This window comes from Carassius carassius, chromosome 3 (genome assembly GCF_963082965.1).
Source record: "Carassius carassius chromosome 3, fCarCar2.1, whole genome shotgun sequence".
NCBI lineage: Eukaryota > Metazoa > Chordata > Actinopteri > Cypriniformes > Cyprinidae > Carassius > Carassius carassius.
Genome location: NC_081757.1, coordinates 12,865,846 through 12,937,934, shown reverse-complemented (window position 1 = coordinate 12,937,934; position 72,089 = coordinate 12,865,846). Strand labels below are relative to the sequence as shown.

Sequence of the window (72,089 nt, the reverse complement as noted above, 5' to 3'; positions counted from 1 at the left end):
TCCATTTGCAAGTGAGCCACGTTCACACACAAATACACCCTCCACCGAATAAAACTTTTTTTTATCTCAATACATTGCACTTTCCACATCTGTAGGTCATGGGATGCTTTCCAGGTGTGCGTGAGTGGTGTTTTGTCAGGATGCCGAGGTGATGCAGCAGAAATTTGGGAATCTTTGAGAGCAGAGTCCAGGAAAACTGCATTTGCTGGTAACCTCTACGACATGTGTGCCAGTCGTACTGAAGCTGCGACTGCAACCACACCTCTGGTTCCCAGCGCTGATCAAAGCAACCAGGAAACACTCAAAGGACTCGCTCGTTCTATCAGCCACTCAGTCAGTAAAGAGCTGCTGATGTGCTTCTCTCTTCTCCTGCTGCTTTGGATGTAACCTATTCATGTAACATAGCTGAACTGATGCACGTGACAGTGCTACAAGCACATACATGTCTCTGCGTAGACTCTTTATCTTGGTATATTTGATTTAATTTCATGTCTAATTTAATATGTAAGCTCTTTGGTAAGATATTCAAGAAACTTATGTATTTGCTTGTTTAACAATTATGAAAAATAAATCAGTGATGTTCTGTACTCAAATCTAATGGATTGGTACAGGATTTAACATCTGTAGATTCAAAAGATCATAATTATATATAATTATATAAATAAATGATATATTGTTATATATAAGTTATATATAAATGTTATGTATAAATGATATACAAGTGTCTTGAAGTATTTGCAAAATACATTTATAATATCTGCAATAAAATTCAAAGCAAAATGATTTAGTTATTGTATTTTTTATTATTTTATTTAAATGATTAATATGATTTGGTAATTTAAAGTTAAACACCTTTTTGTTAAATCAGGTAGACATCAAATTTAAAGGGATAGTTCCCCCCAAAATAAAAATTCTATCTCTTATTTATCCTTGTTCCAAACACGTAAGACCTTCCTTCATCTTTGGAACACAAATTAAGATATTTCTGATGAAATCCAAGAGCTTTCCGACCCTCCATAGACAGAAATACAACTGAAATGTTCCCAGGTCCAGAAAAGCAGCAAGGACATCAGTAAAATAGTCCATGAGATGTCAGTGGTTCAACCGTAATTTTACAAAGCCACGATAATTATTTTCGTTGACAAAGAAAACAAAAATAATGACTTTATTCAACAGTTCTTCTGTCGGGATACTCATCATGATACTCTCTATAATGGTGGAAGATGGTAACTCGGGGGAGAAGAATTGTTGAATAAAGTTATTATTGTTTTCCTTGTGCACAAAAAGTATTCTCGTAGCTTTGTAAAATTATGGTTGAACCATTTACATCACATGGACAATTTTACTTGTGTCCTTACAATGTTTCTGGGCCTGGAAACATTTCAGTTGCATTTCTGTCTTTGCAGGGTCAGAGAGCTCTCGGATTTCAACAAAAATATCTTAATTTGTGTTCCGAAGATGAACGAAGGTCTGACAGGTTTGGAAGGTCATGAGGCCGAGTAATTAATGAAAGAATTTTAATTTTTGGTTAAACTATCCCTTTAAATACATTTCCAAGGTTTGTGGTGGAGTGCCGCTAGGGTTGAGAAACACTACAACATAGTTGCATCCATTTGTTCAACCATTAAAACTCAGTCCAGTTCTTCAATCAGAACAGTCTTTCTGTTTTCCTTTGGCTTTGGGAAGTTATCTCCTGCGTCTTCTTGACTAGAGAAGGCAGGACTCTGCTGCTTGACTGAGGTTCTCTTAGTGGAGACATTAATAAGCAGCTGAGATTGATCAGTGGCCACAGAATCTGACTGAGGCCAGTGATACAAACTTGTAACAGCTTCTGATTCCATGTCATCACCAGAGATGACCTGAATCTTTGGACGGATTACACTCTGAAAAATGTAACATGTAAATCTCCACAACTTTGCCATCAAATTGAAACACAGTGTTCCATCACAACTTAGAAAATGTCATCATGTTATAATTAAATATTTGGATTTTTCACCAAGAGTTTTTTTAGGATGCATTGAGATACTGTTATAGTATTTATTCATATTTTAATGGTTTTGAAATAGCTCTGCACTTACCTGTGACATTTTCGGGAATATAAGGCTATTGTCTTCATCATCAAGGTCTGGAAGATCCTAGGGAGAAATCAGGAGCATCAAAAATGTTATTTGCAGTGAAATATTATACAAAGTTTCTGTATACAGTAAATCAAATATACAGTGCAGTGAAATTCTATTCATTGTAAAAGCAAATTGAAGTTATATTTAGGTGAGCAGTGGTGTAAGTACGCACATCAATTGTTAACGTTGGTTCATCTGAAAGGGTGATAGACTCTATATCATCCTCAGAGATCAGTTCAGTGACGAGAGCTCCAGGACCTGTGACTGAGACTAAACCGCTCTGAGGTGACTGTGATGGTTTTGTGGGAACGCTCATTTTCTGGTACTTCTCCTCTTCAGTCTTCAATCCCCGGGTTGATTCGCCAGTCTGTTTCTGGTCAAATGATGGATGGAGAATCTGTTCTGAAACTGTCTGCTGTCTCTCTGGATTTGACTGGTCGGAATGATTTAGATCAAGTTTTGTTTGGATAATCTGTTCCTCATCAGATGCAGATTTGAAAGTGTAGTCCATCTCTGAAGCTGATGGATCAGTTTGTTCTCGCTCTGTTTTTGAAGAGTCACTCCCTGCAGTTTCTGGTGTTTCGTCTTGATGCCTCTGATCCTCAGCAACAGGACTTGGAGGCTCTATGATTCACAAGGGTAAACCATAAGGTTTTCATGATGATATATGTCAGAAGGAGGTGAGAAAATATGAGTGTGTGTATACACTACTGTTTAAAAGTTTGGGGTTGGTCTTTTTTTTTTGAAAGATGTCTCTTATGCCCACAATTTATTTGATCAAAAATACAGTAAGAACATTAATATTGTGAAATATTGTTGCAATTCAAAATAGATCATTTAAATTTATTATTTTATTATGTAATTTATTCCTGTGATTTATTCCTATCAGTGTTGAAAACAGTTGTGCTCCGTAATATTTTTGTAGAAACTGGTCATACTGTTTTCAGGATTTTTTGATGACTATAGAGTTTAAAAGCCTTTATTTAAAATATAAATCTTTTGTAACAGTCAAACGGTGTAAAATTCTTTGTCAATTTACTGCATCTTTGCTGAATAAAAGTTTAAATAAATTTTCTTAAATCTTAGTGTCCCCAAACGTTTGAACGATAGTTAATATGTGAACAGATTGTGTGTTTGCCTTTCTCCAAAAGCTCTCGAGCCTGCTGTCGTCTCAGTGCGTTCTCTTTGATAGCAGTCAATGCATCCAAACTCTCCTGGACCTTCCTTCTCTCTCTCGTTTCCCACATTTCTCTTTCTTTTCGCTCACCTTCCAAACCACCAGCTGCCCATGCCTCTGCACATGCTCTGTGAATTAATGCAAACTTCAGTAAAAAAAAATGCTTCTAGATGAACTAGTAACAAAGACTATCGCTAACTGACCATGGGGGTTGTCAGACAATTAATGCTATGGGACTTTAGCACAGAAAACTATGTTGCTAACCTGTCTTTTGGAAACACAGGCCGGTCATCTAGATAGGTCAGCTGCTTGAGATGCACAATCAAAGTCTTCCTGTAGTTTGGGATTTTTTTGATGACCTCATTACCCATTAGATTTAACACCCGCTGGCAAATTCAAATAAACATGAATGAACTTCTAGCAGTTCAGTCCACATCCAGAAGTAAGTATCACTGATCATGTATACGGGGAAAAAGATACACTGTTTTTACCAAGTCGGGCATTCTTTCTAGAACACAGATGAGGGCTGGATCTCTGATGCGGTTGTGAGACAGATCAAGAACACTGATGGATAGACAGTGTGATAGCTCCTCCATATCACACACATTCTCCAGTGAGTTATGGGAGATCTGCAGCGTTGACAGCTCACTCAAACAGGCTGAAAAACAAATGATAAATTACTTTATGGTATATTGAGGAACAGGGAACAATTCAATACAGGGAACAGTTGTTAACAATACATTATTGGTGCCATTTTTATTTGTGTGTGCAAGTACTCACATATGTTCTCAATGACCTTGATATAATTGTTTGAGACATTGAGGGTGCAAAGCTTGCTGAGTGGTTCCAGGTTTTCCAGAGTATGAATTAGATTCTGATGGAGGAAAAGACAGCGAAGCTCTGTCTGATTCTCCAGATTCTCAATCTTGCGAATCCCATTGCATTCCAGCCATAGGCAGCGCAGACCAGTATATTCCTCTAAACCCTCAATACAAGAAAAACCTACAATGCAGAAGTAACAACTTCACATAAAGAGCTGAAAAGAAAATAACACAAAGATGCAATATTAAAATAGTCTTTTCAAAAAATGCAGAAATAACAAACCTTTATAGTGAAGATAAAGTGTGTCATTCAGCCTTGGCGTCACGTACAGTTTGTTTTGCTTGCAGTGTTCCCTTAAAAACTGTTTGGTAATTCTTAGAAGATACAAGAAAAATCATTCAGTATTTCTTCAACATATGTTATGTAACAACATATGTTTTCCCAAGCAAATTTCATACAGGTATTTTAAAAATGCTTATTTTATTACCTGGGACCTGAATGCATTGTGCTGCTCTCTGATGCTTTGGTTTCTATTGTGTCAGCATTAACCTTTGTCCCATTAGCAGCTGCACTCTGAGAATCCTGGCCTTTGAAAGACATTTTATTACTATTGGGCATTTTCCAAAAAAGGTTACAAAATCAGACATGATTAAAAAAAATTTTAAGTTAAGCTTTTTTTCCTTTTATCAAAAAATTATCAGTATAAGGAGGCACTTACCCTTCATGAAATATTTATTGTTTTCAACATTTTAAAGAACATCAAATGACACAGTAACATGGCTGCATAAACAGTTGGAAAGAGATAACGTTAATGGATTTTAATATTTAAAAATGTAAATGGTTATTATTACTATGTTTCAAACATGCTACTTTTAGGCTATGTTACAAAATAACTTAATGTCGCGGCACCCAAAATGTAGTTAGTCATTGCTATTTTGAATAAAAAAGCAGGATATAACCACGAAAGAACAGAATTTAGATAATATCCCAGAAATGATTAACGCCTGACAAGCCTTTGTTGCTGTGTCAGTTGTTTTAAGTCTGTATTTTGCTGATGGCCTTTGGATGTAGACTTTACGTTACCTTGACTAAAAGACACAGCACCTTCACTCGTGTCTTTTTCTTCAGATTCAGCCCTTGTTCCTTCCTCCGCGTTCAGTGTTGCGGATACGTTTATTTTTGTCTGCATTTTGCAATGATTTTGGACCACCGACCAACCGTTAACTTAGCCGAATAGCTGCTAACAATGCTTGTTTGAAGTTTGCTTAGTTTCCATAGAGACCGGACGCGTGAGCGCGCTTCACAAGAGGCGGATCGATCTTCTGCTGGCAGCTGGCAGGCATCGATCGCCTGTTCTGATACTCCTACTTATGGGTTTAAAACAGTCTACAACAAAAGAAACCCGAGGAAATTATTTTGTGAAAACTACTGTATTATATGTAGCATGTGCAGCAATGTACTATAATAAAGTACAGCTGTGCTTTTTTATTGCAGTATGGTTGTTGCAGAAAAAATAGGTCCGCTTCCAAAGAAAACACTACCCGAATATAAGGTTGTAAAGCCGAAATTTAATCAGCTTTGAAGATAAATTGAGTTTAATAGAAATTCACAATTGATTTTATAACAGATAAAGTTGTGGGTTAAGGATAAAATGTGTACATTATATAAAAGTGTTAACCGAACATTTGCAGAAGACAAAGATATCCTTTATAAATATTCTGTTCTTCTTATTAATCAGGCCTATATCTAAAAAATACATGCTACCAACGTTCTGCATACTAGTCTGTTTAATGTCATATTTAAACAACTCTAAATGAATGATGGATGCTAGTAGGCTAAATATGCCAGTGCATTATCTATTTCTAGTCAATATCATTCAATAATTTTCAGTGTATAACAGGGGCAATTCTAAACCCTTTTTAAGTGGACTTTGTATCTAATGGTCTCTCTGAGGGCTAAGTCCCCTAACTAAACCCTAGAACCGCCCCTGGTGTAAGAGGACCATTTAAATACATTTTTACATGCAATTTTAAAATATACATTTTCGAACTGAAAAAAATTTTAAATCCTTATTAGAAGTGAACAAAACTACTAATTAATCAAACTAATATCGTAACTCTGTGGTTTCTCTATGTTTGGATGCTGATTTGCACTTCAATCCTCCTAGATAAACAATTGGATGAGTTTTCCGTCTGTGTCTTATTTTCATGTAGCTTCTCGCAACACATGCATCGAAACATGCTATTAGCATCCGTCCTTAAGAAAACATACAGCAAAGAGTCAGCGAGTGGATTTAAAAACACTAAGAATTGACACTGTGACTAAATAACCATGAAGTCTTAGACCAAGCTCAGAGGAAAACATAATAAGGATGTTTTGAATAATGCTTGGCAGAAACAAAACAGTGTAATTGAAAAGAATAGGGTCAGAATCCTCAAAATCCTCCTCTGGTCATTAGGGGTTATTGCGACTGAATTAGACAGTGCCTTCCATGAACCCACAAAGGAAAACACAACCAATGGATAAGGCATCAATAAAACAAATACACTTAAGATAAAGGCATGTCCCACCTTCCCTTTAAGTGCAACAATCACATCAATTACAATAATTCCACTTGGTATTGCCCAAACCAACAAGCATATCAGAGCTAAATTTTTAGAAGTATTATGAAGTCGGTACCAAACAGGGTATTTGATCATTATGTATCTTTCCACAGAGATGCAGACCATGAAGCCAATATTAACTATTATGCACCAGGAATAAATATAGTAGCTAAACGCACTAACAACACTCAATATACAAAAATTCAGGACAGGTCTGAAACAAATCTGTATGAAATAAGCAATAAAGAGGTTTATGACAAATACGGGAACAGTATGGTTAGGTCTGATCAGACGGCACAATCCATAGAATGCCAAAGACATGACAAGAAACTCAACGGAGAAAATAATCCATATAACCACAATTTGAACTGTGGAACCGCAAAGTATTTTTTCCAGAAATGTCCACTTCATTTCCGATGGAAATTGGCTTATTTCCAGCTGGAGTGTCCTTGACATTCCAGTATAAACCATTCGCTGTGTCTTCGATGGACTCTGGATGGTCAGACGATGACAAAAACAAGTTATTTTTTTAAATAAGCAATTTATTTTTTGTTCTGTTATCATTTCCTTATTTGCCTTTATAGTTTCCAAAATATCAGAAGACGGGAAAAAAAAATGTTGAACACACAGAAGATATTTTGAAGAATGTTGGTAACCAAACAATTTCTGGTTCCTATTTGAATTTTTGTTGCGAAAAGAATGATGAATATTTATCACCAATCCACAGATGAATGCCATCTGAAGTCCACCTTTACAAGCTTTCAGCTATAGCATTTTATTTAATTGTTAATGGCAGAAAGAGACATAATGATGGAAATGTTTAGTCCATGAATCTGCAGATTTCAAAAGGAAGCATTGAGTAGGTATTTAAGATGAAAAATCAATTTCGATAATAGTTTTACTGATATAATATATGTATACTTGTGAAATAGATTAGATAAAATAAGATTAGATAAACACAAAAATTATAAAATTATGAGCAGGAAAAAAAAACACACTTATTAAACATACAATGTACATATATATATATATCCCAATAGAAATATATCCAAACATACCTTGGATTGTGTGGTGATTATTTGTTGTATGAGTTTCTGTGAAAGTGACACTTCAAATTGAGCTAAAATACATGATAGTTTATCTCATAGTAGAATCATTCATTTCCACAATAATGGGAAATTCTTGATGGCTATTTATATACATTAACAACACAAAGAAAATTCTTTGCATAATCTAAAAACATTTTCAATAAATTCAAAATAAAAGTAGTATGAATCGGAAAAATAATTCCCTAGACAATGCACAGTGACTGTACAAACATTAAAAGCAAAAGAAACTGGTTTACCTGACAATGAGCAGCTGCTGCTGGTTGATTATGGTTGAGAGTAACTGAAGAAGAAACAACAGAGAGGGAGGATCCTCTGACACTCAACCAGATCCATCCAGTATGAGCTCTGCATTTTTATCATATCATCATGAGATCAGACTAATATTTGGCTAGCATTTCTTGAAACTTAAAGGAGCTATGTGGAGGTTTTTACTTAAAAAAAATCTTTAAGATAGAGTTTTCATTTGTACATGTATGAGCCAGCCATGATGTAAAAAAAAGAATGACACCTCGACTGTCCACCACGGTTGCCTCTATCAGCCTGTAGGCTCAATTGTGTGTGAAGGAGTCGGGCCCAAATTGGCGCGAAAAATCACAAAATGTGACGTCATGCGCGTTCTCGTCTACTTGGGCTTACAACCGTACGGCACGCCAGCCATTATAGTAAGCAGCGGCAATAGTGTTTTCAAATGGACTCTGCGGATGGAAAGAAGCGACCAGCCTCCAGCACAATTCAGACACCCACGGACACTCCTCGTAAGTTAAAAAAAAAAGAGCGTGCGCACTGAGAACGAGCATGAGACTGGCTGCAGTTCCTCTAACGGCCACTGGTGTCAGTAACAGTTAGAAATTTCAGAACCTACGCAATGCTCCTTTAATTATGCTCACAGCGATTGACCGAAATGTTGTTATATTTCAAATTTGATCAATGATTAGTGGTTAAATGCAATAAATTGTTACCTGTAGTGCTTTTGATACTTGACACAAATTAAACTTTATACACACTGTGTTAAGGGTGATTGAAATTAACATAGTAACTGCTGAATTGAAGGGCTACACCCGATTTTCATGTAGCTTCTTACAACACAAAAATCGAAGCATTCTATGAGCATCCTTTCTTATGAAAACATACAGCAAAGAGTCAGCGAGTGGATTCAAATACATCATGATTCCTGACACTGAATGTAGAGAACCATAATAACTACTTATTCCATGCTTAAATGATACTGCAAAAAGAATGTTTTGTACAATGCTCGGTAGAAACATCACAGTGTAATTGAAAAGTACAAGAGCCAGAATCATCAAAATCCTCTTTCTTTCATCAGGGGTGACTGCGACCGAATGAGACAGTACCTTCCACGAACCCACAAAGCAAAACACAACCAGTGGATAAGGTAACAAAAAAATTATTACACTTAGAAGAAATGCAAGTTCCACATCCACTTTAAATGCAATAATCACATCAATCACCATAAATCCACAGATTGTTGCCCAAACTAACAAGCTTATTAGAACTAAGTTCTTACATGAATGATGAAGTCGGTACCAAACAGGGTATTTGATCATTATGTATCTTTCCATGGAGATACAGACCATGAAGCCAATGTTAACCAGTATGCTCAAGAAATAAACATAAAATACAAAAAAGAGTATCTTTTTTGGTACATTCAGTGTACATAAATGCAGAACAGGCTTGACACAAATCTGGATGATATCACAAACAAATAGATTTATGACGAATAAAGGGACAGTTTGGTTAGATCTAAGCAGACAACACAAGCCATAGAGTACCAGACACATGACAACAAACTCAATGAAGAAAATAATCCAGATAACCACCATTTCAGATGAAGATGAACAGGCAACTTTTCTCAAAGATGTGAAGTTTATTTTCTCTGGTATCCAAGCTAAATGGCTTACTTCCAACTGGAATGTCACATTGGTTGAAGTTTCAGGGTTGGCCATGTTCTGTGGACTGGGATTTGGACGTTTAAACTGAAATGGAAACATATCTGTTTTTGATTCAAAACTCATGTACATGGCTATATTCATGTAAATATTATTTTGTACTGTACTCTCATGATATAATAATTAGATATGCTTCATTATTATTATTATATTTTTACTTTTTGCGAAAAATTTAAGGCATGTGGCACTACATGCCCTGCATTTTTTCAGTAATTTTTTGCAGGTTTTTAGAGCGTATAAATATATTTTATGCCTTTTTACATTATTGCAGGGAGTTTTTTATTTTATTTATTTATTTTAAATTTAATATTTTGTCAAAAAAGGCAAAAAAGGGAATAACCTTAATCAATCAATCAATCAACAGTGAATCACTTGGAAATTAAATATAAAAAATGTATTGTTATCCTGTGCACTTTACAACACACATAAGCAAACCTTAATTGTATGTTGTGATTTAGATTTCTGTCCGTCCTGTCAGTTTTTGTGATACTTCTCAACCTGAAACACAAGAATTTGTTTCATTGCCATCAGAAAATAATTCACTACCAAGCAGTATAAAATACTTGAAAAGCAACACAAAATGTGAATATGTATGGTTCTCTTCAATAATCAGTTTAATAACTAAACTCAAACCCAGTGTTGAATAAAATTCAAAGCAAAATTCAATTGCTTACCAAAATCTGCAATGGAATAGAATAAAAATGAAATAATTCATGCATTCAATTATATAACAAATAATTTATATAATAAAAATCTGGTTTGTTGTTTGTTAGATAAATTTTAAACAACAAAGTTGTTTGAACAACAACAGCAAAACCTTAACACAAGATGCATGAATATGAAGACAAAAACAAAACATCTAAGACATGAATAATGAGCTCACAGTGAAAAAATAACTAAGGAAAGGTTTTACCTGACACAGAGGCTGTAGGCTGCTATGGTTGGCAGTAACGTCTTGGTTACGTATGTAAACCCTCGTTCCCTGAAGAAGGGAATGGAGACAATGAATGATGAATTGGCATATTGCTTCGATAGACCAATCTATTTTGAGTGTAAACTAAACAATGCACATTGGCATACAATTATTGTATCCAGCTGCAGCTGATCACAGCATGAGTATAAGCAGGCAGTAGGTGCAATGCATACCATGTTTTTGTTGAGGAGCCGAGCCAGTGACGCGACGAACTGGAATTCCCTACCAAAGCGCCATGTATGCTGCACCTCCCAGTCTCCTGTAAAAGGACCTAAACCCCTTTTTAGTGTAGGTTGGGGCTAGCCACATGTAGTTCTATTCACCATTGTTGAAGCACTACCCACTCAGTGAGATTGGATAATACTGGGAAAACATACCCATTCCACTTGGAACAGGGTCACTGCGGAATCACCATCCTTCCTGAAGGAGGTTTTGGGAGCAAATACACATATGGACAGCCATTTAGGTGCATATGGAAAATTGGAGGTGATTGTAAACCTCTTGCAAATGGCAGAAGTCTGTTGGGGAAACACGGGCTCTAAGGCTGTACAACAGACTTTACACATATGGGATCCACTTAGGTCTCACATATGGAACCCAGCCTTCTACCGATTCTCAAGGATTTAACAAGTGAAGACCTGGTGCTGGACGCTCACCACGTCTGGCTACCGAGGGGATGAATGAGCTCGAAAGGGTCTACAGTACAGACACTCTGGAGTAAGTTTAGCAAGCCGACAATAACCAGGGCCTCTCAGTGCCTCTCAGGCTATAGAATCTAGTGAACATGTTGGGGGTCACCCAGCCCACAGCTCAGCAAATATCTGTCAGTGAGGGGCCAAAAGCCAGTGCCTAGGACAATGCAACATATCTAGTTGAGAGAGCTCGCAACATGAATGGGCAGGGCACACCCTGTGTCTGATAGTGGGCAATCCTCTGCTTAGAGACGGCCTTCCCCTTCTGCCGGCCTCCGTAACAGACAAAGAGCTGGTGTGAGGTCCTAAAGCTTTGTGTCTCTTCTACGTAGCATCTCAGGGCTGGGATGGGACAGAGCAAAGCTAGAGCTGGGTCGGCCTCCTCTGGGGGCAGCACTTGCAGGTTCACCACATGATCCCTGAAGGGAATAGTGGTAACCTTGGGCACGTAGCCAGGCCTTACCCAGGATTACCTGGGGGCCAGCCGGCCCAATCTCTAGGCACGAATCGTTGACCGAAAATGCATTCAGATCCCCTAACCTCTGGATGGAGGCCAGTGCAAGCAGTAGCCGAGCTTTCAATGAAAGAAACCATTTTGAACAATAACCGGTGAAGGGCCCGTTCCAAAACTCGCAGGTCCAAGATTGGCTGTAACCCACCGCCTTTCTTGGGTACAATGAAGTAAGGGCAGTATAACCCTGTCCTCATATCGACTGGAGGGACCGGCTTTATCGTGTCCTTTGCCAGTAGGACTGCGATTTCTGCCCGCAAGACAGGAGCATCGGCCTCCTTCACTGTTGTGAAGCGGATGCCACTGAACTTGGGGGGACGGTGGGCGAACTGAATCCCACAGCCGAGGCTTATGGACCGCAGAAGCTAGTGAGATGGGCGGGGTAGCACTAGCCAGGCACCCAGATACTGTGGAAGCAGGACCAGTGGAACCACCGCTGAAAGGTACCGGAGAGGGGTATGAGTGTGTGGTGAAATGCTTACCTGGTTCCACTGTTTGGCAGAGGATGCATGAGTAGGGCATTTGTTGACGCTCTCAAACCCGCTGCTTCCAGGCGGTGAAGGATGAGGATGAGTGAGGTCCGGTGTTGGGCTGTCCGCAACTCTCCATGCCCTCCTGGGACCCAGAAATAGTAAAAACTGCTCTTTTGTCGAGAATCTTGGTAAAACAAAACAAAAGATTCTCCACCCGGCCCTCCTCTGGGAGAAGGAGTGGTACTTTCACCATCTCCTGAAGAGCAGATTCCTCCATCTCTGGGTCACCTGTCTCAGGGTTGCTTGCTCTTCTGCTTGCCGCCAGTTTTGATAGGCGCCTGGACAGGCGGGGTGGCCTGCCTATGCCCGGCTCAACATGGTAAGCTCCTCATGCACTTCCGGAAAGAAAGGCACCGGGGGTGGGGGGTACTGAGAACCAGCACGGGGCAATGTATGAACTCGTAGCTCACTTGAAGACACTGGATGGAGCAGAACGAACGTTGTCACTCAGCTCCGAAGTGAAAAGCTGGTATGCATTGCACCTGCTGCCTTCTTATACTCATGCTGTGATCAGCTGCAGCTGGATGCAATAATTGCATGCCACTGTGCATTGGCTCGTCCAGTTTACACTCAAAGTAGATTGGTCTATCGAAGTGATATATCCCAGTTTGTCGGTCACTGACATGACGTCGAGATTGACCGACTAAAAGGGAACTGATGAAAACACAGCATTAGGAGGAGGGAAGGGTTCTTAATGCTTATTTGCCTCCAGTTGCCTAATATCCTAACGCATTCTCATCCCAAGGCGTCATATACTGACCCTCTTGACATTTTGTCAACATCCTACGCATATGGCACCCTCTAGCGTCAATATGAGACACAGATTATGGGTTAAGGTTAGGGTTAGGGTGAGGGTTAGGGTTAGACCGCTAGGAGGCGCCTTCTGGCCCATTTTTATCTGCTTCTAATATTGACGCTAGAGGGTGCCATGTGCGTAGGATGTTGACGAAATGTCAAAAGGGTCAGTACATGACGCCTTGGGATGAGAACGGTCTGAATATCCTCCATGGGTTTTTCATTTTAGTTAATGTGGGAGAGTACTAAGAGTAATTGTCGGCTAAATGTCCTGAAATTAAATTATGATAACTCTGGATTATAAAAATAAATAATGGTGAGTGGCTGGTAAAATGGTGAACTTGGCTTTGTATGGAATTACGTCTGTGACAATTTAATATAAAAAGAAACAAGATCTGTGTACATCTTTGGGGGTACTGATGATGTACTTTTGATGCATATATTACTGGTGTATGATTTTGTTAGGGGTCTACCTAGCAATAGCCTATAAAAATCCCATTATTTAAGTAATATCTTTAATGGATAGTGCTGTAAAGCAAATGATTAAAAAAAAAAACCCTGTGCAATCTGTAAAACAGGGACATTGAGGTACATATCACTCCATACACTACTCAAAAGTTGGGGTTGATAAGATTTGTTTAATGTTTTTCAAAGATGTATCTTATCCTCACAAAGGATGGATTTATTTGATCAAAAATACAGTAAAAAGAGTAATATTGTGAAATATTAACACAATTTAAGATAACTGTTTTGTATTTTAATATATTTTAAAATTCAATTTGTTTGTGGGATGGAAAAGCTGAATTTTTAGCTTTACTGTCACATTAGATCAATTTAAAGGGTCATGAACTGAGAAATCAAAATTCCCTTGATCTTTTGACACATAAGAGGTAATTATAAAATATATAAAAACATCCTGTAAGTTTCAGAACTCAAAACCTTCTGGTTATTCTAAAAAAAGCTTTTATTGAAGTCTTCCAAAACAACAGCTTTTGGAATTTTTTTCTTTATGAAGTAATAGTGTGGATAAGCACTGCCTCTATGGAAGGAGATTTTTGCCATTGCCCACCGATTCACACATGTAATGTTTACAACAGAGGCAAACACGGAAACTAAATGATAAAGATGGCTCTGAAGTCAACAGGGCGCTGTGCACTAAGATGCTGAAAAAAACAGTTTTTGTGTTACTTTCCTTCTCATCCCAACATTAGGAAAGAGTGAATGAACTTTATTTTTAATTAGGTTCCAGACCCTGTCCTTTGTTTATTTCATTTTACTACAGACTAGTTTATAAAAAAGGCATGGTTCGTCACAGGATTTTCTAAATATTGAAACTAAAAGAAGATGTTGTGCCAGCTAGATGCTTTGTCTCATCCTACAGATAGTTTGATATGTACTGAGTATTTATGCGTTTGACCTAAATCACAGCAAGCATCCGAGGAATGTATGCCAGAGATTGTCTTACTATAGGAGATGAGTGGGTCTGTATTACTTACTATTGCAGAAAGCATAACGGCTAACTTGGATCACATGTCCCTTAATAACCAGTCACATTACAGCCTTGATGTTAGAGTTGTGCGACACTCAGTTGCTGTATATGGATCCCATAGGAATTAATGAGAAGTGCCATAAGCTGAATCCCACCAGTCACAAAAAGTACAGTGACTTCTCTTATAAAACAACATTTTTTTTTTTGTGGTAAACTCGAAAAATAGTTAAATCCAAAAGTATTGTTTAATGTAAAACATACTGAAGATTAGCAGATAGGCTGTCGATTCATTAGTTTTTTGTTGAACTGCTTGCGTCCAATGTAGACACGGTATGGTTTAGATAAACAGCTGTATTCTGTACGTCTGACTCTTGTACGATAATTTCCTTCCAAATATGATAATTTTGAGCTTCTGGTAACATACATTTCCAATCTGGCAACACTGGTCTACAATCTGGAGACCCAGGATATGCTGCATCTGTGGTTTGGTCATTAGATGACGACTTTGAACATCTTTCTTCACAAACTGGAGGTTCAGAACATGGCTGTATCTGTTGTTTGGTCAAAAGCTATAGACTAAGGGCAGGACTTGAATGTATTGGATGCTGCCTTTCCTGTAATGGGCCCTGGGCTCAGAACTTTGGTGTTTCTGTTACTGTCTCTCTGGAAAAGAGACTTGTCAATCTGTTAGTATCTGCAACCAGTCTCAAAACAAGGAGTGTCTGTTAAAAGGGGACATTTATCTTTTTTCTTTTTGATTGGAAGATTGCAGTTTGGCACTTCTCCATTTCATTGCTGTGATTGTGTGTTTTCATCAGAGCAGAATTTATTTTCATTGTAGAAACACACATTTAGAAAAGTGTCACTAATGTTTTACCAGTGCATTTCTCACTTTCCAAACATCTACCAGAATACCTTTGGCATTATTCTAAACAAATGGAGACCAAACATGATGGAAAAAGATTGAACTCAGGAATTCCTAAGGAATTTTTATGGAGGTCACAGGCTACAATCTTAGGAACACAAAATTAGATATTTTAAAGAATGTTAGAAATATCACATTAATGATGGATGTAAACAGTCCATGAATAGTAAGCTTTGAGCAGATATGTTAGGTGGAAAGTATAACATTTCAATAATAATTTAAATAATACTTTTACTGAAAAAAAGACCAATTGTGAAACAGATTAGAGGAGCTTCTTTAAACACACACACACACACACACACACACACACACACACACACACACACACACACACACACACACACACACACACACACACACACACACACACACACACACACACACACACACACACACACACACACACACACACACACACAAACCTCATAAGCAAGATCCAGAAAATTCAATGTAAACTGCTAATTAAACTTATCAGTTACATTAATAAAGCTCAAACATACCTTAGTTTCTGTGAAAGTTTTTGTGAAAGTGACACTTCTACTGAGCTGAAATGCAGATTTTGCTACACTCTCATAGTAGAATCATTCATTTCCACAAAACCGTCAGTATAACATACTTAATTTCCTGAAGGTTAGTCTGTTCAAGTGACATGAGGTGGTCAAGTACAGTAAGGGTACACTTGGAATTTGTGCTCTCCATTTAACCCATCCCCGTTTATACATTTAAAACACACATTTATTTATTTACATTTATATAGAAAGTAAAATCATTGCATAATCTGATTGTAACATCTTTATACACTAAGTACATAATAAAAATAATTTTCTGGATCTGATAATAATAATCTGATAATAATTCCCTAGACAATGCACAGTGACTGTACAAACATTAAAAGCAAAAGAAACTGGTTTACCTGACAATGAGCAGCTGCTGCTGGTTGATTATGGTTGAGAGTAACTGAAGAAGAAACAACAGAGAGGGAGGATCCTCTGACACTCAACCAGATCCATCCAGAATGAGCTCTGCATTTGTATCATATCATCATGAGATCAGACTAATATTTGGCTAGCATTTCTTGAAACTTAATTATGCTCACAGCGATTGACAGAAATGTTGTTATATTTCAAATGTGAGTAATGATTAGTGGTTAAATGCAATAAATTGTTTCCTGTAATGCTTTTGATACTTGACACAAATTAAACTTTATACACACTGTGTTAAGGGTGATTGAAATTAACATAGTAACTGCTGAATTGAAGGGCTACACCCGATTTTCATGTAGCTTCTTACAACACAAAAATCCAAGCATTCTATGAGCATCCTTTCTTATGAAAACATACAGCAAAGAGTCAGCGAGTGGATTCAAATACATCATGATTCCTGACACTGAATGTAGAGAACCATAATAACTACTTATTCCATGCTTAAATGATACTGCAAAAAGGATGTTTTGTACAATGCTCGGGAGAAACATCACAGTGTAATTGAAAAGTACAAGAGCCAGAATCATCAAAATCCTCTTTCTTTCATCAGGGGTGACTGCGACCGAATGAGACAGTACCTTCCACGAACCCACAAAGCAAAACACAACCAGTGGATAAGGTACAAAAAACATGATTACATTTAGAAGAAATGCAAGTTCCACATCCACTTTAAATGCAATAATCACATCAATCACCATAAATCCACAGATTGTTGCCCAAACTAACAAGCTTATTAGAACTAAGTTCTTACATGAATGATGAAGTCGGTACCAAACAGGGTATTTGATCATTATGTATCTTTCCATGGAGATACAGACCATGAAGCCAATGTTAACCAGTATGCTCAGGATGTAAACATGAAATACCAACAAAATTGAATTTTTTTGCTCAATCAATGTACAAAAATTAAAAACAGGCTTGACACAAATCTGGATGATATCACAAACAAATAGATTTATGACGAATAAAGGGACAGTTTGGTTAGATCTAACCAGACAACACAAGCCATAGAGTACCAGACACATGGCAACAAACTCAATGGAGAAAATAATCCAGATAACCACCATTTCAGATGAAGATGCACAGAGAGTGGTCTTTAGAGATGTCCAATTGAATTTCTCCAGTAACAAAGCAAAATAGTTTACTTCCAACTGGAATGTCACGTTGGTTGAGGTTTTAGGGTTGGCCATGTTCTGTGGACTGAGCTTGGGACGTTCAAACTGAAATCAAAACAAAGAAGATTTTCATTCAAAATCCATGTAATTGTCTTTATTCATGTACATTTTCTTTTGTTAGATCATGATATAACAGATTACATAAATTAATTAGACACACTTGATTATACTTTGGATCTGTTGAATGCTTGAATCTGAATGGCTGATGGAAATTCTAAGGTGTAAAATTATTTTTAGGGAAACACATGGCTAAAGTAAGTTATTTAAAAAGTCCTTCCAGCCTACAACTCCAAAAGACCAAACCCCAAAAATACACTGATCAAGCAAACAAATATAGTAAAAAAACAAGATAAAAACAAAAAATATTTTAGTAACTTAAAAGCTGCTTGTCATTTCTCACTAGTGATGTAATAACACCTGCCACCTCTGTTGAGAGATGCACAGATGCTTTTCTCTCTTTCTCATAACTGCATTAGGCTGTTATCAACAGCTCAAGTCTAAAATGACCTTTTGGAATTTGTGTGCGAGTTGTGGGATGAGATACATAGGAAATTAATCCTACACACAAGAGCATTTTATGGACAAAAGCTAACAAATGTCTTCAAATACAACATTTGAACAATGTCTCCAGGTGTGGTAACTGACCGTATAGTACTGTAAGCAAAATAATTGACTACTAATTCACGTCATTGCCACATCACCACCTCGGGTGCACATCAGTTATATATCAGTGCATATAGCACTGCAGAATGCCCCGGAACAAGTGTACATGTACAGGGAGTGTTTTTATCTGTAAGTTGTTTTATTTATTTGTCTTTATTTTATGACCCCAATTGTCAAAGAAAAAAAAAGAATGAATTAACTATTAAATGTATTATTATCCTATGCTTATTAAGACACATATACCTTAATTGTATGTTGATTTAGATTTCCGTCTGTACTGTCAGTAATCTACTAACAAGCAGTAGAAAATACTTGAAACTTTAAATGTGTATGGCTCTCTTCAATAGCTTAATCAAATGAATTAAAAATACTGCTTCAAAAATCAAACTCAGTGCTGATTGTAAAATGCAATATCTACTTGCCAAAATCTGCAATGGAATAGAATAAAAATGTTTTTTTATTAGATATATTTTTTTTAGATAAATATGTTTTATAAAAAATCTGGTTATTATAAATCTGGATTGTTGTTTGTATATAACTATAAAAAGGTTAGATAATAAAAACAAACAAACAAACAAAAACTCTAGACGCATGAATACACAGACAAAAACAAAACATCTAAGAACTAAATAATGAGCTTGCAGGTAAGAAAGAACAAAGGAAGTGTTTTACCTGACTCGGAGGCTGTGGGCTGCTATGGTTGGCAGTAACTGATGAAGAAACAACATTACAAAGAAAGAGAGGAGTTCTTAATGCTTAATTTCCTCCATCCTCCATTGGTTCTGCGTGTTAGTTAATATGGGAGAGTACTAAGAGTAAAAGTCAGCTAAATTTCCTGAAATAAAATTATGAAATAAAATTAACTCTGGATTACAAGAATGAATAATGGTGAGTGGCTGGTAAAATGGTTAACTTGGCTGTGTATGAAACGTAATATTTCTATATATAAATTACATCTGTGACTTTACAATTCAAGATGAAGAAACAAAAGATCTGTGTACATCATAATAAAAATGATATTACATGCAATTTTATAAAAAACTTTGTTTTATTGAAAAAAAAAAAAAACAACTGCAAAATATTTTACCACAAATACTACAGAACACACGTCATTTAGCAATTAAAACTCATGCAAAGGGTTCCTACTCATGGAAACTGGAGGAAATACATCATGATCATGATCATTCCTCACACATCATGAGGAACTGGCAAAGCCTCCAACACAGCATGTTTTACAGGTACAGAGCACTGAACTTTGTTTAGTAAAACAACTTCTCAGCACTTCTTCACTCATGACCTCATCCACTGATAACTTAAACTGATTGTATGGTTAAGCACAATGTCAATAAGTGATAGTTTCAGATCCAGAATCTCTCCATGGACTTGCAGCCTGTTTTATGTACAAATATATAACTCGTTTCGGGGAGATTACATGAATGTTGAATTACTATTGATCTTCGATCTCCTGCAAACCCCTAAGTAAGGGGTGGAAGAAAAATAAATTATATGGAAGGATGTATTTTTTGATGTATTACTGGTGTGTGTTATTAGTTTTTTACCTAGCAACAGCCTATACAAATTCTTAATTTTTCTGTATATTTTTAATCAAAAGAACTGCAAAGCAATTGATAAAAACAAATATGCAATCTGCAAAACCAGGACATAGAGGAAAAGATCACTTCATACACCAGTAAAGTCAAAAGTTTGGGGTCAGTTAGACGTGTTACTGTTACTATTTTTTTTAAACAAGTCTCTTATCCTCACCAAGGATGCATTTATTTGATCAATAATACATTAAAAAGAGTAATATGGTGAAATATTACAACAGTTTAAATATTACTACTGTTTCTATTTTGAATTTCTAAAATATAATTTATTAATGATGGAAAAGCTGAATTTTTAGTTTTGCTGTCACATAAGATCAATTTCATAAATCCCAGCTAAAAGTATACTTATTTTTTTGAATGGCAGTGTACATTTATTTATGTGGGAATATTTGGGCTACGGAGTGATTTAAAATTAGACATGGTAAAAAAAAATAAAAAAGGTTTAAATGAAAGGTGCTTATCTTTAAAGAGCTTGACTATGCATGTATAAAATGAATAAAGCAACAAGTAGTCAAACCTTCAGAATTGTAGCTCAATCGGAGATTCCTACCAAATTAACTCTATGCCAGACATATTACAGTGTGTTTATTTTGTTTTTGGCCTTTATGACACTTGTGTTTATATGGATAGTAGAGAGAGTACAGGACGTGATGGGTAAACAATTAGGGCCCAGCTAAAAATGCTTAACCAGCAGGACTGTCCTGGTTAACCAGCTTAACCATGCTGGTCGATCAGATTAAATCAAACTACAATGAGCAACCCAGCTCATTATACACGTGCATGAACTGCTCCAACATACTGTATAGAGTCTTAAATTGAGAGTTGCAGCTTGAGAAACACAGGAACAGATTGAACACATGATGCAGCCACATAATACAAATGTCTCCTGAGAAATAAAAGCAATAATGATAGCCTTAATTTCATGGAAATTACTGGAAATAGTTGACAAGCAAAACTAGAAACATGTCTCATGTGAGGCCTGCCACCTTATTCAAGATGTTTTTCTCTTTTACAGTTCTAGCATAAACCCTTTTACATACAGATTTACTGAGCTGCTAAAGGAAACGCTGCAATTTGTCTTGTGCTTTGTTGGTAAACTTTAATAAATAAATAAATAATTCCTTAGACCATCTCAGCTGGGTATAATCATAATCTTGACCCTCATGACATCTTCCAGATAAAACGGTGAATCAGTCTCTCTGAAAAGATCAACAAGAGCACAAAGCACATGAGCGAGTCTAACCCTCACCTCTGTCCAAATGGCTTTCTTCATTAAATGACACAGAGACCGGACAGACAGTTTTGTACATCAGAACTGTCCATTTAAGTTACTTTAAAGAAAGGGAAAAGGAGAAACAATCACGCATAACCATACGAAATGCCACTTTCAGAAAGTGCTCCTGGTTCCTCAAAGTCCTCTGGGCTTGCAAAGTCTTCCAGACGCTCTGGATTACTCCTACTGAAGAGCAGAACTGTTTAAGATGAAACTCTGGCAGACCTTCCTCCGGGCCGCTGTGGTTTGTTGGACACACTCTTGTGTTGGGGCTTCTACAGGAGTCTAAAAAACCCCTCTGTGGATAAACCGTTTACCTTGGGGGACATGCATAGGGTTGAAGAGCGTGCATGAGATTCGAGTTAGAGTAAGAGAAACTATTGAGAAGAACCTACAGTGTACAGTCTCTACTTCCACAGAAACCCAGCAAGAGTGACCATATTGCACTGTGAAGGCGACTGAGCCAGTTCCAGCATCTCTCAGGTCTGTGAGCCCTGTTCCAATCACAGTGCATTCCCTCATTCCACAGAAAGCGCCCTCAGCGTCGCTGGCAGGCTCAGGGGGAACTGAGGCAGCATGGCAGCATGGATCTTCCCCTTGCTGAAGAAGAGCTGATGGAAAAACGTAGGGCAGAGTGCAGTGTGGAGGGAGGTCAAGAGGTGAAAACTGGAAGGATTCATCGCTGCTAAATGCCGCTCACTCGCTGGGGTATGTGGGGTAGTGTGTTGGGGGTTGGGGGCAGCTGTGGCCCACAGGAAGATTTGAGTGTCGTTCTGGAGGAAGGTGTTTCGAGAAGAGGTCAGTGTCCACTCCCGACTGAGTATCACCGTAGATGTCACCTGAATGAGGATGAGAGGTGTTAATGGGAAGGTTCTTTCCAAAACAAATACTACAGACTTTGAATGCTTATGTGCATTTAAACTGCAATTAATTAAAGTGTAACTATGTAAACATTTGAATCATCTGCATTAAGTGGGATTTGATGAATAGGTGTTGTCTGTATGTTTGTCACTTTTCTTCAAACAATTAATTTAGTCAGTTCTTTTATGTTGCTTCATAGAAGACTACGTCACAAGGTTGTTGATAAAGAGTTCAATATTGTGATATCGGAATATTTCCTGGAAGTGCTACTTGCAACTACAACAAAAATCAGTTAATATGGCTTTTAAAAATACATAGAGCTCACCTATACACAGTTCAGTCTCAGCGTTGGCAGTGTCTACTCCAGCCTGTGATCCGGTGATGTGGTGCCAGAAAGCACTTCGTGGTAAGATTGCTGTTGGGGTGCAGGGGTAGGACGTCCCCTCTGAACCCTTAGATAAAAGCTGGGGAGAGATAGAAGAAGAGAGATGGGAAAAAATTTCAATTAGGGTTATAATAAAACAAAATTATGGCTTTGGTTCCTGTTTTGAAAGTTGTATGACAGTAGGATAATCAGTTGATTTGCCCTGCAATCTATCAAGCTTTGTTTTAATAAGCACTGTGTGAGGTGTGTGGGCATATATGTACTGAGACCTTGAGTCATGATGTTTTTATTCAGCATAAACAATGTCATTACAAATTAAATTTTCATTCAAACTAATGGGGTTAGTACGTGTTAAAAATAAAAAAAAACCTTGTATTGAGCAAGAATGCATTAAATTAATAAAAAATGGAAGATTGGGGAGATTTACATAGTGACATGTAATTTTTTTTTAAAATAAACACTATTCTTTTTCATTTTGAATTCATCAAATAGTAAAAAAATAAAAAAATAGCACTGTTTCCATAAGAATATGAACTGGCTTCAACTGTGATAAAATACTATTTTCTGTTTAATGTTATTTAAAGGATCGTGCGACACTGATGGTTGCTGAAAATTCAGCTTTGCCACCACAGGAATAAGTTACATTTTTAAATGTATTATAATAGAAAACAGTTATTTTAAATTGCAATAATACTTCACAGTATTACTGTCTTTAATTTATTTTTCATCAAATAAAGGTTATAAATAAATATGAACTGTAGTGTATATCATAACCATAAAAAAGTTGAATCGTTTTGAGACTGTTCCAAAAAAGGTCTTTTGCACAAAGGAATTACTTTCACAATGCCAGTGTCACATAATCCCTTAATGACCTAGATAGAAATTGAGAAGACCATTTTTTTTTAATGTCTTCGTTTTAAATGTGTCAAAACTTTGTCTTTTTCTTGTTTTAAATTTGATTTTCAATCTGGCCTTAAACCCACTGCATGCTTTGGTTACCTTGCTGTTTTTTTCCATTTCCATGAGGACTCTCTTATGTTGCTCAGCTATAGCTAGAGTGGAAGAATGAACCCTTTGGTAGATCTGCTCTCCTTCTCGTGTCTGGAAAGTGTACAGGCCCTCCCCACTGTCACACATCCTAACAAAATACCAAACAACATATGATGAATATATGTTGAACTGCAAAGAAAGCTCCCATATGCTCCACATGCTTTGTGTGTTATATTATATTATCCACTAGGGGGCAGTGTTACATCAGACTCAAACTTCTCTCTAAAACGCTCTCATCTTCTCTCTCAAAGGGCATCCAGCTGGCGATGTGAATCTTCTTTTATTATTTGATCAAAGCAGTGAGGGAGATAAGAACACCTAATCTGCCACTGATCTCCTTGTAATCCACTCAATAAATCCTTTTTGGAGGTCCACAGGTCAATGGCTCCCTCCCTCTGCATCCATGTTTCTCTTACATACACATGACCAGACTGAATTGAATAAACATGTCAAAATCTTATATCTTAAACATGTTTTACCTGCCAGCCTCGAAGGTGAAGCGTGTAGCATCCCGTCCATAGCGTCTAAGCGAGCAAAGCGGCCAGGTGACTAGCTTGGTGCGTGGGTTGTGAATGTCCCACAGGTAGATGTTTTCATGCGTGATCTGCATCATACACTCCCCATAGATGTCAAGATTAGGGCAGGGCAACAGGAACACGTTAAAGCGCTCTGTAAGAAAAAAAAAACCCACAAGAAACTGATCGTGAAAAACAGGTATTTGGTTAACAGTTAAGTCACTACACTATAAAAACATGCAGAAAAAATACAAATGCTACAATAAGAATCTGTTAACAGGTTAAGTGTATGTTACGTCTAGATATATGGTGAAAAACCAAATGGTTTACCATCACTTTCTGTAAAATTTTACTGCAAAATACTGACAAATGCATTGTTTCTGTAAATGAAAATTATACATTTACCGTATAATTTATGGTGAAAAATAGTGAAAGCACACAGTCCCTGTGTGAGACATCACAGATGATTATATCTGACATAAATGTTACCCTGAGCCACAAAACCTTAAGGTTATAAGGGTACATTTTTTGAAATTTAATTGAGATTTATACAATCTGAAAGCTGAATAAATAAGCTTTCCACTGATGTATGGTTTGTTAGGATAGGACAATATTTGGCAGAAATCTGAAGGTAAAATTTTTTTTAAAATATTGAGGATAATCGCCTTTAAAGTTGTCCAAATGAAGTCCTTAGCAATGCATATTAAGTTTTGATATATTTACATGTTTTTTGGCATGAAAAGAAAAATGTATAATTTTGACCCATACAACGTATAGTTGGCTATTGCTACAAATATACCCATGTTTTTGTGGTCCAGAGTCACAAATAATCCAAATAAGTTAGTGTCATGGTTTATCCATGTTTATGCATAGACCGATTACAATGTACTCTGACTGATCATGTGACTTTCTGTTTAACCCCTGTAATTTTATGAAGGTAATCAGTACATTTTAAGGTTAAAAGGGCAATTTTGGATGTTCAAGTAGATCAGTGCATCATATTAATTTATGAAATATACAGTTGTAAATTGTAAAATATGGGCATCAATATTCCTGAGACACGGTCATAATATTTTCACAATGTATTTCTGGCAACCCCAGCTGTTTTTATGTAAATGTAACCGCACATATTCTACAGTTTAGATTAAACTAAGTGCAAACGTGTTATTAAAGTATCCAACAAATCTAAAGCTGTACTCTTGATATAAAACAAGCTACAGGAATCCAGCTCATAGGTAAGCACTAGTACAGATGGCTTTAGTATCTTACTGTACCTGTGTGTTCACACTGAACTCCAGCGGCCAGGAGGTCTGGTTCTCCAAGACTGATGTCATTAAGACGCATCCCCAGGCACTCGATAGACAAGGTCTTGAACCACTCTTCAGCCTCCAGCTCTGTGAGAACAGGAAGATTCAATGATGTCAATGAATACACGTTCTTTCAATGAAAACATACACAAGGACATGTGGTTTGCAAGAGCAGCACATCATCAGACTGTATAGTCCGAAGTGCTAATATCAAGAATGAAAGCTGGGGCAGCACAACAAGCATTAGTGAAAGATGATGTACCTGAGTCACAGGTGAAGGTTCGACAGGTGTCATCTGTTAAGACGATGGCCACGGCTTGCCGCTTTGTGTCACGAGGCAATCTTGTGATGTTCTTCACATTACTAATCTCTGTCACCTGTGTGGAAAAGGAAACCAATGCAACTCAGAAGTAGTGATAGAGCCTAGTTATTCAGAAAGGCTCCATTTGCATCATTTGGAAAGGCACTTGTGCTCTCTTAATCATCTAATTTATCTTTCACGGTCTATAGCGGGTTGTGGGAGCAGCAGAGTGCAGTAAAGCAAGGCAAATGAGAGCGATAAACACACAGAAAGCGGAGGCCTGTGAGTCAGCAAAGTTAGAGCTAATCGTGAGAGTCTGTGCGTGGATACTTTTATTCAAGAAATGATCTGTTTACACACTACCGGTCTCGTAATCTCGCCCGCCAGCTCTCGCAGTATGAATGTGCTCTGCGTGGCTGTTAGTATAATTGGAGAACTAAAGTGACACTTGAATGTTTTCCTTAAATGTTTCATTTCTCCCGTGACATTTTCAGGGCTTAGATTACACCTCATTGAGAAGTTTACCTTAGGACAGGCTCTGATGTAGGCCGACTTCTCATCAGGGTACTTTTCCAGTCTGCGAGGTCCTTTACTGGACGACTTCTTAAACACCAGCCAGCAGCGCCGATAGATCTGAAACACATGTGCACATAATCACACAGGCTCCAAAAATAACACTCACCAGAAGTAGAAATTGGTCTTAGTGAGTAAATCAATTGCATAACTGTTAAGTAACTTTTAGGCTTTACAACATGGTATAAAATAGGAATGCACTGATAAGCCAATCAGTTTACAACGGCAGAGAAAAAAAAACAGAAGATTAATGCTGACACTACTAATATCAGCATTATTTGATCTAAATAAATAAAAATAAAAAAAACACGGAAAATTAAAGTACAAACTTTTTAAGTGGATTTAAGCATCAGAACAGTGAACTGCATGAAAAATGGATATTCCATCTGCTTAAGATTACATTTACCAGTGTTATTAAATGATTAATGTTGTTAACTATAAAATGTCAGAGGGTTAGATAAATGCAAACATAATCTAAATGTAAAAATATGGGAAATTAACTTGTATTATTAAATATCAACTAAAACAGATACACTACTGTTCAAAAGGTTTGTAAGTTTTTAAAAAATGTTCTTTATATGCATGCATTTATGTATGTATGTATGTATATTTAATGTCTATTATATTCCCCAAGGCTGCATATATTTGATAAAAAAAAACCCTGTAAATATTAAACCGTAATTTTTTAAAATAATACAATTTAAAATAATTGAACTACATTTTATGTATTTAAAATTTTTATTTATTCCTGTGTTTGACAAAGCAGATGTCACTGCAGTCTTTAGTTTCACATGATCCTTTGGAAATCTGCTGATTTGGTGCTCAAGTAACATGTATCATTTATCATCAGTGATAAAAACAGTTGTGCTGCTTAATATTCCTGCAGAAACCATTTTTTTTATTCTTTGATGAATAGGAAGTTAAAAAATGCAGCATTTATTTAATCTTTTGCAAACTTACACTATAAATGCATTTAATGTCACAATCAATTTAATGCCACCTTAATGAAAGGAAAATCATTAAATAAAATAACCACAAACTTTTAGTAGATAGCATAAATAAAAATAAAATCTCAATACAATATATAGTACAATATAGCAAGTGACAGGACATGCTTAAATACCTCTTCTGGTTAAACCAAAACAAACATTTGATTATGTCTTTGATTTGACATTTTTGTGTCCGCTTGTTCTGCACTGAGAGACTGGATATTATATTTTATTGTGCTGTGTGTGGCACAGTGACCTACGCTTCACTGCAAATATAAAAGGGTAAAAAAGAAAAATACTGGTTTAGAAGAACATTTCTTTCCAAAGCTAAAACAAGTCATTCTGCTGGATAAATATGCTATTTGCACAATAGGAAAGCTTCTAATTAAACCTACAGCAGTTGTGATCGGTCTTTATCTTTTGTAAACATTCTCTCTCCCTCAATTGACCCTGCGGCCATGAAAGCTATTTTCTGTTTGTACCTCTGATGTCCTTCAACGACAAATCCTACAGTTGCCACGGTAACCCCCGTCCATTTAGGTAAGTGCTCCAGCCAGTCCAAGGCTCGTCCCACACTCTATCATCACTGGAAATTGTTCTGAGCAACATTATCTCTACATCATCTATTCAACAACCGTTATGACCCTTTAGAACAGCATGATGTATAGGTTCGGCAGCTCAGCTTTACACCTTCCTTTGTCTTTTCGTGCCATTAGAGAGAATTAAAGTCAACGTGTTTAGATTCTCGTCAGATTCCCTGGTGGTCAGACAGTGTTTTAAAATAAAGTCATAAACATGGCATTAGTCATCAGACAGGCCTGCATTGCATCTCAAATACGACAGAGAGGTTTAACAAGTGAGTCCACATGCTTTTAACCATATTGCCTGTGAATGAACAATCAATAGCTGATTTGTACTAAAAGGAGTCCAAAGATAAAATCATACCTTTGGAAGTTTCATGCAACTTACAGCGTGTCGGGTTTCCTGCTGAGATGACTGATAGAAAGCTGAACTGAGCTGATGAGCTTTTGTTGTTATCATCTAAGCTGACCTTAATGTCATTGCCACTCGAATGCTTGGACCAGTATTATGGAGAAAAGGAGAAAGTTAGCTGCATGGTTTTCCATTCACAGCAGGTAAAAGATTGATCCCTTGTTTGCATCATATTGTCCCCTGAGGTTCAACTAATCCACTGTAAACAGACTGTGCAACAGCATCAGCAGAGAACAACAACTGAGAGTGTGTGTGTGTGTGTGTGTGAGATGTGCCCTTTCTCACTGTTGCTTTACTGTTTGTATATCTGTCAGAGCAACATTAATACACAGCTACATATGCATATACACAAACACAAACCAAATACGATCCATCGTGGTTTCACTTCCTTTCTAAAGAAGTATGTGATAAATATAATTTCCATTGAAACAGTGTAGTTTATAGTTATACATTGAAACAGTATAGTTTATATTATATTTCACAATATAGCTTTTTTACTGTATTGTTGATCAAACAAATGCAGCCTTGGTGAGCATAAGTGACTAAAATTTAGTTTAAATGCAGTTTGTATGGTGTTTGTTGTAATTCTAATTCTGCTTTGGCTTCTTTTGGATCTATTATTATTGACAAAGCAAATAAAAAAAAAATGGCCATGGTAATTGACATAAATGTATTGCTTTTAGCTGCTGTATGCAAGCAATAAAATCACTCTCTAAATCATACCACATTACTGAATATTAACACGACTACAATAACAGTGCGATTTTGGATGTCATTTTGCTCAATTATTAACAATAACTGAAGTAATGATGGTATTTTTTTGGCAGAAACCATGGTAACCATGCAAATTTAGTTTCAGGGTCAAACTTTTCACACTATATTGGTACTTTGTATGAAAATGGGAAGTTACCATTATATTGTTTAGTTTTCTATGAAAACATGCTGTAACCCTCAAACCTCTCCATGGAGAATAAATCATCATAGCAGTCAATGCAAATGTGTTGGTGGAATAATGCATGGAGGACTCAAAAACACTTATCTCAAGTGCTTACTGCAGTTTAATATAAGAGAAGAGGAAGGAGGAAGAGAGGGAAGGAAACAATAACAGCTTATGAAGGCACAAGGAAAATTCAGAGTTGAAACTGAAGCACTGAAAAGCTTTAGTTATTGGAAGAAAAAAATGGTAGATAAAACAGAAGCAGAATGTGCCAACATTACACAAGATAATAAGACTGTAATGAGTCTGTTTGCCCCGGTATGAACCCATTTCTGAATTTTTTGTCAGCTGTTCATCTCTCATCTGCTCTTCCCCTGAGATCTGACAGAACTCAGTCTGGCATCCTAGGATGGTCAAAGGAATAATGACAGCATTGTAACAACAGTTGCTATGCTTAAAGCTAAAATTAAACCACTTCCTCTCAGGCAAGACTAAATTTAAAACGGCAGCTTACTGACTGTGCCCACTGAAACCTGTTGGGGATTTTCTGAAACGGTTCTAAAATTCAGTTCCTGTCTATGTCACAGAACTACTGCGTCACTGTAGCTTTAGATCTTCGCTTTGTCCCTCAGAGATGCATAACAAAAATAGTATTGCAATGTATGTCGATTAGATTTTTGGCCTTTATTGTCTGCATCGACCAACACCCTCCCAATCTAATGTCTTGGGTTGTTTCGTAATTGTGATGCCTGGTGTTGGGCCGCTTACCATTGCAAATCCACTCAAAAGGGCTGGCAGTGGCTGAAGAGCAATTAGGGTAATTCCAGCATAGCAGCGAGGCCGGCGGTACGGGGCTGCCGGAACCCGAGCAGAATGCTAAACAGCACTCTGATTAGTCTGATTGGAGCTCTTGGTCCCTAAGTGGACCGCAGAGATAGACAGTGAGAAAGGGAGCGAGAGATAGAGAGGCATACAGTCTGGCTAATTAGCATCCCTAGAGATGCACAGGGAGCTTGGCGAGGGAGGTGAAGAAGAGATCATAAAAAGGAAGGGTGTGAAGAAAGGAGAGACTCTTACGAGAATCGCCCAACTGCTTGATGGCAACATGTACGAAGACAAAGAAAGCAGGTGGCACCACAGTGTACAATTAACCATAATAATTTGATGCAACAACATTAAATTCTATCTGACATGCCAATGATTACATTTACATGTAGGCTTCTAACAGATCCTTTTATCCAAAGTGACTTGCATCGTAGTCAAGGTATACATTTTATAAATTGGGAATTGAACCCATGACCTGGCCTTGATAGCACCACGTTCTCCTGTTCGAGCTACAGCTACGAGCTACGCCTAATATGACAATTAATTTCATGTTATGGCGACTAATAAATATTTTGTTACAATTTAAAATAAAACTATTTTAATACATTTTAAAATGCTATTTATTGCTGTGAAGGCAAAGCTGAACGTTTCTGATTATTAGCAGTGTTGAAAACAGCTGTGCTGCTTAATATTTCTGTGGAAACTATACAAAGCTATAAATATTTATAAATATACATTTTCACAGCCCTTCAGCAGAGTTCCATTAACTTTAATATTATCGATGGTAGTTATTAAATTCCACAATTCCATACCACCAATACTGCAAATACATTTTTGTTATTGAAATACCATATGACTTCAAGGGATAGCTTCTAGGGGTTGACCAATTATCGGTGCCGATATTAAGCATTATAATATTATTACGTTATCAGTACCAGTCATTTTTTAAAACCTCTTTGCTGATAAAATAATTGAAAAACATTTAAAGGTGCAATGTGTAATATTTACAACAATCTTTTTACAGAAATGCAATATAATATATAACTATGTTTTCAGAGGCGTATAAAGACCTTTCTTAATTAAGCGATATGTTTTTATTACCTTAGATTGAACTATTTCTATCTACATACACCACGGTTCCCCTTACATGGAAGTCGCCACCATGTTTGTACAGTCACGTTGTTGTTTTTGAGAATAAAACACTGACACAATGCTGAAAAAGTACATTAACATTCACAATAACATTGATTTATTGAATAAATAAGTAAATATAATTACTTGATTTACCTTTGTAAAGAAATCTCATTGCTCTCTGCTGTTTTTTACCCACGATATCTTTACCTGTGTCGGCCACTGTAGCTTCTCTAAAGGGAGGGGTGGACGTGGGACTGAGCCGTTGATTGCAATTCGCAACCTCACTGCTAGATGCTGCTAAAAATTGCACAATGCACCTTTAAAGAAAGTTTTTGTCAGAGCCCTTGTCATTTTTTATTTTAACATTCATTTTTACATCAGACAGGTACATTGGTTCAAAATATCGGTTATCAGTAACGGCCTTGGATCTGAAAGACACATTAGTCAACCCCTAATAGTTTACCCAAAAATTAAAATCCCACATTTACTCAGCCTCATGATGTTTTAGACTTTTATGACTTTCTTTCTTTATTTGGAACATTACAGATATTTAGAAAAATGTGTTATAATATGTTTTCCCCAATAAATGGCAGTCAATGGTAACCGAAATTCTTTGGTTGCCAACATTATTCAAAATACATGTAAATAAGGATGTCACGAGTACTGATACTATGGTACAAAGTCGGTATAAACATTTAAAATCCTGCCGGTACTTGTTTTTCTTCAGCAGCGTAAGTACCGATAGTACTGATGATAGCGACTAGCGAGGCTGCAATTCCTCTAGAATTGACAGGGGCAGGAAGATCATACACCTGGAAGTGTTTCAGTCGGCCCTCAAATGAATGTTTTATACCTTAAATTTTTTTTATACACAACACAGAATTTCTGAGCAAAAAAAAATCATTAGGCTATTGTAAGAATAACTGAAACTTGTTTTTATGCTTTCAAATAATTAGACATGCTGAAACAGAAATTGGTAACAATAAAATATAAGGTTGGAAAAAATAAAACATTTAATAGGGCCATAAATGTAATATTGTTAAACTTTTAATAAATTGATGTTAAAATATTTCAATTTCATGATTTTAATTAATTAGACATGCTTTTGATTAATAAAATATAATTGAAACATTAAAAAGGAGTCAAAAACAAAAAACGTCAAGCCGTAAACCTAGGGGAAACACTGGTATGTGTGTGCACCAGTACACCCTTGTGTGTGTATATTATTTGAAGGCCAAGTGCCACTGTTGTGTTTTTGTAATGTTAAATAAAATACGAAATGTTTAGGTATAATAGCTATTTTTTTTTCCTGTGGTACCAACTTGGTATCAAGTAGGGCTGCACGATTAATCGAATGTGTGTCATTAATGTAGTCAGTCTAAGCTACAGGTCTGAGAGAAAGTTACAACCAAAGTCAAATATGACTAAGATCTCATTGACCAAACCCTTCTTTAACAAACACAGCAATGGCTAAATAAACCTGAGTGGTCAAAGTCTTGCAAAATATTTACCACCCGCAGTCAATACAACTCTCAGATGGATAATACAATGAAAATGCTGTAATGTGGGAGCTTTTAGCCAATGAAAATGGATTAGTTAGAACACAATCTTTCTTCCAATCTGTGGAGGCTAGTTCCTCTACATCCAGAAAAATCAAGAGAGAGAAGGATAGGGCTATGTCACAGCTCTGACACAAATGCAAATGCCGCCACGCACTCACTGCTGCTGCCAAATCAGAGCAGAGGCAGCAGCATGGATGTAAATAGCATTAGCTGTGCATAAGCGGGGATTTACGATATTGTGCTTGGATTATGTGCACTAGCATAATATTAAATAGACGAAGAAAATTGACTTACAATTAGGGAAGCCATTTGTTAAACAATGACAGAGGAACGGTGCCCGTTTTGAGTTTGCACAGCACAGGAGAGCAAAATAGAGAGACAAAGAAAAGTACACATACGTACAGACACAAGATGTGTTAATGAAAAATGAACAAGAAGAGAGAGAAATGAGAAAATGAAGGAAGAGGAGAAATAAAGGGAAGGGAAAATGGGAAAATATGAACTCCTCTTAGATAATTTAGCACTGCGTTCCCCAGGGGGACCATGTGTCACAACCCCGCTGCTGCCACAGTAACCACAATCCTGCTGACTACATAATTCAGCCATCGACCTGTGCATGAGCTTGAGAGGCACTCACAAAGTCACTAGACACGGTAATATTGGAACTTCTTAGACATTTCGAAACATCAATGCAGCTGGCTGATCAAGATTGATTTCAGCAGTGAAATAGTTTAAAAGCATATGCTTGTACGGTAATCATAAAAGCATATGTGGAGCAGGAAAACAAGTAATGGAAAGTGATTGTAATGCAAATAAAACAAAGACAAACACGCTAATGAAAAATGACAAGTATAATGACAAAAATAAAATAATTAGATTTTTTTTCAATGGGATATTTAAGTACAACTAACTGGGGCAGCAGAGGAGATGCTCTCAGAGCCTGTGAGACTGAATCTCCTGTCAGAGGAAGATTGTAAAGCTGTAATAAGGTCTCTGGGCCAGAGACGAGGTTAAATTAGTAGTATGAATGTAGTCCCCCCACGTCCTGCACCATTACTGCTTCACGAGGCTCTTCCAAGGGAATAATTTGCTCAATCTCTTAAAAAACATACAATTATCCAGCAAAATGGAGGCAATATATGTTGTTTAAAATGTCTAGTCTGATCTGGATGAAATGTTAAACAACATGAATAATACTTGGATGTTCTGATGCTACATACCTCAATGCTTTCATTTATCTTGCCAATCATACTCTGTTAAAGTAAATGCTATCCGACACAAACTGATATAATGCTTGGCTCCAGTATTATTATCATTAACAGAAACTAATAAAGAAAAAAAAAGGAAAATATTTTCATTAACTGAAATTTAAAATAAATTAAATATAACTGTGAAAAACTAAACTAAAATAAATTTTTATATATGGTCTATAATAACACTAAATAAAAATACTAAAAAAGGAAAAAAATTAAATAGAATATAACAAAGATTACAGGGGCATCTCAATAAATAATAATGTTGTGGAAAAGTTCATTTCAGTAATTCAACTCAAATTGTGAAACTTGTGTATTAAATAAAATCAGTGCACACAGACTGAAGTAGTTTAAAGGCAGGGTAGGTAAAAAATGTATAAACAACTTTCTTCCAAATTTGTTTAAACTTTCTATATATATCAATGCATAATTAAAATGTAAGTACTCTGATAAAAAGAGTATAAAAATCGAGTGACTCTAGACCGTTTAATCTGTATTAAACACAGCTCATTATTTCCATTCGGGACGAAACATAGGATTGGCTTAGGCAACTGTCACTCTCTCGCAACCATGGCAACCACCCTTTTGCCACACATGACCTGCCCACTTGCACGCGCACGTTTGATTTGAGGAATTCAAGAGGCATGGATCCTAGGAATACCAAAACAATGGCAGAGAAACAGCAAGCAAAATTCACAGTACCGGCCTATGCAGTTAGTGAAGGCAAACCAGGCAAAAAAAGGAAGACAGTAACAGTAAAAGAAAAGACAATGAACAAAAAGTCTTTGGATAAACAAAGAAATAAAACGCGAGTTAATATCGGCGTGGCTTTCCGGCGATGGCGAGAACTGAGGGAACTCAAGGGGCAGAAAAGTGACTCCTTGATGGCTTTATTTCTGCTGGACAGGTAAATCTTTCTTTTTGTATTTTGATCATACATATTTTTTTGTTTATTTTTTCATGAAGCATGTGTCATTAGCACACGTAGCTGCATAATATAGCTAACATAACATTACTCAGCGAGCCGTAGTAGAGACGATAAATAATCTATAGGAGCCCAGAAGGGAGGGGGTGGAGTGAATGGAAATAATGAGCGGTCTTTAAAACAGTCGTGAGAGGTCTACAGACACTCGATTTTTATACTTTCTTTTTCAGAGTACTTACATTTTAATTATGTATTGATATATAAATAAAGTTTAAACAAATTTGGAAAAAAAGTTTTTTATACATTTTTTACCTACCCTGCCTTTAAGTTTTTGGTTCTTTTAATTGTGATGATCTTGGCTCACATTTAATAAAAACCCACCAATTCACAACATCTCAACAAATTAGAATAGTGACATGTCAATCAGCTAATCAACTCAAAACACCTGCAAAGGTTTCCTTAGCTTTCAAAATGGTCTCTCAGTTTGGTTCACAAGGCTACACAATCCTGGGGAAGACTGCTGATCGGACAGTTGTCCAGAAGACAATCATCGACACCCTTCCCAAGGAGGGTAAGCCGCACAAAGATAACACAAACAAAGAAGCTGGTTCACAGAGTGCTGTATCCAAGCATGTTAACAGAAAGTTGAGTGGAAGGAAAAAGTGTGGAAGTTTCCAAAGTCTGTGATGATTTGGGGTGCAATATCATCTGCTGGTGTCCATTGTGTCTTTTGAAAACTAAAGTCACTGCAACCGTTTACCAAGACATTTTGGAGCACTTCATGCTTCCTTCTGCTGACCAGCTTTTTGTAGATGCTGATTTTATTTTCCAGCAGGATTTGGAACGTGCCCACACTGTCAAAAGCACCAAAAGTTGGTTAAATGACCATGGTGTTGGTGTGCTTGATTGGCCAGCAAACTCACCAGACCTGAACCTCAGAGAATCTATGGGCTATTGTCAAGAGGAAAATGAGAGACAAGAGACCAAAAAAATACAGATGAGCTGAAGGCCACTGTCAAAGAAACCTGGGCTTCCAGACCACCTCAGCAGTGCCACAAACTGGTTACCTCCATGCCACGCCGAATTGAGGCAGTAATTAAAGCAAAAGGAGCCCTTACCAAGTATTGAGTACATGTACAGTAAATGAACATACTTTCCAGAAGGCCAACAATTCATTAAAAATGTTTTTTTATTTTTTATTATTGGTCTTATTAAGTATTCTAATTTGTTGAGATAGTGAATTGGTGGGTTTTTGTTAAATGTGAGCCAAAATCATCACAATTAAAAGAACCAAAGACTTAAACTACTTCAGTCTGTGTGCAGTGAATTTATTTAATACACGAGTTTCACATTTTGAGTTAAGTTACTGAAATAAATGAACTTTTATTTTTTGAACATTTTAATTTTTTGAGATGCACCTGTACTGGAGTATATTTTACAACACAATACCACATCAGTGTTTTTACTTAAATTCCATAATTAATTAAATGTCTTGCTAGACATTTCTCAATAATTATTTGTGAAAGTTATTAGCAAATGCTACATTAATTACTAACAAATTTAATAATCTAAACTGGAAAAGAAATATAAAAACGAAATAACCCGAAACTAGAAGACTCTAGAAATAAACAAATATACTTCATTCATTTAACAAAATTAAACTAAAACTGACCAACTTAAAAAAAAAATTTTTAAAACCAAAACCATGACAATCCTGGAACTGAAGTGTCAATGACAATACATGTTAACCAGCATAAGACCAAGCTGCCCATCAAGTGCACTAAAAGCAATTCATTACTGCAGTACTCACCCCCAGTTTCCTGCTCCGCATACGGACATAGCCCTGCTTGACAATGTCGTTGAAGTTGGAGGCCATCTCTGAGGAACCTGGGAACTTCTAGGATGAATAAAGGCTTGCATCCAGCCCTTCGGTTTTCCCCTTCAGCCAGTCCAACCAACCCCTTCCTTCCTTCCTTCGTTCACTTCTTAGCTTGTCTTCCAGTCTTTCTTGATCTCGTCTGCTCTGCAGCTTTTGTTGACCTTCACGTCCAGAAGATCATGTAGATCTTGAGACCAGGTTCACCATCAGGATTCCGTCTCCTCAATCCTGCATGATCACTGAGAGATGAGAAAAGGCACATATCTTATTCATTTACAAGAATGGTGTACCCACCCTTCTATGAGAATATACTTTTCTTATTAGACATTTTTTAGTGAAAATTTTACTGAGTTAAATAAACATTACAGTTCCATATGACAGATTTCTACCCAACGGCTGCTTCAAATGTCATAATGGCCTACATTAAAATCCACTCTGACTGAAAACATTATTTCCGCACTAAATCGCTCAAGCCTCGTTTTGTGGAGAATGAAAGAGTAGAAGACTGTTAAGGTGAACAGTCCTTAAAGAGAAAGTTCACCCATTAAATGAAAGCTATGCAATGTTGCTTAGATGCCATTAATTGTATAAGCAAAAAGCTGAAAGAGTAATTTTTGTTAGACTGAATTATAACAGGATTTTGATTTTTGAGTGAACCATCCCAAAATATCAGACCGAGAAATCTTACCTACATATCCAATCTTGTAAGCCTTTACAAAACCTCACTTTAAAAGAAAAACAAAGAACCGCTGACTTAATATAAGTAATAGAGGCATAATGTGCTGAACACACAGTCTGAGATGAAAAGTTTCTAAGCATTCATAACAATCCTCCAAGCTCCGGCCCTCAGGCCAAAGAACTGGGACATGGTTGTAAGTGCAAAATGAACAGCATCATCAGCATGCTCTGGAACAACACCCCAAAGTGGCACACTTCCCCAGAAGAGAGCTGGAGCCGGTGCTTAAAATTCTTGACTGCAGTGGAACACAGACATTAAACTTTAACAAGGAGCTCATTAGCCAGGACAGAGCCAGGCTAATCGTTGTCGGCGCTGTTGGTTTTAAAAAGTGGCTCGCTCAGGGAAGGAGGGGCCATTTGCTCCAGTAGAAGATCAGTGAATCATAATGCCATTATTATGTGCTCTCATGACCCAGCTTCAAAAGCCCTTGTCAGAAGAGTGAATGGAGAAATAAAGATAAAAGGGAGAACAAGAACAGTTGAAGGAGGATATGAACGATGAAAAAAAGCAGTTTTGAGAGGACCTCAATGGAACCTCATAATGAAAGATCAAAACAAATCACAACAGCCTGAAAATCTAGACTTTAAGTGTCAGCAGTCATAAATATTGGTAATTGGTAAATGTATAAGTGCTTCATGATGCTTTTTATTTTAATGTTTTTACCTGATTTACAGCAGATACAGCAGTAAGAATCAGTCACCTTAAATGCCCCAGAATTCATTGGAGAGGTCATTGTGGTTAATTTTGAATTTACATTCAAATTTATTTTGACGGCAGATGTTCTTAGCACTGTGACTTGTATATTTGTGCATGTAGGCTATCATGATTATTGCTGTTCAGCAGGAGGCAAAAGACACAAATCATGCACAAAGTTAGTGCTATAAAGTAACAATTTAATATAAGAGCTGCTAAGAGCCTTCTGCTGTATGATGAATGGGTATATTCAACAGAGTATATAGCCATATGCTGAATTGTTAAGTATTAGTTCTTTTGCAGTGAAAAGGCATAAAATAGAATAAAAATGGCAAGTAACTGTGAATTATTTTCTTTTAAATATTTAATAACATTAAATATATGACCCTAAAGATATATGGTCTAAATGCCAGAAAGAAAAGATATTCATAACGTTACAAAAGATTTCGATTTCAAATAAAGAACGTTTTTTCAACTTTCTATTCATCAAAGAATATAGTAAAAAATGTATCAGGGTCTATACAAACAGCACAACTGTTTTCAGCATGATAATCATGTTATTAGAACACCAAATCAGCACAGTAGAATGATTTCCGAAGGGTCATGTGACACTGAAGACTGAAAATTCAGCTTTTACAAAGGAATAAATTAATTTACATTTTAAAATATATTAAAATAGAAAACATCTTAAAGTGTAATTATATTTGAAATTGTTCCTGTTTTACCGTATTTTAAAATATTAGTTTTTACAGTATTTTAACAAAATAAATGCAGCCTTGGTGAGCAGTTAAGACACTTTTTTTTCCTCCCCAAAAACATTAAAAATCTTAGTGACTACAAACTTTTGAATGTAATCCATTAATTTGACCAAATTAAACTAAAACTAAACCAAAACAATGACAATTCTGGAACTTTTGAATGGTGGTGTATATACAGTAAGCACACATAACCTATTACTTTTAATTTTAAAACATACTAAAATTATACAAAATTATATATTTGAATAATATGTACAGATAATATACAAGCACACACGTGCACACAATCATAGCCTGTGAGTAGGCAGCTGTAACTGTTAAGGATGTAAATTCCAAGTAATCTGATTTGGATGAACTTGAAGTCTCCTCTGTGTTGGCAATCTTTGCCAAACACTTCTATCTTGAGATCGCCAAGACCGAAATTAGCCGAGAAGCCCTGTCGCTGCCTGTGCTAAGGCTTCGCTTCTCTTCTCTTGTTTGTCGCAGGGGGAAACAGTGGTGACTAAGAATCCAGGTGTGAACAAGACTCGGAGGCAACTAATGAATACAGACACCAGAATATCCCACCCAGCCCCCTGCAGCACTAGCGACAAACAGCTTGTTAAGACGCAGGTGACACTCAACGTGGGAGGAGGAATGGAAGAAGAACATCTGTTTTCACCGTCAAGTATGGGTATTGACAGAGAGCAGAGAGCAAGCGGCAGACAAACACGTCTCTGTTGAATGCCTGGCTAATGATAGGTCTGCCATGCCTTGTCGCCAAGTCTACATAATCCCTGAGAATTGGCCAGTTACACCACATTGTTATGGGTTTAGGTCCCATTTGGAAATATGAAGTTAGGTTTTCCAAACACATCTTATTTTTGATGAAGTAGTGATAAAAACTGTGGTGTTATTCATTGTAACCATGACAACAAAAACTTCCTACACAGCAGATCCAATATTGTTAAGCTCAGATCAGGAGAAAAATCATAAAATTGAACAAAATGTGCCTTCAATGGTGAGGGTGACAACTGTAGAGTAATGCAAATGGCACAATTATACAATCTCTTTTATTGTTACAAAAATAATAAGTACATAAAAGCACCGATGAAATTTGTGAACTACTCATCATTGTTTGTTACTATACAAGTCCACAATTTTGGAAGAAAATGTAGTTTTCTTAATCAAAAAACATTATAGTTTAACATTCAGATACATTGCGAATATGGAAACATTTGGATATGTGCAAAACGAGACGTGAGCAATAACCTCCAAATACATTAGTCAAACCCGTGCCCGCTCGTCCTTGTATGGATCGGATAATTTTTCGGATCAGCAAAAAAAAAAGAAAAAAAAGGCAAAGACAAATAAACATACGTTTTGTCTTTTTTTAAAATTAACATTAAATTATTAAATTAAAATTTATGAAATCAACTTAAAGTGCACATGGCATAATATCTTCTTTTTAACATAATAGCCGGACTTCTCATCTCCCTGTCTGCTGTAATGAAGTGAGCAGTTATCGTCACATAGCTCTCCGTCCCCCTGGACGTCCACCCTTCTGTCGTGAGCGCAACAGAGGATGCTCGGGATAGTTCATCCACAACGGTTTTCTTCTCCTGTTCATAAAGATCTGGCACAATCTTTTCGCTGAAGTGGGTGCGCGACGGGATGTCATAACGTGGCTCTACGCACCGTCACGGTTTTACACTCTAACCTCTTTCCTTCATCATTATATCTGACAGGGAAGCCAAAATGCACGGGGCGTTCAAGCTCCTCCATTCCTCCGCTCGCCATGACCACTGAGTGTGGACCATAGACAGTAAAAGAAATGGACACAGCGACCCCATTGGAACTCAATTGAGACAAGTGAAGCCCATTTTTAGCGATTTTTAGCACTTCCATTTCTGACACGCAGACTCAAACTAAGCTTGATGACGTCAGCAACCTGTCTGACAGATGTAAATCTTCTAGTAGCTGTGCGTGCAAACTGCCATCGTTAATCTTGCAGAGACGGCGAGCTTGAGCGGGGAGTTCTTTGGCGTGAGTGAGCAGGAGTAAGTATTCTGATTAATTATTTTGTATAGTATTTTAAAATGTAACGCCAGGGCTTGTATCTATGGGCTTCTCTCTTGACGTCTCCCTGATTGCCTGCGAGCTTCTCCTCCTGTCTGTACGGTAATTTCTCTACTGTGCGACAGAGAGTCGAGTGTTTATGACGCATTCGTTAGCCTATTTTTACAAAAACTGTTTCTACGGGGCCATAATGTAACATAGAAGGTAATGGAGCACTTTATACATTGTCGTGTATCTTTAGTAGTTTTGCACGGTGCACCGATACTTCAAAAGTATCGCGATTCTCGGAAATTATAAACGTCACGATTCCTAAATTTATTAGTATTGATACTTCAAAGAATGACTGCGTTCCAGATTTGTAAGAGACGTATTTCATGTTGGTGTGTGCAACGCACGCTTTCAGTGCCTCCCTATGGACGTCTGTGTTTTTCTCCTCACACAAGCAGCAAAAAAGCACTACAGCGGAGAAGGGTATTGCTACAGCGAGATGGCTGCATTAGTGGCTTTACTAAACTGATACTAAACTTTACTAAAATGTGTGCATAATCGCATTAAATAGTTTAAATAAGTTGTTCAGATGAACAAAGCACGAGGTTTTCTTGCATAATTAACATTTTAATTGTTTGGTCAGACAGTTCATATATAATATTCACATTAATTGGGGATTAAACGTGGAGTTATGTTCTGTATGCTAAATATGAAAACGAGCGTATCTGCACAGCACCTATAACTGTGCTTTGTATCTGCTGATTGCTGATCGAGAGTTACATGCTTGGCTCACTGACCCTGTAGGCTATACTCATTCATTTCGTTCATAAACGAGATGTATCAGTTAATTCAACTCATTCACGAATGAGAAGATCTCTCGATCTCGTTCAGTGAAGGGCATATGGGTTCACAACATTCAACAACTCATATGCTCCGTCACATCTTGAGTAACTCTTTGACAGGATGAAACAGTTCACAGAGCTGTTCACGAGCTGCGCATGCGCTGCTAATAGCGCTGTGTTCGCGCGCTGCTGTGGAGGGAGGAACTACAGTGAACGATAAATGAGAAAATAAATTTTACTATATTTGCGGGCTGGGGCGGGCCAAATAATTTCATAAAAGCGGGACCCGCGGATTGGAAAAAAAACCGGACCCGTGCATCACAAGGCTGCATGTGCAAGCACAAGTGATACTGTGGCCGCCGGTCCATGACCGGTAGAAAAAGATGACGCTCATTAAAGCTCACTGGCTGAGTTTTCTCCTCTGAAAGAAAAGGTTGCACAACTGACAGAATAAGTTACAATTTCTGAGATATTGCTGCTAAATTTTATTTGCTTTTTTTTTTTTTTTACTTGAATGCCATTGCTTAAATTGATATTATTTATCTTTTGACATTTAATCTTCTGAGTTCAGAAACATTGTTTAATATAATCGCTGTTCATATTTTTATTCAATGTTCAGAGACAAGATAAATTTATTACTCTTATGTTTCTTATGAAAACTGAGATAATGCTGCTAAATTGATTCTTTTTTTTACCTTGAATGTCATTGCTCTGATTTATTCTTTATATTTTGATATTTCATATTTTGTTCAAATGTTTAATATATCTGCTGTTCATATGTTCATTTATTAGTGTGTTATATGAATATGATTAGAATGTTGTCCCGGTTTTAAAATAAAGCACAGCAATGATATTTGAGAGTGTACTTTCCCTTTTCAGGAAAAGTATCGAAATCGCAATTCTTGACTAGGTATCGGTATCGAAACAATAATTTTGGTATCGTGACAACACTAATCTTTAGAAATAAATAATGGACAAATGGAGTCTTTAAACGCCTCAGATGTAAAGTTATTCGCTGTCAAAGTGAAGCCAAAATGAATGGGAGTCAATGGGATGCTAACGCAAGTGAAGTTCTGCTACAAGATGGCAGCACGCGGCCGACTTCAACTTCCGGTCGACTTTCTTCCCACCTGGTGTGGACTGAACATGCGCAACTTTTTATTTTTTTTTCATAAATCAATCCGCAGGTCACGTGTGTGCCGAACCGAAGATATTGATCCGAACGGATCACGGATCAATGATGATCCGTTGCACCACTACTATAGTGTCATTTGAAAACATTGCAGTTGCGTTTTAAAATACAACAATGAGCACCACGAAACCATTTAAAGAGGCGCGTTCAGCGGTCTCCTTGACAGGAAACAGTCAACAAAGTAAAATTATCTCCAACATATGGCGCGCTCTATTCATTTTATCAAATGATCATAATCACATCTATTCATTTTACAGTCCTGCTACTAGCATTGTATTAATACTAAAACCCCTTTAATTCGGTTGAGAAAGCTTTTTTTCCAAGTGGCTTTTGCACATAATAAAAATACCGCTGCAGACGCATTTTGCAGCATTAAGGTTATTAATTAATCATTTATTTAAACGACGATCGATCATGGAAATTATCGAATACTGACATTCCTAAATACAAATGAGTTGGATGGAAAACCTGTTATTGTCTGCATCAAACCATGCTTCAGAGCAAATGTCATTCACCGTTCTGGGCTGCTCCAGGACAGCTGTCTCTCTGAGCGCGGTGCTGTCTGTGAGCGGGGCGGAGTAACGGAGCCCTCAATCACGCTGCAGTGTTTGTAAGAGCTGGCAACTTCTCCACCCCATTTACAGAGTGAAATTCTCTGACTACCTTTATCTCCCAGGACTGTTGTTGAATCTTCCAAAAGTTTTGGCTTGGGGTCCTTCACATGCGCAGCAGCACTTTCCACTGCAACAATAACACGGGGCTGCCCGCCGACGTGCCTAACTTTAAATCGGCGCTACTAAACAAAGGTCTAGTAACTAAACAGAGGTCGACTGACCGATATATCAGTCGACCTCTCATATTTCTATTAGCAAGGGATGAATCTTTTCAAGACTATCAATACAAGCTGAGAGTTGCTCCTTCACTTCTAAGTACTATGATACTGCCATAACACTGTCTCCTAACTAGCCGTGAAGTGATAAAGTGTCAAGCAATAAAAGTTATCTCTTCCATGTAAATCTGATTTCTGTCCTACCCTGCCACGACAGTCAATTTTGTCTGTTATTGGTATCTATTCATAGTCAATATAAAAACATGGATGAGGAGTAATTTCTTACAGCTAAATTCTGAAAAAACAGAGAAAAAAAAACTGCATGTAATAACCTAGAACACTGTCGAAGACTTGATGGCTGCTCTGTCAATTCTTCGGCATCAGTTAGGAACCTAGGTGTGCTATTTGATAGCAATCTTTGCTTTGAAAGCCACATACCTAGCATTTTTAAAACTGTATTTTTCCATCTCAAAAATATATCTAAATTATGACCTATGCTCTCAATGTCAAATGCAGAAATGTTAATTCATGCGTTCATAACCTCAAGGTCCGTTTAATGTAATGCTTTATTGTGTGGTTGTTCTGCAGGCTTAATTAACAAACTCCAGCTAGTCCAAAATGCAGCAGCTAGAGTTCTTACTAGAACCAGGAAGTATGACTATATTAGCCCGGTTCTGTCAACACTGCACTGGCTCCCTATCAAACACCGTATAGATTTCAAAATCTTGCTTATTACTTATAAAGCCCTGAATAGTTTAGCACCTCATTATTTGAACAAGCTCTTATTGCACTACAGCCCTTCACATCTGCTGCATTCTCAAAACTCTAGCAATTTGATAATATCTAGAATATCAAAAATCAACTGCGGGTTGCAGATCCTTTTCCTATTTAGCGCCTAAACTATGGAATAACCTACCTAACACATCTCTAATACTCAAATATGTTAAAGTATTTTTAGGCTGCATTAATTAGGACAACCAGAACTGGGAACACTTACCATAACATCCAATCTATTTGCTACATCGTTAGAAGAATGGCATCTACACTAATATTAGTCCGTTTCTTTCTTATTTCGAGGTCACTGTAGCCACCAGATCCCATCAGTATGCAGATCAGATGGTCACTGCAGTCACCCGGATCCAGTACATAACTAGCCCAGATGGTGGATCAGCACCTAGAGAGGACCTCTACAGGCCTGAATGTCAGTGGAGACCAGGACAAATAGATAAGCCCCAGAGACAGATCTACATTCAAGACATTGTCTCCTAGACCAGTGGTTCCCAACCACGTTTCTAGAGGACCCCCAACACTGCAGGTTTTCCATGTCTCCTTAATCAAACACACCCGATTCAGATCATTAGCTCATTAGTAGAGACTCCAAGACCTGAAATGGGTGTGTCAGACAAGAAGAGATGCAAAATGTGCAGTGTTGGGGGGCCTCGAGGAACGAGGGTGGGAACCACGGTCCTAGACAGTCACCGGGACAAGACCACAGGAACCAGATCATTCTTCTGCATAATCGGAACTTTCTGCAGCCTGGAACTGAACTGCTGGTTTGGGCTGGTCAGAGGAGAACTGGCCCCCCTGACTAAGCCTGGTTTCTCCTAAGGTTTTTTCTCCATTCTGTCACCGATGGAGTTTTGGTTCCTGGCCACTGTAGCCTCTGGCTTGTTTAGTTGTGGAAACTGAATTTCCAGTGATATTGTCGACTTGATTGCACAGATACTATTTAAACTGAACTGGATGATGACATCACTGAATTCAATAATGAACTGCCCTTTTGCATTACTGACACACTATTTTCCTATTTAATGCTGTACCCTTGCTTTGACACAATCTGTATTGTTAAAAGTGCTGTATAAATTAAAGTGACTTGACTAATGCTTTGGGTGCCCCTAACATATGGCTTTGACAAGAAGTAATTGTGGGTGGTTAATTTCATGGTCGTGGTCATAGTTGGCAAAATTTCTCCAGGAGGAGTAGTAAATAAGAAAAGAAAGTGAACAGGAGGTGCAGAGGTGTACTGATTGTCAGTTTTGATGAACCCTCACAGCTGGAGTCCATCAGAGGAGAAAGTGAACTGAAAATTGAAAGAGTGCTGCAGTGACTCATACAGGCAAGGCCGCGAGGAGGCCAGTAGAGTGGACAGTGAAATACTAAGTGTGTTTGAGGGTAAGACAGAGACAGAGATGGTGCAACAGAAAGAAAGGTCATTGTTTGCAATTGTGTGTATTTCAGGGGCCACCTATATTGGCCTGAACATAAGAGCAGAATGGTGCGTGTGCCGCACACACACACACGCATGCACATGCTCACATACATAAAAAAAAACCCAAATGGAGAATATTCTACAGGTTTGGTACACTTGGTGAATTTTGTCAGGCAAAATATATGAATTCAAACTATCAGGTTTTTTGCAAAGGGCAAAGGATTTTTTTCAAGTACACATTGCAACAGATTTGTGGATTTGCCACATTTACTAAAATAAAACTGACTTTAATACAATAACAATGCATCTCTTTTTACGGTTACAAAAATAAAAAGTATGTAGAAGCATTACTGAAATTTGTGAATGGTTCATCATCATGTGGGTGACTTTTACTAGTACACTTTTATTTCTTATTTCGTCATCTATAATATTTGTCATTTATGTTTTACTAAGTCCAGACCTTTTTTTGGAGGATGGAAAAAAATGTACTTTTCTTTCATCACAGTATCACAATTGAACAAAAAAGAGTTTTTTTGGGATTTCTTTTAATTGACAATCAGTTTTTTCACAGTGTCTTCGATATCACTTTGCATCTTCCTTTAACATCCATTCAAAAATTATTATTGTAAATTAAAAGAAATTCCCCAAATTCTTTTTTTTTTTTCAAATGTGATGAAAGAACACTAAATCTTTTTCCATCCTCCAAAAAACTTGTGGACTTTTATACAATATAGTAAGATTTATAGTAAGATTATATAGTAAGATTTTTTTTCTACTAGTACACTTCTATTTCTTATTTCGTTATAAGTTATGCTGTCATGTCTTACTATATTGCATAAAAGTACACAAGTTTTTTGAATGACATATTTGCACTATATTTTGTGGTAACTGTTGGCTGTTATTTGGTTAATTGAAGTTGTTGTTCTTCATTTTTTTAGTTTGTAACTGAGACTCACCAGACATAATTTTGCTGTACCTATGTACAATGACAATAAAGTAAACATTTTGTTGAAATTGAATTGACAAGTGACTTTTGTGTGACATGTGCTACTACTATGTACTATTGACAATAAAGGATGTCCTTTTTTGCCTGCAAATTTTCAGGCAAGTTTTTTCAATTAAATAAACAAATAAATACAAAATAATAATAATAATAATAATATTAATAGTAGTAACAACTGGCAGTACTAACATAAAAACAAAACATAATAATGTGTGCAAAGTGTATAAAGTGTCAAGTAAATATTTTGTCAAGTAACACTTACTAGTGTCCACATGAACAGATAAAGTTTCAGAGGAAGTTTCTATTGCTAATTAAAAGAATTGATCAGGAATTAAATCGAAAACACTCTTGAAAATCAAACAACTTAGACTGGTGAATGCAAGCCAAGTACAACGAAAGGTGACAAATAACTGTTCCTCTATTTTAATCTTTCAAAAAATTAACAATTTATCAACACTGTAATTGCACACATTGCAATCTTTAGCAAATCTCAAAATGAATTATATTTTTCACACTGTACATTATAAGGTCGTGAAGGATTCATTTACTTTAAAATTAAGACACTGCAGGTGAATAGTTTAAAAACTAATAGTTATCACCTTATGCCGCGTTTCCACCGCAGGAACTTTACCCAGGAACTAGGGACTTGGGCCTGGTACTTGGTGTTTCCACCGCAGGAACCAGGAACTAAAAGTTCTGGGTGAAAAAATGCCCCTCAGAAAGTCCCTGCTTGCAAGGTGGTACTTTTTCAAAGTTCCGGACCTTTGGGGGGGCGGGACTTGGGAGCTAAACATCCTGATTGGTTGAGTTCACGCAGCATTGGTTGAGTTCAACCACCATTTATTTCGGATCATTTTCAAAATATTACTGTTATTGTGTCATGAAATGTAATTTTAAAAGTATTTCAGGCGAGAATGTAGTTGTTTAAAACTCAAATCTGTGGTTTATTTATAAAGACAGTGCCTATTTAAAAACTTATTTTGAGAAAATGGCTTTTAAAAATATGTATTGTAATTGAAATCTATTGACACAAACAGATAAAGTGCTATAAAAGAAACACTTAACAGTGTATTATGGCTGTTTTCGTTCCACTAGTTTGAAAAAGCACTTTATGAAAAGCCAAAAAGCCCAAAATCTCAAAATTGACAGGTGCTTGAAAAAACTGTTTTTGCCTGCAGTGTGTCCCCTTTAAAATGTCTGATTTCAGCTTTTTAATTATTTAAATGAAATGGTACAAGTATGCAGTTGTAAAATTGTCCACTTATCTTTAATCAGCCAATAAATTAAAATAATTATTGCCTATATTGGGATCAACAACATTTTTAATATCGGTGCCTCCCTACAGAAGAGGAAAGAAAGATCTGGGTTTTACAACACTCCGCTTTGCAATACTCCACCAGCAAATGAAAGATAAAGAAAGAAATTAAGAGTGGTGAAGTGAAAGAGGAGAGAGAGTTGAAATTGTCTAATTTCACTCAAGTTAATATTGCTTCTGCTGTCTCTTTAAGAAGTCACTTACCAACAGAATACAGAACTCTTCTATTCATGTCACGCAAAAAGAACATCAGGAGCCAGAGAACAACACAGTTGGAAATACATTTCAGCAAACTGAATTTACCAAGAGCAAAAACGAGTATAGAGGAAAAATGGCTGAGCGAGATAAAGAGTTGAATTCAAGAATTTAAGAAAGGTAGTGAGTTCTCGCTCTTTTGTGAAGCTTGTCATTCATTTATCGTTCAAGGACGACGGATTTCTATTGAATATACTTTTTTCTTGGTTCGTCCACATTGTCAGCACAGTTGAGGTTACCCAGTGCATGTGACATGACCCCTACTACCAGGTAAAGGAAAAAGAGGGGAAAGAAAGCAGGGGTGGGAGGGATGGGGCTGAGGTAAGACGCAGTGGGGGCTCAGCTGGCTTCATGATTGGACGATTGAATTTCCTCTCCTGTGGTGCTGCAACTGTGCAAACCACCTCCACACAGATCTCTCCTGGCTGTCTGTATGTGTGTGGGTCAACTTTTGTCTGCCAAATGTCCCCACAAGGAGAGCAAAACCTGAAATCACCTTCATAATGGAGACCGGCCAACAGCTCCCATGTGAAGAGTGTCTTCATAAATATACTAAATAATCCCTTAATGAAAATGAAAATGGATCCATAATATCATTAGCTCAATATAAGAACATAAGAAGTCAATGGTAAATCCCTACTGTGACAGAAAGTATGTACATACATTTTAATGAAGGACATAAAATCCAACGCATACATTACATCTATACTCGAACCTAATTTCACACTGAATTAAAGGGCTTTGCTGTCATCTGACTGTTTTAGAAGGGTGCAAGGATATGTCCCAGTCTCCCTCTACCTCTGTTTTGCCATCATTCTGTCCTTCTTATCCCCTTAATCCAGCTGTCGTATCTCACATAAAACCCGCCATACAATTCACATATCACATCCAATTATTGGCCCATGGTGTCTTTTCAGGCACTGCCACAATGACATACAAAATTACCCATTCAGTTAAGGAGGACTGAAAAAAAAAAAAAAAAAAAATCAAAAAAAGATTCTTGACGCATTTATTATTTATTTGCTATCGTGGGAATTCTTGGCTGAGCAATGTGAGATTTGCAAAGCTTCAGTTCATAGCCAATCATCTGTAAGTTGAATCGATGCCTGAGGCTCAAGCAACTCCACTGGGTCCAGATGAGGTCAAATGGCAGCTTTAATTAATACACTACACATTGCACTAGAGGCTATCTGACCCTACATCCACTAAGGTGTCTATTAGCAATGGGATGAACACAGGTATTTATCAGTGGGCAGCTGAGAGAGAGAGAGAGCGGAAGATGTGGCAAACTTATCATAAATGGATACAACTTTACAACTAAACAAAAACACTACACCACATCTCTACATCTAATTCTTTTTTCCCTATTTAGCTGTTTGGTCTTGTAATGTATTTTCTCATACATATTTAAGTGCGCAGAGCTTCTGTAAATCAGATTAGGATTAGGATCTCCCTTGGTCAATAAAGCTCTATCAGATTCTGAAACTGAAAATAAGTCTATTCTTCTTTTTTATTCCACCTCTTGCTTAGTTTTACTCCTCCTCTAGGAATGCCAAAAAAGCACAAAATCATCAGGACCAACAAAGCTAAACACACCACCCACACACAAGTGTTAATACACACTGCCACATACATAAGTGAATGAGAGCATTTAAGGTTGACATGAACATTAATTTACATGACAGTGGGTGGTCTACTGATTTCCCAGGGTCCACACTGATAGACTGATAGGTTTCATTCGTTCATTAATCAGAATTGAATAAAACAAAAAGTAAAAAACTAAATAAACATTCTTTGTATTTTTTAAGCTGATATTAATATTTAATCATTTAAGTTATTTGGGGATTTAAAAATGTTTTCCTTTCATCTAACGCAAACTAGATTACAGCACAGACTTTAAATGCGGATTTTCTTTAAGTGCACTGTTTATTGAAAGCACTTAATTATTCTCAGCAATTGCAGTATTCTTCTCAAAATCAGCGGTTTCCCATATTTTTTGTACAGTAAAAATAGTACTATAAAAATAGTATACATTTTTAATATTGTCCAGAACATGAAACTAATTATCAAAGTTGTCCAGAACAGTTTTTAAATAGTTTTAGTCTTATTTTAATTAATATTTAAAAAAACTCTCATGAACTGAGAAACCAAAAATATAAAACCAATCACATAAGAGGTCACTGTACTATAAAAACAGTGTTTCAGAACTCCACTTTCTCATTAGTCTAAAAGCTTTATTGAAATTATATACAGGTTGTGGAATGTGCCACTCTATGATGTCATAGTGTGGAAATGCACCACCTCCACAGAAGATGATCAACACCTGCTTCTACATCACTAGTTACGTTTCCATCACCCTATTTTAATGCACATTTTGAAGTACTGCATGAGAAACGAGTGATGAAAATGCCATATGAAAATGCCATGAAAATACAAATCCCTTAATTTTGCAAAAAAGTTTTATGGTTGCTTGAGGTGGTTTTTGACTTGTGTGAAAAAGGTTTGATGTGAATGATGGGAGATGGAAATGCATTTTGCAAATAAATTCCTCGAAGCGCATCAAAAAAAGGCATGTGAGTGTGCACTATGGGATGGCAAAACCTGACTAACCAGCGGACCGATCTCATTCCATACCATCTAAAATGTTGTTATGGTCTTTCGGAAAAGCACAAGTAAAGTCTGTCAAAGTATTTCTGTATAATTGCCTTTCAGAAATGTGTTACGCGACTGCTTTTGGTGGTGGATGCTGCGCAATTAATTTATTATATATAAAAATTATATTCTCCTACTTTTCTTAGTGATTTATACCAGTTTATCAGAAAGAGACGATTTTATTCTCTTTGACTCGTTGGATGGAAAAGGTGCTTGTTTGCTAATGTTTTATGCAATATTCCAGTTTTGCGCATAAGTTACATTGGCAACTTTGGATGGAAACCCGGCTACTGTCTGTATACCCCCACCCACCTATTTATGCAGAAACCAAACAATAAACATGGCTCCTGAAGACAATTTGCAGTGCCAAGTTGTGGAAAAACAGTCTTAGAATTGCCATCCTTCTGATCCCAATGTTAGGAAAGATTGGATGAACTTTATTTTTAAATTCCAGACCGTGTCAGTAAGAACTTGGACCTTTGTTCAAGCGGAAAATAGCTTATTACTTCTAAATTATGTTTTTTGATGTAAAAATATTTATAACATTGTGCATAAATGGACATCGTATAACAAAAATAAAACAGAGGTAGATTATGACCCCTGTAAAAAAATGAGTTAATTTAAATACTTTTTATTTACTTTGTTTTTTGATGTACATACAACATTGTGCATTGTTAGATTTTTCATATTTTTTATTCATTTTATTTTTCTTATCTTATCATTATTAACATTTCATTATAACCCAGTGAGATTAGTATGTAATTTATTTTGTGAAAACATCTAACAAGCTTTTACAAAGTACTTTATATTTGCATTATATCAGCTCTTAAAATATTGTATCATACCACTGAAAAAAAAACAATAGTTTAACCGCTTAATTATTATTATTTTTTATCATTTAGTAGCCTCCTTCAACAAGCAATCATCAGAAACCACAGAGACGTCAAAGCACTCATGTTGAAACATCATCAACATACCACTTTTCAGTGAAATGAGATGGAAGAAACAGCCTTTCTGAAATCACGTGGAATAGAGCCACTCTTCTTCAGAAGAGGCAGGAAAGGGCCAAACAATACACAAAAATGGGCTGAATGGGGATGAAATAAAAAAAATTAATAAGAAGAGGAAAAAGGGAATAGACGGCTGGAGGAACAGAATGAAGACGCCTCACTCTAGTTTATAGGCTTTGCCCTGATTTTGACCTCTTGTGGAAAAATTTTGGCTTTACTCCACAAAGTCCTAAGAACCATTCCACATGCAAACACACAGATGCACAAAGACCCCCAGAACTAGAAAGCGCAGGCAGATGAGACATGATGTCTGCAAGCCTCAATCTATCAAAGATAACAGAGCAGCTATAAACACAGACAACTGGTTTCAGCACCCCTCCTACAGCCTGACGCGACACTTTGTCTCCAGTCCTTTTACCAGATTGACCGAGATAAAGCAAACAAAACACGCAAGTATGCAAATACACACCGCTAAAAGCAAAGAAGATTTATTACATACAGACACTTATTCATGCACTTGTTTCTGACAAGATAATAATCAGAATTTGATGTAAGAAAAGAATAAAAAAAAGAATGGATTCTCTTGCTTAGGTATATGGAAAATAATGCAAAGGTTAGGTACTTTGAAGTGGATTTTTAGCTTTGGTGAGTTTCCAGGCATGCACACTGCCAAACTTTGCATGATTGAGAAGTACTGTTATATTTGGAGGATCAGTCTCAGCCTCTCTGTTACAGTTTTATTGCCTTGTCTCATTTCAGTTAGCGCTGTCCATTTAAAGCATTAATATAGTGTGTTATTACTCGTAAACAAAAATAATGCCATAAAATGTAATTAATTATGCCTTATGGCTCATTTGCAAGTTCTGATACAAGGAATTTTCCTACATTGGAGCCACTGGAGCTTGAAGCGTCACCTTCATGTATTTGTGAGTCCAATCACCACACAAAATACAAGGATTCAACAATAGATGGTCTGGAACAACATGTGGAACAGAATGCAGGGGTCTTGAGATACATGATTCAATACTGAACTACGTTTAGCCAAACTTAAAACATATATATATATATATATATAAAATATTAACCATTATGGAATTCACAAAAATTTATGTGAAAAAAAAATTCGCACACTAGCACCATGCTTTTACTGTTTGAGCTATATATATGCTGTATTTGAATGCAAATTTTATTACATGCTAATTTGATCCTGTATAATCACATTTGAATGCTCATTTGATTAATCAACATATCATGTACTTAATTACAATGTTTAATATTATATATTATCGCCAGTCCTAATTTAAGTTGGATTATTTTCTTGGGTTCTTGAGAGGCCAGAAAAAAATATAAATAAATAGCGCGACCTTCAGTGTTTGAGTGCTTGGGATAAAGTGAAGTTTTTGAATCTCATTCAGTCGAATTCCACTTATTGAGTGAAAATGAAGAGGCTCACACAGCAGCGTCTATCTTGAGTGGCTGTCTGGTTTCCGACACTGTGCAGAGCCACTCTATGAGTCCAAAGCCCATCGGACTTCAAGTGTCTCTCTTACCCAAGACAGCCTCCAATAAATGGGACAAACACACACACCCTTACACGTACACACTTCCAAATCTCCCTAATGCTGCTGCTGAACAACAACAAATAAAAACATTTATAATTCATAAAATTGCCTCAGGCATGATAGGAGAGGAAGAAAATGTGTAGTTTGCTATCATCTGAGAGACATTTATTGGTTTTTAACTTTATGGGGCTTTTTTATGCCTGGGAACCATTAACCACATTCAATAAAGTGAGGGCCAGTCCCGGTCTTCCTACCCTCCAACTCCAGTGTATACACATTGGAGATAAAGATGAGAAAGTGTAAAAGCAGCCGCTGTGTTTTGTAAGAAAGAAACATTATGACAGATCTTGTTTGGCCAGGCCATCTAACCTGACTTTAATCTTTTCTGCTTCACGCCAACCTCCAAACATCAATTTTTCTGTTTCGTTGTACAAATTGCTACCATACCACAGTAAAAGTAATCCTGGTGCTACAGTTAAACAAACATGAAGGTGTATATTCAGGTTTACGCATACGTTTTCAGAGGTTTTGGAACTGTGGGAAGAGTTGATTATACATGGGCAGTAATATCAGAACCTCCTGTAATCTGATAGCAACTGAATTAAGCTCAAATGTACCTACGTCAAGAAAATGTCATTATACGTGAAGAACGAGAAAGAACAATACCTCACAATTTTCTCATTTGCTGTTAGGCAATCTTTTATCTATGCCCCATTTCTTAATCTCACTCTCATGACTGCATTTCAGACACAAAGAACCATCTCCACTTCCTTTGGTTTAGCCTATTCCTATTGGAAGGGACTAATGATGGGGAAAATTAAGGTGTTATGACAGCCTAGAATTTATCACGTCATCTCACAAACAGCATGAGATGAATGAACAAAGAAGTGACAATGAGAAAGAGACCTGGGCTTGCAGAGAGAGAAACAGAGAGAGAGAGAGAGAAAGCATATTTCAGATGGATCCAAATCCCCAGCATTGTTGTCACACAAAGCAGGCACTTGGCTAGGCCATCTAGCTCCTGTAGAGCTGAGGTAGTCTGTCTGAAGTCTCTGTCGCTTCCTTTTCTCATCTCTGGTGAGCATTTTCTTTGACAGTTGAGACACAATGGAGTCTAGATTTAGTGCTTCTACTAGTTGTGTATTTATGATCAAGCTATGAATAAGGCAGGAAAACTTAACAGTTTTCAGCTGGCAGATCAGCTCAGATAGCAAATTCCATGGGACATTTTAGTTAACTAGGCCTAAAGGAAGAATTACCCTGATTTGTCGGCTCTACAGGGAGGAAGAGTGAAGGCAGAGGTTTGTAGGGCACTTTGTGAGACTGCAGAGACACTGCTGATGAGTCAATGGCTGGTTTCACGCTCACAAAGCATCAGCCAAACACCCTGAAAAACACCTCAATGTAACAACTTATTCCTCGGTGCAGTTCAACAGTCAAAATTGCAAACTTTTTTTTTTTTTTTGCCCATTCTTGGCACTACGGCATCATGTTTAAGCGCTGCCAAACTAGAAACTGCCAAAGTATGTCAACTTGTTTTTTATGATGACTTTATTTCATGAATGAAGAATTTGAATCATTGCATATCAGTGGTTCTCATCCCTAACAGAAAAAGTAATAGGGAATAAGATTTTTATATTATTGCACCACTTCATAGGCTTAAAAGTGCTTACATTAGCCAAAAGTCATTTTTTATATCTATAATGCAATATCTTTTCAAATGTTACCAAATAATGCCACTTGAAGGAAGAACAAGCGTAATCAGTTATGACAAAAATCATATTGAATGAATTTTCATTACTCTTTGGTCCAAATGTCCACATGGAATTATCATCTCCAGAAAACCAAATGGTATTTTTTTGTAAATGGTTTAGTGGCTGTATGAAATGAATGCTGATTTCTCTTAAAGTAACAATTTGTTCCTTTTTTTTTAGGTAGATTTGATGAGTCTGGCAACAAATTAGTAACGTTTTCCAAGAATCTCTATATTGCTCGAACAGTTTTTCATTCTCTTGTTCTTGTTCGCTCTCGGTCTCATACAGATGTGCTCTGACAGCCTCGCATGACTGAGGGTGAACAGAGAAAGAGATGGCGAAGATGAAGGAAGCAGAAATGAGACACAGGCAGATCGTGAGATACAGAAACAGGCTGAGGGAGGATGTCAGAACTTGGAAGAATTGTCAAGTCAGCATTCTAGAGCTTTTGGCTTTGAAGTTTCCTCTCTTTATGGCAGGCTGAAGTGACACACGCCTCCTAGAGGAAAACCACAACAATGTGCAATACTTTGTTATAAATCAATATTTCAAAAGATTAAAGGAGGAGACATTTACATGCTCATCATTTAGCTTTGTTTCTAAAGCCTATGAGTGATGATAACATCTCAGTTCTATAGCATATCTGAACCTGCAGCTGTCACATACCAATAAGACTATAATATACTGAATACTCACAATATATGCATAATAATATTTGTGCTATTAAGAAACACTGTGCACAATTAAATTATTTTTATGCACTTATTATTTGATCATCAAGTTTCCAAAAAATCTTCCCTCTTTAAAACTAAGTAGCAAAATTCTGTAAAAGTTCAAACAGTCATGAATCAAGAATAATTAAATGATTCAGTGTGCCCTCAAAAATGTACATATATTAAAATGTTTATATATATATAAAAAAATAAAGGGAATATTTCTTTTCTTTCACATTTAATTTTTATATTTGTGCATATAAATAAAAAATTTACAGAAAAAATATTTTACCTCCATTTAGTTATCTTTAGTAAACAACATTTCATTTTTTACATGAAATACTTCAAAATGACAATAATAGCTGACTGGTATTTTAAAAAGAAAATGCAATATATAATCTTTTTAAAATCTATTTTATTAAATAATTAACAATTAAATCTGAATAACAAATAATTATTTACCATGTAGCCCACATAAGTAGATTAAATTAAATTTATGCTAGACAGCAAAGCATATTTTAGGATTATTTTACTGTGCTCAAATAACATTTTTGACTGAGAGCCTTTATGAGCAAACTCTGACAGTGTATTGTCAAGCCTTTTGTACTGCACTTTTCACAATACATATTGTGTCAAAGCAGCTTTACAGAAAATGAGAGAAAATTGCACTCTGGCAAAAAAAAAAAGAAAGATGACTAAAGAGAGATCATGATTATCAAAAAATGAGGTAGAATGGGTTAACTGGGGCAAATCCATAAACTAATCCCCGACCTATTGCTGGAGTTCTACCATGACCCATCATTACTTCACTATGTGAAAAAAAAGATGGCCTAATGTCATATTCTGGTCTCATAACTTCCCAGCTGATTTATGGGACGCAGCAGAACAGGGGAACCAGGGGAAAGACAGAGGAAGATAGAGAGAAAGACAGCAGGAGGAAATGCGTTCACTACTCATTTGTTACAGAGTGAGTGCACGAGGGCACAACTTAGACACAAAAACAAGCCGCAAGCCGCTTTTCTATCTCTGTCATAAATTATGGATGTTGTCTGATGTCTCCTAACTGCTGTGGGGCTCTCAGGGGGCCTTCTCACCAGCAGGCCTGGCAGAAGAGCTGAACTTATAATGTAGAGCCTTCCACTCTCAATGTCAGCTCCAGCATAGGGAGTGCTTTTCAAAAGCATGGGTCATGAACTTGTGCACCAGTGGTAAAACACATTACTTTAAGATCGGCTCACTTTATTCACTGCATGCTTCTTGTATGCTTAAAATTATGATTAGTCATCCTTTCCAAGGTAAACTTCATTTTAACTATTGCACAAAAAGAGTTTGAATAAAGTTATAAACTTTTGGAACATCTCAAATCATGAGGCTAGTTAAGTAGAGTGTGCTTAACTTTAAAATAAATCTAACAATTTTCACCTGGCAGACAAAAATAAAATAAAATCCCACACTAAAGGTGTGGTCACATTTACCATTGTCTGATGAATCTTGGCAGGTGCAATCCAGCCAATTCAAGAATCCATCCAATCGGGAAAAGACTTTGATGACATCTTCAGACATCACTGTTTATCATTAGCTGTCTCTTTATGCATTAACTAACCAAACAGCAAGACAGAACTTGTACCACAGGAAGAACTGACATAAACAGGAAACTGCAGTTCGGCAAATCCTCTTCAGCAGAGTCAGCTGATGAGACCGTAGAGAAATAACAATATGAAAGCTTTATAGAAGAACTATACTCAGATGGAACATATAAACATGCACTATAAAAGCACAATATTCAAACTGGATATACATGCAATACAGAAGCACTATATTTAGATGGATGTACAGTATAGACAACCACTACAGAAGCACTGTATAATGTACTGTACAGCTGGATGTATAGAGAAGCACTATATGTTATTGGATATATAAATACACACTTCAACCAGCATACCTTAAGTCAGAGTGTGTTATTGTAGTTGCATAGTAAGAAGAGTTTTTTTCTGGCATGAAGTGATGATTCACCCAATTTATTTTTAAATGCATGCTATTCATCTTATTGTGATTCATTCATCTTTGCATGTGCTTCTTTTTGACCTCGCAATTCTTAATCAAAATGTCTAAAATCAATCTTCCAGTGAAACGGCAGACTGTTTGGTGACTTCAATTATTTTTAGGGATGCACCGAATATTCGGCCACCGAAAATTTTCGGCCGAAAATGGCCAAAAAGTGCATTTTCGGTTTTCGGCCGAAACACTTTTATTACCGAAACAACACGGCCGAAATGTTATGATGACGCAAACAGAAACCGCGACCTGCACGTGCACCTGCATAGCGCAGACCACGAGCTCCCCGCGTCATTCACTTCACACCAGTGGGTCTTAATAGAGAACATTCTCTCTATTCTTATTCCTTTATTCGCAGCACTAAAGCGTCTCCTAACAAAGAGATTGAGACGGACCACGAAGTGAAAACAAAGAAAAGTACAGTCTTATAGAGTCTGTTAGCACACGTCTCACTGAGATCTTTTCGGATCCTCCGCACTTCATCGCGAATGTGCTTGATCCGCGTTATAAAGACCATTACTTGGACGCGGAAATATGGCAGAGCACACGAGAAATGCTCCAGGCCGCGCTGGATGCGGAGAACCCGCGTGGAGACGGAGAAGCGCCAAGCGCAGGAGACTGAGATCAGAGCGCAAAAAAAAAAAGACTCGTAATACACACTATATAATACACACACATATACATATACATGCATAATATCAGATTGTAGCCATATTTCTGCTAGATTTCTGCTTTAATTTGATAAAAATGTTTATTTATGCCCTGGCCCTATTTAAATACACTCTCTCAAATATTTCTCAAATGTCAGGCAGATGACAAGCTCAACTGCTCAACAGCTAGATGGTTATCTGTCTGAAGTCCCCATCCCCAGAAGTGATAACAGTCTTGCCTACTGGAGAAGTAATGCACTTTCTAGTACTACAGAGAAAAATTTCAAATGCTCTTCACCTAAATGCACTTTTTATGAGAGAACAGTTAATTTTAAAACCTTTCTGCAGGCCAGTAGGCCTGTACATTATTATTTAATATACAGATGAGTGGGATTAAATTTTAGTTTGAATTTTATTTTATACTGTGCATTGTTGCAATGTGCTTAATAAATATTTGCATAATTTGTAATTATGCATTTTTATGTTTTTTTATAATTTATGTAATTGTAATTATCTTTGAAACTTTAATATTAATTTATGCAATTGCAATGTTTTAATTTTAGTAAAGTTAGTACACGGTCATAGCAATAAATGCAATGGTACTAATAATTGGGATAATTTCTTTCGGTGTTTCGGTTTCGGTTTTCGGCCTTGGTTTTCTCTTTTTCGGTTTTCGGTTTCGGCCAAGAATTTTCATTTCGGTGCATCCCTAATTATTTTGTCTGATTAAACTCCGCCCCTTTCGTACAATCATCTGCAAGCTCGCATTTAGGTCTGCCTGACTGCCTCTAACCAATCAACATAGTCCACACAGCACAAATAATTGGTTTCACTCAGATGTGCCTCACAATACAGAAGAAATACACCACTTGTCCTGTATGGTGTGCTGTTCTCAGACAGGCACAGAAACACACACACCCTCAAACACATATACAATGTCACAAAGCTCATTTGGTCCCTCAGCTGGGTCCTCTGTCAGGGTCACAGCCATTTACTCTGTCCCATCCATCAGCACAGATGACACATGATCGTTACCTACACACCCACCCTCACAAACACAGCTCTCGCCCTCAGATATATTTTCACGAACACCAAAAACTCAAGTCCATACTTTACTTCAAAAATTCACATCTAAACCCAACACTGTAACCATGTCTTCTTGAACATCGGGAGGGGGATTTAACTCATTTTATTTTTTTATAATAATAATTATTATTTTAAAATATGCACACATTCACTCTAAACTGTATGCAAAATATGCCAAAAACATCTGTTAATGTTTGTTTTTATCTCATTTGATTATGAATAACATTAAAAGCTAAATTTTACATACACACAATAAAGTTGTGCATCATTACTGTTGGTATTTAACAGTTCAGTCGTAATAAACATTGTTCAAATAAAAAATTATAAGCTGCTTGCACTTTTTCTTGTTATGCTGGTATGCTGTACAAAAAAATGAAAATAAATAAAGGACAATATGACCATATCTGATTATTGCTTGTCCTCATTGTCTGTGTTGGTTATAGGCCCATCTAAACCCACTCATAAGCTCAGAGCGTAGACCTCTTTGCAGTCTCAAAGCTCTGTAGCACATTTTGACACCTTTACACACACTATCCCTGTTAAACCCCTCAAAACAAAGCGTATTTTCAAATCCCAATGCTTCAATTCTTAATTTAAAAAAAACACTGTGTCATGGAAATGCTGTGCATTTCAGTGTACATGCAGTTGGATAAACACCGAACTCTTTAAATATGCCGCTCAGACATGACAGACAGCAGTGTAGGGAGTCTGTGGCGCGTATGAACACCAAAGCTCTGGGGAGGGGTGCAGAAATCCAAACAAATCAATGCAGGCCGAGCCCCGGAGAGACAGAGCATCCACCATTGCCAATTACTGCAGCGCAGAAACAAACAAAGTGGAAGTGAACTGGAAGAGAAGGAAAAGTCTGTTGCTAGCAGGTAAAGTCGTCGTTTTGCATGTGCGTGAGGCTGAGGGAGGGGAAGAGGGGGGTCTGCATACACTCACACAGGCAGGTTTGCTGGGTCTGGCAGTGCAGGCAGGCCACTCTGTAATTTACAGAGGTGGAATGCAGCATGCAGCCGCTGGTGCTAATTACAGAGCGTTCATCTCTCTCTCTCTCTCTCTCTCTTTAAGACTGTGAGCCAGCCGACCAAAACCAGCCGACTCCCACACTGCTCCGCTGTCAACTGCAACCTTCAGACAAAATGCAGAAGTGCGCACACATGCACACACTTACACACACACACACACACACACACAAGGACAGATGTTTGGATAAAATCTATGACTCAGGTGACTATACACGCTACAAAAACCACAAAAAAGTTTACTAGTATGTAAAGAGCATTGTAATAGACCCCATTAAAAAAAACACTGGAAATTGACTGCCAGTACTTCCAAGGCTATTCATCTCTCTTGACTGGAATCTTGTCCTGTTATGTCTTTTTTACCAGCTTCTGGTCAGGTCATATAGCATACTCTCTTTTGGATGGCGCCGATCTCTCTAGTCATGGCATGTGTATTGATGCCTATGCACAGAGACTGAATACTTTGAAAGCCATCAACAAACTGCCAGTGGAAATGCACTTATGCATGCACACATATGCAAACACACTCACACTGCCAAAGAGTCAAGTATTAAATTCCACCACATATATACAGTGTGTGTGTGTGTGTGTGTGTGTGTGTGTGTGTGTGTGTGTGCACCTCCACAGCAACAGTATCTGTTCTGCCCACTACGGTAATCATATTGTGTTTAATTACATGAGTTGGATTATACTGGAGAAAGCCTAGGTCAGCAGGACAAGAGCACAGACTTACTTAGAGAGACATCCACCCCCACTTCAGCGCTAAAATTCACTGTTACAGCTTTATGGATGTGAAGGAGACACAAATTAAGAAAAGGATGGAAGGCAAACCATTTTAGCTAAAACCGAGTGCTTGACAGACTGAATGTCCAACTTATCATGTCAGATTTATTATGAGGTTCTGCCAGACCTCATATACTGAAATAAAGTGCTAATTCTAATACTTGCTGTCTTATGCAAACATGGTTTGACTGCTTACTAATGTCATTTCTAAATCCAATTATAGCATATTAATGTTTCTGTTGGAAAATGCTAGACTGAAAATACTGCAAACAAAGGTTAAAAGAAGGGCAACCTCTTCAGTTGACTCCAGTGACAGGACTGACATTTATCAAATGAGCTTCATTCAATCTCAATCAAGCATTAAATCAGCAGAGTCGGGTTCGGTGTGAAGGGGTTATAGGTTAATAGGCGTTTATCCACCTTAATCTTTATTGTGCTCGAAAACATTTTACCTATGATAACACCATCGCAGTAATAAGCTATCACATTGACCGATAAGATGATTTTTTTTTATCTCTGTGTTCTCTACAGCCGTGGAGGATTTGCAGACTAATTTATTATGAGCTTTAGTGAAGCTGTTTATGCTCAGAAAGATAAGGCTCAGATTTAACGCTGTCCTTTTTCAGCATGCAGCACATTCAAAAGACACTGTTTCAATTTAATTAATTGCCCACAAGACAAGGTGCAAGGCAATTATTTTCCATACTTAGACATTCATGTGAAAATTAGGACAGTAAGTGGGAACATATCCAGGAACAGAGGTCTTTGTTTTGCCTCTGGTTACGTCTCAAAATCTACTGATCTGTCTACCTAGACAGCTTTTTTAGGCTTCAGATGAGTCAGCTAAGCCAACCTGGAAAACGCCTCTGAAATCCAAAATGCAACTCTCTAGACTGAGTGGCATAAACTGTGTCTGAAATCATTCACTGATCTCTATATAGTATATTGTGGTTGAGTGCACAATATCAGCAAGGAGTGAACCGAATTAAGAGAGCAAATTCAGACACTGACTTAGCCATTGAAGGTAAGTTGAGTTGGGCTACTGACCCTAGAAAATAATTTATGAATGCCTGTCAAGTCACCCATCACAACAGAGGAAACAATTAGCCTAGCAAGAAGATTAACACGGCAACAATATTAATAAACATATGATTAATATTCAAGTTACTTCTAATACAGACTGGTTAGCTGACATATTTTAGGACTTCTGAGCTTATTTATGATATAGAAAAATATTAACAGTAATTTGAGGCCATTTTTATTATAGGATATAGCTGTAGTTACCGTTTTTGGCGTAAATGAACCGTTCTAACTTTTGTTTTAATATTGTGATAAGAAACTAGGGCCAGTATTTTGCCATGGGTAATGGTGAAATAGCCAGTTCATCAGTTAATTAGTTAGTCGATTATACTTCATTGTCCTTTTTAAGGAAATTTGTCTTACAATGCAATACAATACAACACATATAATAAAAATCTGTACAGCAGAAAATTACCACAATCATTATCCAACATTATCCTAATTAATACTGGTATATATGCATGTACAAATACATGTAAACTTTGTACGGATTATCTTTACACAATAGTACTCTAGAACACATCTCTGTTAGCAGGGAATATAAAATATGCATATAAATACAAAAAAAGCATTGGACTGCTCAATGACGCATTGACCAATTAGAATCAAGTATTTTATGGCCGTGTAAAAATAATTAAATAAACTAAATAAATAAATAAACTTACTATTTTTAATAATACCAAGTATAATAAGTAGGAACAATGCATAATAATAAGCTATGTAATGCATAGAACAAACACAGAATTTTCATTTAACGACCTGAGCATAAGCACATGTAAACGTCAAGGGCTAGTCATATAAGCAACTGAATGAATCAATCCAGCATACAACAGCTTTATTAGAAATACGGAGCCTGAAGATGCATTTCTCAACTAAACTGACGTTATATCCTTCACTTCAAACACACTCACTTCAGACAATGCAGCTGTTTAAATAGCCATAACGTGCGGGATGCTGCTGCACAAAAAGTTGATCAAATGATCGAATGATGTACAATATAATCGCACATTAAAACAACCCAATTTTAAACGACCCCTTTCTTACTCTAGCATTTTGTTGGGGTGACTGGTGCAATGGTCTTGGCCTCGATACAGCTCATGAACTTTCATAAACCTACCTGGATGATGTTCAGCTGAAGGTGCGGCCCCTTCCGAGAAGACTGCTGCTTTTAAAAGGTGAAAATGCGATGTTTTTGCCTGTGCCCTAACAGTTTTCTTGGGAAAAAAACAAATGTGTTCGGGCTTTGGACCTGCTGACAGTAATCCAAGTGACGCTTCTTGGTTGTCGTCTTGGGTTTCTGGACGAGACGCCGTGCAGCGCGTCTGAATTTCAAGCACTAAACACACACACACACTCAAACACACCACGGCTGTTTCACTCTCAGCTGTCTGTCTCCAGCTCCAGCAGACAACAAAAGTCCACCCTTTACCGTAGTGCGTCAAAGAAGAGCGCCCTAAAATAACGAGCGTGCGTTAAGAACGCGCGTTTTATTTATCGGAATCTGACGTCAGGAAGTTGTCTTCGCTTAGAACCATTTAAGAATTGTATGATTTATTAGTCTTAACTATAGAGCTTTATATCTAAGCTTTCTTGTTCGGTCAAATTTATTAGCCCTAGTTCATTCAGTTTATTGATACATAAAATGTTAAAAGAGACCAGGCTGTGACCCCCCCCCCCCCCCATAAAGTCTTTTTAAGGTTATTTTCGTATCCCAGATAGGTTTAAAAAATGTTAAAAATGTAAAAAAAAAAAAAAAAAATTGTTTATATATTTTTATTTTTATTCTTTTCATTTTTGTTTTAGTTAACTAAAACCCTGGGAGATATGTCTGTGGAAAAATAACTGCAATTAACTCTAATATTTGATGCCAGGCAAAACCAGACATTATTGTATCATCAAAAGCATAGTGTATCAGCCAGATTAAACAACTTTGTTTTCAGGTATTAGAAGTGTGCTTTTATTCTTTGAAATTGCCTAAGGACAATCAGATAAGAGTTTACAAGGCTGAAAATGTGAATTCCAGTTTTATGTGCAATGTGCATCAGATGGTCAGTAAATGGTCAGACTAAAACCCTTGTGCCCTTGAGCAAGGCACATGAACCCTGATGCGAGGGATGCTATTTACTGATGTGTCAACAAAAAACTCAACTATACTATTCAAATGCTAGTAAAAGCAATCAGTATGAATTTTGACATTATTCTGCTTTTATCAGTATCCAAAAGATTAGTGCAATTATTTTAGGTAGCAAAATATTATCTGGATATGAATTTGAAATATGCATGTGGTGTGAATTCTCACACGTTGCAATAGAGGTGTTGGGGTGGTGCATGAGGCCCAAGAGAACCACTCACTTACAGGGCAAATGATGGATTTTTGGTGGGAGCATTCGAGTGAGTCTGCTATTGCTGATGTCAGAGTTTCAATGCTAGATACGTCATCAACATCACTCACAATGAATGATGATCAGTGTTTTTAGAAATGAGTTATGAACATTTGAGAAAACAGTTTCTGAACTCTAAGGATTTTTGGTGATGTTGAAGCTAACAGTTCTTAGTTATTAAGAAGATGCATGAAACATTTATACTCCAATCTCATGTCATATTAAGTTTTGATGTCAAAATTGATTGCCCCCGGCTGTTTTGAAGTGGGACATGCATATGGACCACTTGGGGTTATCTCAGAATGGTGACAGCAAAAATTTCAGCTCTGTCTTCGGTTCTCATGGTAACAGAGGCAGGAAAAGTGATGCACAGCAAAGCGGTAGAGAAGAATGACAGCGGAGGATTATGCACCAGCATGTGGCATAAACCGCTATTATAGCAACTAGCAAAAGAATCAGGTTGTCAACTTACATTTCTTGGCTTGTCACCCTGGCAAACAGCCGTTGTTGAATAAAAAATTGCACAAGCATTAATGTTAGTCACATATCAGACTCATCTTAGAACTTTGCATTAATCAGGTCATAATATTGCTTTCTCCAGGGAAAAAGTAATATTGTCTGAATAAGGAGAGAAATCAAGCACAGTTTACAAGTAGAAATTGTCCAAAACAGTTCTAAACAAATATGTCAGTGGATTTTGATGTGAGAGGACAACAGGGTATGTACTATTTCTGCCTGGAAACATTTAAATATGGGCAGGTATTTTTGCCAAAAGCAAACAAAAAAATATTGTATTGGATTTATTTATAACAAACATACAGCTTTTAACTTCACAAGATGACATTTGATGGACTGGAGTCATGTGGATTACTTGTGTATTATTATGATGTTTTTATCAACTGTTTGCACACCACAGATGTTTGCACACTGCAGATGATTCACTGGAATGCTAAATGTAATGATGTAATGCTAAATATCATATATATATATATATATATATATATATATATATATATATGGTGCCAACAGCATAAAAATGTATGTAAAACTCATACATTGCTTATTATATTTCAAAGGATGAGCATGTAAATGAGAGGTGATTGAGAATGCAGGACCATGAAAGGGGGAGGTGCAGGAGGGCCGGAATTTGTTCAGAAAAATGGTGCCGCCACACTGATAAGAGTGTGTGATAACGTTGACAGAGGGAGACAGCAGGGGACAAGAGGCAGACATGAGGGCAAGTGATGACAAGCAGCGGCTCATGCCCGCATACACTTGCATTTATTCACACACACAGAGACAAATTGCAGATACCATTTGTGCAACTATTTAAAGTCTGAAGACATGTAGGTTATTTTCCTCAGTTCACTGGATCATAAATACACACATAATGCTTCTAAGGTCATAATGCTTCTAATATCTTCTAAGGTTTAGAGTTTAATACTCTCAAAGCTGACTTTTTTATGAAATGAAGAATGAGCAGCATAAGTTTTAAAAATATACAGTATTAATGGTTTATGTTGCTTATTTTGGTAGGGTTACAACTACAAAAGCAGGATCACCATCAGTGGAATTGCTGGGGATTCTGGGCCCATTGCACATCATTTGTTATGGTGCCTTCTTAAAATCATGTTCTCCCCATTTGTGACGCCCTGGTCACCACGATATAATGCTTCATGCTGCAATGTAAAGTGCTTTTTACATGTAGCATTTATGCAAAGTCTTAAAAGATGTGACAAAGTTGTGACGCACATCTGAGTGAAACAGACTATTGGAAAAGAAAAATTTAGGGTGGTGGTGGTTCAGACCATCAGTTGTTGAGTGGATGGAGGCAGAACTGCATGAGAGCATCCAGTCGAATGTAAGCAAAAGGGTTTCAGCAGATTAAATTATTGGAGAAGTCTTGCATGGGTCACTAGAAAGAATCTGTAATTTCACCAGAAGAGTGAGTTATGACATTTTGATTAAGAATTCTGAGAATCAAAACAGTAAAAAACTAAATAAGCATGTTTTGTGTTGCTCAATAACATATCCAGTATTTAGAAATTAGGGTGAATTTTCATGTCAAAAGTAGAAATTATTTGAAATGTCCTTGCTAAATTCTGTATGAATTGAAAAATGAAAGGATATTAAGATGATTAACTGTGTTGTCTAACTAAAGTCAAAACCATAAATGTCATCATACTCTTTTAACAATAAATTTGTATTGTTAGAGTTAGTACAGAGATTGGCTGTAAATATACACTATTTTTACATAATAATGCATTTTTACATAACCCCACACGCCTCTGTGTTTTTTTCTCTCTCTGTACTGCACAAACTCACATGCACAGCCCTCTCTAGTTTAATTGAGTGCAGAGGACAAACACTTAGGAGACACAGCAGCAGTCTAAAAGCATCCAGTGTGAGACGTTTCATAAATGAGTGTAATCGTGGCCATATGGCAGCTTCTGAAAGCCTGAACCACATGTCTGGAAAAAATATCACTGACTCCTCATTTCACACAGCTCTGCCAGCCCAGTTCTCCTGAATCCACTTCATACCTGTCATCACAGTGTGCCTGATGTGTACGTGAATTCAGACGCATTAATATATTTCTACATGAATTTTATTGAGGACAGATCACAAAAAAAAAGAAGAAGTGTCCTTTAAATAAAATGCATTCTATGCATTGATCGAACTCAACAGCTGACTGAAGTGATTGTGCAGATGAGATTGTGGGAAGATGAAAACTGTAAAAAAAAAAAAAAAAAAAAAAAAAAATTATCCTACATATTCCATAAACATTGAACAAATAGGTTTTGATTGAAGAACCGGTGCTCTTTTGATATGACTGACCAAAGCTAGACGGGTTCCAGAAGAAAAATCAATGCCCTGATCTCTGGAGATCTTCCTATAATCATATCTTGTTCACATCATGTCTTCAAGCCTCAGACACCAATTCCACATAATCTTTATCACAGCCTTTCTTCTGGCTCTGTAATCTCCTCAAAATAGCTATTTTACCACAACAAATGTCTTTTTTCATTGCCTTTAGCATGTCATCATTTTTACAACCTTTTATAGGAGTACAATAGATGCAGTCAGTCAAACATTTTCATGTCACTGCTAATTATGCCATCAGTCACAGCAGTCCTAATGTACTGTTTACTGGTCCAAGCCCAATGCTTTCTCAAGCCTCGCAACTTGGAGCCTCCTATTTCAGCACTCGACATTATCAAGTAGAAAATAAAACCTGAACACAAGCGTACAAATTTGAAATAATAATCACCATAAAGCAGAGTGGCTTGCAATTTATGACCTCATTAAAAAACAGAGACACATCAGGGGAGTGATTTTTACAAGGAATTTTCTTTAATCCATAGTTGTGAACAAAATAAGCTGTTCAGCTCAGAGAACTGCAACAACAGCAGGGTCTCTTCATTTAGGTTTTTTCAACCTTCACCCTGTTACTGTAGAAAGAGAATAGAGAGGAAAAAAGGAAAGAAATAAATACAAAAAATATTTAAATGAAACAGGAAATTTGTTTTTATGTCTTCAAATCAGTGTTGAGTAAAAGGTAAAATTTAAGACTCGCTTGGTTTCCTCATTGTGAATTTGAATGGAATCGATCAGACCCACAGGATGCAGAATTGGAATGACAGGAAGATGCATTCTAGTTAAAATTGCAATCATATAAATCTTTTTTCAGTTTATTTTACATAAAAATTGCAATCTTGCATCCTGTTTGCTGCCTCAAATTCAAGAACTGAACTAATTTTAAAGGCATTCTCATTTCAGTAACTCAATAAACCCCTTTCAAATAGAGATCCTTTATATGTTTATATTAATATATGTTTCAATAGTTTTCCTGATGTCACCGCATAGATAAAGCTTCCACAGAGAGCAGTGGAAATCAAATTAAAATTAATTTGCAAGTGTGCTACATATTAAGTAGGGACAAAAACTGCAAGTTGCATGTGATGCAAATGTGTAAATTTCATTCTAAACATGTTTTACTGCTGGTGTGTTATGGAACACTTACTTTGAATGAATTCTAAAGAGGAAACAGATAAACAAACAACACACAGACCGTACACCCACATCCACAACCAAAGCAACAGAATCCACATGCCACATTTTTCCAGGATTCATTATCCATAAACCTTTCCCATAGAACAATCAATACATTTGAACTCAGGGTAGCAGGTTCCCACTGGCAAAATTTAAGTATTTGTGCATGGAGATAGGATGTTTTTGGATGTATATTCATGATAATTCAAAAGAATTGAGGATGTTTTTTGCAGACATTAATTGCTGGAATAATTCTCCTAAATTACCATTCGGAGTAGAGGGAGATAACATTGCAAACAGCTCCAATGCAAATGAAGGAAGAATAGAAGTGGATCAATGGGGAGAAAAACATCCCCGCTGCTTGATAAATTAGGTGAGAATTCTTTCCTCATTTATCGCCAGATGGTTAATGTTGCCATATCAGTTGGCGTGCTGTTCAGAACTGATGGGATGAGGTGCACCTAAAGCCAGCTGAGCGATATGCAAACTGTCTCGATAACCGAGCTCAAATTGGATATTTATGATGTATTTATTGTATCTTGGCATTGTCTCAGTGAGGTAATCTTGTAGCGAGATAGCACATTTCACAGTGATAATAAGAGCATTTATTATCTGTGCGCATGATGGATGGAAGTAGTAAAAAAAGAAAGCAACAATGAATTAGAGTAAAGCCCTTTTGGCTGCCATGCAAGATTCTGGCACTGGATCTTCCTCTTCCTCTCTCGTCCTTCTCTCTCATTAAAAGCAAACTGCTGTTCTCCACAAAGAGAGCAACATTCACACAAAGATTCAAATTCACACTTTCACATGCATGCAGAGGGGTGCACAATTTTATTTTACCAGCAGAAAATTAGGTTCTGGCCACGATTTGTTTTCTTAACACCTCTTACCACAGGCTGCCCTGTCTGGAGAAAATGACACATGTGCAGAAGTCTCCAGCTTTCTATATTCAGAAGAATTTTAAAAAACACTTTAAAGGGCACATTTGCAGTATCTGATCTAACTTTTAAAAAATACTTTCATTTTTAACTTCAACCTTTAACTCATAGTTCATATATTTCCACACGAAGTACAATTTCTATTTGTCCTTTTGTAATATTCAGCTTTAAATATGATAATGGCAAGTCATTTGTATGGTGCATTTTTATAGTTCATTAATCTTAGAGAGTGTAAGTGCAGAATGGCAAATCTGTTTTCTGCAGAGAAGTTTTGGAAATAATGTAATTGCCTCTCTACATGTGTTCTGTCACCACTGTGCCGTTCCCTTTGCTCCATCTCCACAGTCCAAAATAATGATTCCACAGCAGATCATTATTACTAGCCCCCAGCTGTCTCTGTCCCCTTCTGCATGGACACAGTCCAACAGCATGTCTACCAATGACCAGCTGTCCCCTTCTCTGACTTCAGATTGTCATGTTTATCCTGAACCACCTTTTCCCTACCAAAACCCTTTAAAAAACCCTCAAATACAAAACGAGAGCGATGAAAACTTCTTCTTTACACCTAAATGGCTAAACTAATGCTGATGAATGACCTGCACTGAAGGCAACTCTCATTCATCTCCCTGTACCCCCTATCAGTGTGCCGACACTCTCGCTTCTTCTGCTGATTTCTATTATTCTTCGAAACAGACAGCCTTCATATCTCTGCTACATGAGCCAAGGGAGTGCATCAGCCTGTCATCTACTCGTTCTCACTCCTTCTCTCTCCCTCTTTCGCGCTCTCTCAATCTCTGTCAGTGATTGGCAACTTGTTGTGGGGTTGTGTTAGGCCGGGTAGAGCATAGCGCCGGGTGCTGTTGTGTGGATAGAATAACTGCACCCCAGGCACAGCAGGTGATTAATATGAAACAAAGCCTGTGTGCTGTGGTTCCCCAGCATCAGCCTATACGCAGTTAGGGCCTGGTTAACAGGTCCACAGAGAGAGAGTAAGTCTGAGAGAGAAGACAGAGAAGAGCTGTCATGATGAAGGTCAGTGGACTAACAGGGGCATCAGTCAAAATCGCTCACAAAAAATGAAATAAAACTGCAATTGGAAACTTTTATGATTTTAGTCTTCAGACAAAGACAAACTTAATAAGTGCCACTTGATTGGTACATTTTTCACAATTTTGTGTCATTTTTCTCCAACTGCAAGAGTAAGTGGATCTGAGGAGATCAGGCGCACTGAGGGCATATAAGGTCGAGAAAAACTCAACTTTATGCAAATGTCAGAGAACTGTCATGCCTCAGCCAATCACTCTGAGATACTGGCTGACGTCTATCCTGAACATTTCCAAATCTGCCAAATAGAGTACTGCAGGGATCATGTATGCCAAAGCATAAGTTAGCAAGATCTCCTCTACAAAACCCAGTGGGATATTTTAATTGGCTTTTGTATTATTGTGAACAATATTTTCTGTGACCAACAAAATAATTCTTAAATGTTTTATTCATCATGATAATCTTCACAAATAAATACAATTTTCATGAATTTTGAGGCTTAAATACAATCGG

The 72,089-nt window shown here is 37.0% G+C and overlaps 3 protein-coding genes across 4 annotated transcripts in view; 1 reads left to right on the top strand and 2 right to left on the bottom strand.

The window, feature by feature from the left end:
- The window catches only part of nrn1lb (neuritin 1-like b), a 1,953-nt gene extending 1,225 nt beyond the window's left edge, over window positions 1–728 (top strand). Inside the window, exons 2-3 of the mRNA XM_059529852.1 lie at window positions 1–11; window positions 96–728. The exon at window positions 1–11 is cut by the window's left edge and continues 131 nt beyond it. Of these exons, the coding sequence (XP_059385835.1) occupies window positions 1–11; window positions 96–387 (303 nt within the window). The 3' untranslated portion in view covers window positions 388–728. The remainder of the gene's footprint in view (window positions 12–95) is intronic.
- Window positions 729–1,607: 879 nt separating this feature from the next.
- dnaaf1 (dynein axonemal assembly factor 1) lies at window positions 1,608–5,398 on the bottom strand. Of its 2 annotated transcripts, none has more exons than XM_059529828.1 (10): window positions 5,203–5,398; window positions 4,607–4,706; window positions 4,402–4,493; window positions 4,078–4,299; window positions 3,789–3,955; window positions 3,562–3,683; window positions 3,259–3,425; window positions 2,293–2,744; window positions 2,079–2,135; window positions 1,608–1,883 (listed from the first exon to the last, which is right to left on the bottom strand). In XM_059529828.1, the coding sequence occupies exons 1-10, from the start codon at window positions 5,306–5,308 to the stop codon at window positions 1,632–1,634; spliced, it is 1,737 nt and encodes a 578-aa protein (XP_059385811.1). In that variant the 5' UTR covers window positions 5,309–5,398; the 3' UTR covers window positions 1,608–1,631. The 2 variants fall into 2 exon arrangements, with proteins under 2 accessions (XP_059385811.1, XP_059385820.1); XM_059529837.1 differs by having other exon boundaries at window positions 4,607–4,701; window positions 5,203–5,331.
- Window positions 5,399–20,714: 15,316 nt separating this feature from the next.
- On the bottom strand, window positions 20,715–64,599 carry LOC132119658 (docking protein 4-like). The gene is made up of 9 exons (XM_059529816.1): window positions 64,278–64,599; window positions 36,838–37,145; window positions 26,362–26,469; window positions 25,798–25,912; window positions 25,503–25,622; window positions 24,193–24,382; window positions 23,663–23,801; window positions 22,604–22,742; window positions 20,715–22,256 (listed from the first exon to the last, which is right to left on the bottom strand). The coding sequence occupies exons 2-9, from the start codon at window positions 36,901–36,903 to the stop codon at window positions 22,114–22,116; spliced, it is 1,020 nt and encodes a 339-aa protein (XP_059385799.1). The 5' UTR covers window positions 36,904–37,145; window positions 64,278–64,599; the 3' UTR covers window positions 20,715–22,113.
- Between the last annotated feature and the right edge of the window lie 7,490 nt (window positions 64,600–72,089).

What these genes read in the sequence shown, in the direction of transcription:
- dnaaf1 (XM_059529828.1), bottom strand. Translation starts at nt 5,308, where the DNA reads ATGCAGACAAAAATAAACGTATCCGCAACACTGAACGCGGAGGAAGGA. An exon ending in TGCTGTGTCTTTTAGTCAAG is followed by an intron (nt 4,707 to 5,202) that starts GTAACGTAAAGT and finishes TGTCTTTCAAAG; the next exon opens with GCCAGGATTCTCAGAGTGCA. An exon ending in TCGAGAGCTTTTGGAGAAAG is followed by an intron (nt 2,745 to 3,258) that starts GCAAACACACAA and finishes TGTGAATCATAG; the next exon opens with AGCCTCCAAGTCCTGTTGCT.
- LOC132119658 (XM_059529816.1), bottom strand. Translation starts at nt 36,903, where the DNA reads ATGGCCTCCAACTTCAACGACATTGTCAAGCAGGGCTATGTCCGTATG. An exon ending in TGCGGAGCAGGAAACTGGGG is followed by an intron (nt 26,470 to 36,837) that starts GTGAGTACTGCA and finishes CATGTGTTTCAG; the next exon opens with ATCTATCGGCGCTGCTGGCT. An exon ending in TGAGACTGAACTGTGTATAG is followed by an intron (nt 22,257 to 22,603) that starts GTGAGCTCTATG and finishes ATCCTCATTCAG; the next exon opens with GTGACATCTACGGTGATACT.